This window comes from Apium graveolens, chromosome 11 (genome assembly GCF_009905375.1).
Source record: "Apium graveolens cultivar Ventura chromosome 11, ASM990537v1, whole genome shotgun sequence".
In the NCBI taxonomy this organism is placed as follows: Eukaryota; Viridiplantae; Streptophyta; class Magnoliopsida; order Apiales; family Apiaceae; genus Apium; species Apium graveolens.
The window spans coordinates 187,274,752-187,339,101 of NC_133657.1; the positions used below are offsets into that span (position 1 = coordinate 187,274,752).

General features: G+C 33.6%; 4 protein-coding genes across 6 annotated transcripts; 1 reads left to right on the top strand and 3 right to left on the bottom strand.

Moving 5' to 3' along the window:
• Positions 1 to 33,681: 33,681 nt before the first annotated feature.
• LOC141696267 (aspartyl protease UND-like) lies at positions 33,682 to 34,956 on the bottom strand. The gene has a single exon (XM_074500429.1). The coding sequence runs from the start codon at positions 34,954 to 34,956 to the stop codon at positions 33,682 to 33,684; it is 1,275 nt and encodes a 424-aa protein (XP_074356530.1).
• Positions 34,957 to 39,077: 4,121 nt separating this feature from the next.
• On the top strand, positions 39,078 to 44,239 carry LOC141697115 (putative pectate lyase 5). Of its 2 annotated transcripts, XR_012564594.1 has the most exons (6): positions 39,078 to 39,456; positions 40,035 to 40,734; positions 40,831 to 41,022; positions 41,840 to 42,045; positions 42,762 to 42,839; positions 43,951 to 44,191. XR_012564594.1 is itself a non-coding variant. In XM_074501345.1 (5 exons), exons 1-5 carry the CDS (start codon positions 39,326 to 39,328, stop codon positions 44,165 to 44,167), a joined length of 1,446 nt encoding a protein of 481 aa, XP_074357446.1. In that variant the 5' UTR covers positions 39,088 to 39,325; the 3' UTR covers positions 44,168 to 44,239. The 2 variants fall into 2 exon arrangements, 1 of the variants encoding a protein (XP_074357446.1); XM_074501345.1 differs by lacking the exon at positions 42,762 to 42,839 and having other exon boundaries at positions 39,088 to 39,456; positions 43,951 to 44,239.
• Positions 44,240 to 44,287: 48 nt separating this feature from the next.
• Positions 44,288 to 50,868, bottom strand: LOC141697114 (protein RNA-directed DNA methylation 3-like). Of its 2 annotated transcripts, none has more exons than XM_074501344.1 (17): positions 50,514 to 50,868; positions 49,769 to 50,019; positions 49,503 to 49,658; positions 49,254 to 49,412; positions 48,987 to 49,070; positions 48,199 to 48,266; positions 47,782 to 48,117; positions 47,554 to 47,605; positions 47,325 to 47,480; positions 47,084 to 47,227; positions 46,877 to 46,979; positions 46,731 to 46,780; positions 46,515 to 46,617; positions 46,188 to 46,337; positions 46,079 to 46,112; positions 45,914 to 45,945; positions 44,288 to 45,810 (listed from the first exon to the last, which is right to left on the bottom strand). In XM_074501344.1, exons 1-17 carry the CDS (start codon positions 50,701 to 50,703, stop codon positions 44,576 to 44,578), a joined length of 3,303 nt encoding a protein of 1,100 aa, XP_074357445.1. In that variant the 5' UTR covers positions 50,704 to 50,868; the 3' UTR covers positions 44,288 to 44,575. The 2 variants fall into 2 exon arrangements, with proteins under 2 accessions (XP_074357445.1, XP_074357444.1); XM_074501343.1 differs by having other exon boundaries at positions 45,896 to 45,945.
• A 257-nt stretch (positions 50,869 to 51,125) lies between these two features.
• LOC141697912 (protein NUCLEAR FUSION DEFECTIVE 4-like) lies at positions 51,126 to 53,243 on the bottom strand. Its single transcript, XM_074502472.1, has one exon. The coding sequence runs from the start codon at positions 53,151 to 53,153 to the stop codon at positions 51,360 to 51,362; it is 1,794 nt and encodes a 597-aa protein (XP_074358573.1). The 5' UTR covers positions 53,154 to 53,243; the 3' UTR covers positions 51,126 to 51,359.
• Between the last annotated feature and the right edge of the window lie 11,107 nt (positions 53,244 to 64,350).

Here is a 64,350-nt window from a genome sequence, read left to right on the forward strand (position 1 = left end):
GTCAGCCCAATGTTAATACAATTAATGCGATATTAATTACGCAATCATGGTTTATTTTATTCTCTATCAGTATTTAATATTATTCTCTATTTTCAATACGTACTTTTTCTTATTGTCAGTTGAGTTATCCTTTAGGGATTTTCCTGTCGAACTCTAAAAAACAAATAGGGGAGATTGTAAAGCATAATTTAACGTAATATGTAACCGAGGAAATATAACTGAACATGAAACAGAAATAAAAATAGAAATAGATAAATAATATTAGATGCACAGGAACCTTGAAGATGAAGACTGGATAAATACAAAGAATCAAAAGATGGAATTAATGCTATAAGTCCGTAACCAGGTCATGGAAAGAAGTTCATTAATATGTTCAAGCCTCCATGAAGAATAAAATGTCAAAGGACTTCTAGTGTCAATGAAATATATTAATTTGTAGTATTGAAGATCAGGGGTTTAGTGAATAAAACAATGAATAACTAATCAAGTTGTATCAGATTAGAATTATAAAAGAAATTGAATAAAATCAATTCAGTGTTAGTTGTTTGTGAACAAAACCGGTGAACCAAGCATCAACATATCAGAAAGGATTTAGTTTGATCATGCAGAAAATTTAATGTTGATACAAAGTTAAAGGGTTTCAAGAGGTTGAATGAAATGCTCAAGTCAAAATTGAGACCAAGGAATATAATCCCCTATTGGTCGCAAGTTAGAATTGATCTCTAAGGGACTCACTCTTTAATTTCACTCGCAGGTTAGGATTTATTCTAAGACAAAGAATAACTCTATAGTCGTAAGTCGGGGTAGGAATTGGCCAAGGCAAAGGCTGCACCTGTATGCGCAACTCAAGAATCTGTCTAAGTCAAAAGAAGTGCCTTGTATGCGCAACTCAATTTTAACTAAGGCAAAGTCCTTCTCCATGTACTCACCACTAAGGAAATGAATTTCAAGGCAATCTATGTTCTCTTTGATCGCAAGTACGAAGGAAAACAAAGGCAATCATCTTCGCTCTTGTCGCCAGTAAAAAACTTGGTAATTTCATTAAAATAAAGAAATAAATATTTTGATTTGCATGGATGAGAATATGCCACCTGTCCAAACATTTGAAAGACTACATATAGAAGCAGGATGAATTTACTCATTCAGTTATCTTCTTCAGCTCCCAACAGTATTTTACGAAGCTCCATTGAAGATCATTTATTAGCTTGTAAACATAATATTATGTTGTTGAATTTATTGTAGCTAATCATTTGATTGATTAGAGTGTATCAACCTTAAGGATATTAATAAAATAATATATTACTCGAATTATTTTGTGTCTATTTTGATTCCGTAAATTGAACGAAGAACTTAAAATGACTCGAAAAATATTATAGGTATCGTATTCAACCCCCCTTCTACAATACATTGGGACTAACGACATGTACTTAAATAAATGATTCTTGTAAATTAAACAAAAATGAAACAAAAGTAAATGATTAAGTTCAAACCGTGGTTCAAAACCGAACCAATCCGTTATTTTATGGTCTAGTTTGGTTTGATCTTGGCGTTTAACTCGTTTGGTTTGGTTTTGATATTCAAAAAATTGTTCTTAATGATTCGATTCCAAAAAAATGAGAATTCAAAACAAACCAATCCGTGAACACCCTTATATGGCATAATTATGTTAAGACAACTTGTAACCTCTTATGACTAACTATCCTAAGGGATAGTCATTGAATGAGTAGCCTGTAAAGTGATAGGGTTGTTGTAACATTTTTTATGAGAATCATGTAAACAGATAGTGATACAGTTGTTCATTCATAAGTCATGTTGACTCAATGAATAATCTAGAATAGGGTGGTTAAGTGTAAATATTTGATATCATGTAATTCAAATTAAGTGAAGTGAGTCATCAACTGTTAAGTAAAGGAAAAACATCAACTGCTATAGATATCGGCCCATCAACTACTAAAAATATGACCATCAATGGCTAAGGAAAGTCATAGCAAAAACTTCCAATGGCTAAGGAATTCTGTAGCTAGTGGCTATCAATGGCTAAAAAGATACATAGCTACTGATAGTGACGTGCCAGTGGTCAAAATCTAGGACTGTCACAACACATGGGCTGGTAGGAATCTCAAAAAAGAAAATGAGAAGCCAAGACAAATTTTGCATGTGATCTTAGATGCTGAAGAAGAAGAAATATTCCATTTTCATGAAAGACAGATTGGAGGGATAGTCAAAGAAATATATCAGGATACAATTCAGCCTCATTTGTCAAGCGTCACGAGAAAGGGAATGAAGAAGCAATCTTGCCGAACCTCGAAGACTGTGTTATACATTGCCTAGAAAACATTGTATCTTGGTGACATATAAACCAAGTAGTAGCAGGTGCTTTATTTAAAGAAATAGATTTTACATTTTCAGAGAGCTTGAGAGAGATATCTTCCTCTGAGTGAAACACTGTAAACCGCAACTGTGAGATTATATTTATAATTGTAACATATTATTTCTTGAAATAAATCTCAGGTGGCAAGTCAAAAAACAAACCACCTGAAAATCTAAAACATCTGTGTTCATGTTTCATATCCCAAATACAGATTAATTTAAAAATTTTAATTTGTATTCAACACAACTTATACACATTAACCTGAGTTGATTGTTAGTGAATAGTAAGTTTGATTCACAGAAGCTCTTAAGCCTCCGAGCATGCCCCACGCTGGGAAAGGAAGAAGCTCGCGACCCGAGAACTTCATTGAGAAAAGAAGATGCTACTTCACAATTCCAAGCTACTTCCCTACAGAATTGGAGTTCAATGCAAAATTCTACAAGATCTACAAATTATGCATATTTAACATACAAGTCCATGAGAAAACACATGAAGATGAAAAAGAGATGTATACCTGGAAGCAAAATTTTAAAATTGGTTGAAATTTCAACCCTCGGAATGAACCCCCGGGGGGTAGGGCGCCCCCCGAGTGACTTCGACGACGGGGTGGATGAAAAATTTTATGAGAGATTTTTGTGAAAGATATTTGCGGAAAATTTTGTGGAATAAAAGTTGAAGTACTTGTCATGGAAACATAGAAGAAAATTTTATGATAAATCTTATCAACTAGACGCTTTTCAACGAAAGAACAAGTTTATACATATATTTACGGAGGGAAGCTTATTAGAAAAGGATGAAATGCCATTTTTTGCGAAAAACCAGACTAGAATTACTCACAAAAGATCGAAGGAAGTAAAGAAGATTTTCCACTTTATTTTAACAAACTAGAAAATCAGGGGGGATGGGTAATTGTTATGCCATAAAATGGTCATGGATATTTTTATCGGATTTTTAAAAAAATGGGTCGGATCATCGTCAATGAAGAAGAAGGGTCGGATCATCGTCAATGAAGAAGAAGGACGAGCTCCGGAGAACGCGTCTCCGGAGCCCAGAGTGCGCCCTATACAGGGCTAACATGCCCTATACAGGTCTAGCCTTATATGGCGGCCATTGCGACGACTATCAATGATGAGGAGTTGCGACTACAATTGATGAAGTTCTACACGAAGGTTTACAACAGTCATTATAATGGAATCTTACAACAATCATAGTAAAAGAGGCGTGCGACGATCGCTACGATGACAAGGATACAACGGCCACTACGACAAGGATGTTACGACAGCTGTTATAGTAGAAGGTGATGACGAAGAACAAGTATTGACGAAGGAGTCCATAAAAACTGCTTTAAGCTAAGGGCGAAAGAATAAAACTATCAAGAAGAAATGAATGATCCGGGCACCGGGAAAATATTCCCGGACCCTTTAGGACGCGCCACGTAATGAGAAACCAAGTCAATCTAGGTTTCTTTTTCTCCAAGAACTACGTAAGTCTTGATTCTCTATAAAAGGAGGTACATAGGTATATTGTAAAGGGTCAAAAACGAGCGTCTGATACGCTACCACCAAACAGCCTTGCGATCTCAACCCCCGATTCATCAAAATCATCATACTCCGATGGCTTTCACGGCGAAAGACCACCGTTGCAGATCTTGATTCCAACCGCGAACTTCAAATCTTTGTTAACCAAATTTCTTCGTTAATAGTTAACAACAATATAAACTCAAATTATAAAATACTTATTACACTTGTAGCAATCACATAATTAATGATTGCATCAAGCTTATACCACATGCAATATATCATTTGTGCCTAGACTTCTCAACGGGGTAGAGAAAACGGGGAATCCGCTCCAACCCAATCCAAATAAGACCGCCCCGCCTCGCTTAAATGGGGAATGGGGCAGTGATGGGGGTGAAAAGTTTACCTCATTTAAATATCGGGCGGGTATGGTATTTATATGGTCCCCGCGGGGAAAATTCGCCTTGCCCCGTATATAATATAATATATATTTTTGATAATATAATATTTTATATCGGGTAGTAAAATATGTTTATAGTATAGAATAAACTATAATTTATTTTTTCAGTTATATACATAATAAAATAAATATACTCAATAGAGTATTTTAAATCATGTATGCATTTCTTTTAAATAATATATTATAAAAAAATATGTTTTTAATAATTTTTTTTAAAATTAATAATTAAATGGGGCGACGGGGAGGGTGGGAATTAAAATTTGTCCCATGGAACGGGAATGGATACATTAAGAATTCCCGCGAGGAACGGAGCATATACGGGATAATTTTTTTTATCGGGACGGAGATGAAAATGACAATCCCCTCCCCAAACCCAATTTGAGCCATAGAGCAAAGACAATGTATCATACTAATACATCTACGCCCCGCAGCCTTCCAAGCACGCGTTTTTCATGTTTAAGTAGAGTGGAGCAATTAAAGAAAGGTAAACAAACACCGCTCCATATGCTGCTTATATTCTTATCAAGTGCATGACAAATTTTGGACATGTAATACTCAGTTTGAGAGTGCTGTTGAAAACTGTTGTACTGTGAGAAAAAGTGTTGTCTAAAAAATTAGATGACTGTTTGGTAATTTTTATTAATTTATTAATATTTTGAGATATAATATATAAAAATAATATTTTTGAGAATATTTGATGGTGAAACTGATAGTTTCTGCAAAAGCTGAAAACGGCTTTTTCTAAAAGCATGGGGGACATGTTTTTGATAACAGCAGCTTTTAGACCAAAAGCGCTTTTCCAAACAACAGCTTTTAGAATTTACCAAACATCTGACAGTTTTTCAGCAAAAAACTGCTATAGCTGTCTGCAACAGCAATACCAAACGGGGACTGAACCAATAGTTTCCAATATAGAAAAATCAATAAGATGAGTACTACAAAGTGTTATATCATATATAATACTAGCATGTGCGATACATGAATTGCTTATAACATTTGTAATTTTATTATTTTAATAATTTATAAAAATAAATTATAAAAAATAGTAATTACAAAAATAATAATTATATATTATTGAGATTAATTAAGTTAAAATATTTACGTATTTTTTGTATGTATTATATTATTGAAGCATTCAAATTTTAGATAGTTAAGAAGACGCTTTGCTACAAGAAGACCCTTTGGCGGGAGTCTGAATAGTAGTGGTGTAAGTGGATGATTTGGTATTGATTGTTTGAATATAGTTTTTTTAATTTATTTATTGATTTATTAATTATTTTTTTATATTATAATTTAAGTTATTAAATTTAACTAGCATAAAAGCCCGTGCGAAGCACGGGCTGTTCGTTTATGCAGTATTTTTAAATAATATTTATATGGTATTATATTATTTCGAGCGTAAATATAATATTTTATTCTTTGACAAAATATGTAAATATGAAAATGTAACATTTGCAACCTAATAGGATTAATAATAATAATAATAAGTACTATGTTTTTAAAAAAAAATTATGGATAAAAAAATACATTTGAATTGGTTTTTCTATTTTCAAATTCGTTAGGATATAAGGTCATTATCATATTATCTATATGTTCAAAATTACATTCGAAATAGATACTGAAACTTTTAGATTTTAAATATATTATACCACATTAAAAGTATCTGTAATTTATTGTTGAAAATTATTAAATTATTTCATATAATATAACATGATTTTGATGATAACATGTTCTTGATATGTGAATTACGATATCCTAAATCGTGATTAGATGAAGATGTATGACATGCGTTATTTTATATTTATTTCTTTTTTTAGCGTAGATTTGGCGTCATAGTTAAGTAATACATGATCGAGCATATCATAAACATAGTCTTTTTTAGCATATGTTGCACACACTTTGTATAAATAGAAGTTGGAACATATGTTGTATGTAAAAAACTCATACCTAATTTTATTATAAAAGTATAATTGAACTACTAACCTTATAATTGTACCCAATTTTTTTTTGATATCTTTAATGTGGTTTACCCTTTTAATTTTCATATCAACTATATAGTACTTCAATGTCTTACATTTTTATTGTTAATTTAAAATATTAGAAGATTATTACTTTGATATAGTATGTTATAAAATTGACTCGTTATAAAAATTTAATTTTTTATCATTAGTTTTCTGAGCTTGATGATTAAGACTTTTAATGATTTTCATGTAATTGTTATAAACCAAATCTCAAATAAATGATTTTCTACAATTTCAAATAGCAAAAAGAGAGTAGATATGAGTTAGGCCCTATAAAGTTCATAAAAACATGAAATATTTAGCTCAATTAGTTGTGTAGTTACTATTTTAGCTTTAAGCAAACTCACATTTTTAAATAATTTTTGATACTCGTATTCCTTAATGGTGAGTAATGTAGCATATCATGTTCAATTGTTAAAGATCAAATCAGATATTCGATATTCTGAATTATGAAAAAACTATTCTTATTCTAATTCCCTTTAACCAGATATTAGTTTTAACCATATCGCCTGAGATTATCCGGTTCGGGATTAATTCTTTATTTTTAGTTTAATATGTAAATGATTAATCAATTTAATTATAGTTTGATTCATTTTTTAATTTGTATGTTATATATTGATTGACGGCATATTATAAATGATAGTTTTAAGACTTTAATATAAGTAACTTATTTCTTTATTTTATTTATTTTAACCAAGTAAAATTTATAACTCAATTCTTTTAGTAGGTCTTGTAAACGCTTTTTATTATTATTTGGTTGACTTTTGATTAAGAATATAGAATTCCCCTAAATTTACCTTTAAATCACATGTTATAATATTTCAAATTCATATATCATCAATATTACATAATTTAGATATATTTTCTAACACCAAATTTGATGTCTTTGTCATTATTCTTATATCTATAATTTTTTTTAAAAGATTTAGTTACACGTCGAATTCTGAATTCATAAATTTAAAATAAAAAATAATCTAAATAAGAATATTCTTTCAGTTATCTTATTTAGTATTCTCCAAAAAATTGTAATCTCTTTATAAATCACCTTTTATAATAATGATAAAAATTTAATATGATATAGTCCATGTTGAAAGTCCATCAATTTTTCCTTTCAAAGATGCTTACTGAAATTTTAATTTTTGTGCTTAATTAATTCGTCACATTCATGACTTAAAGTTTCTATAATATTGTATTGGTACTCGTTTAAACTATTAAGTTAGATTTGAATTCGTTCATTTTTATTCGAAATGAGTTATATCTGAATCATGGTTCGAGCCCGATTATTCAAATTCTTTTTCATTTTAAAATTCATTTACGTGAATTATTAATTTATAGGTAGCAATCTACATTTAAACAATATATGAGACTTACCTGAAATAATAACTTGATCTCGAATAAATAAGATATTAAAGAGAATATAAATACAACAGCCTTAATGTATGTGGTTAATGTTTTTTAATAACAAAGTGAATGCTTGTGTAGCGAAATTTTAATTTTTGTGCTTAATTAATTCGTCACATTCATGACTTAAAGTTTCTATAATATTGTATTGATACTCGTTTAAACTATTAAGTTAGATTTGAATTCGTTCATTTTTATTCGAAATGAGTTATATCTGAATCATGGTTCAAGCCCGATTATTCAGATTCTTTTTCATTTTAAAATTCATTTACGTGAATTATTAATTTATAGGTAGTAATTTACATTTAAACAATATATGAGACTTACCTGAAATAATAACTTGATCTCGATTAAATAAGATATTAAAGAGAATATAAATACAACAGTCTTAATGTATGTGGTTAATGTTTTTAAATAACAAAGTGAATGCTTGTGTAGCTCAAATGGTTTATGTGGTGTTTTTCAATTTAAGAGGTCATGTGTTCAATTCTTGTGATGACAAAAAAATTTATATATAAGGAGGAGTTAGGTTCGGAGTTAGGCTCAGGTTCGGAGGTAGGTAATTTATTTGCTCAGGAGCTATTATATAGATAAAGGATTTTGGAAGTGTTTGGTTTTTTATAAAAGAGGCAAGAAAAATGTTGAGTGCGATTAGAAATTAAGTTGAATAATAATTCATAGAGTTCGTAATTATATTAGATATATTATTTATTGATTTAATTAAAATATATTTTTAAAACTTTTTTTGGAAGGTGTTAACGTAATTTTTACAAATGTGTTAACCAAATGAAACAATATTTCGCTTATAATAGTATATAATAGATAGATTAATTAGTTTGTTATATTATAATATTAATTACTAAAATTAATTTTGGAAGTGTTTGATTCCCTACAAACGAGGTAAGAACAAAAGAGATAAGAAAGAAATTGAGTGTGATTGAGAATTAAGTTGGATACTAATTTATAGAGTTTGTAGTTATATTAGATACATGATTTAATTTTTTAATTACCTAAAATTTTTAAACTTTGTTTTGAAAGGTGTTAACATATTTGTTAGGAAGGTATTAATCAACCGACCAAACAAAAATATGTTAAATATGTTTCGCGTATAATAATATAATATAGATAACATCTCTCATCTGAATTAACAAAAATTTGTTACCTATCTAATTTAATAATCGCACTATAAATAACCTCTCATCTCAGTTGACGAAAGTTTGTTACCTCTCTAATTTAATAATCGTATATGATCAGGAGAAGATTCACGTACAAATCCTCTACATATTACACTTGTCAAAATTATCAAAATTTATGAATTTTATCGTTTATTATATACCCATTCGCACGTAATAAAAAATTTATTTTATAGTAACATTTTAGTTGGCCCTGGTTATCCGGATATCCGGTTCGAGCCTCAGCCCATACCATTTTATTTCAAAACTGGATATCCGGTCCGGTTATAAAATATGAAACTGGATATCCGATTTTTCGGATCACTAAAAATCTAGTCCGATTCCGATTTAACCGGATATCCGAATATTAATTTAAATCGAATCGAAAACCGGATTATCCGGATCCAAATATCTAAATGACACTAGCCTTTAATTTTTCTAAAGTGTATTTTCTCTTTGCGCAAACAAATGTTATATTACTACCGACACATATACAAGAAGTTTGAGTTTCAACAAATAACACATAGTTTAAACAAGAAAATATGAGAATTCTAGAATTTCAACAAGCTATTCATCAGTCATTACTGTAAAGTGTAGACTGCATCGGCATGTACAAAAACAATAACCATGCAAGTTTTCAAATCAATTATAAAAGATTATAGTTATATATAGAATATTATGGATTGGTTCATAAAAATATAGAAGCTTATACCTAATACTAACCGGAAGATAGTATGCACTCTGGCATCTTAGGTTTGCAAAGCTTATTAGTGCTTGAGGTTGAGGGGCAGAGACAGGCATTAAGCATAGGCCACTGGTATGGTGTGGGAGAGACTCGATTAAAGTTCAAAATTTAAAACACTCATATTTTTCTATTTAAAAAATTTATTATTTTTAAGGTATTGTATATACATAATTTATTTTTTATTACAAATAAAAAAACCGGATCGGATCTGGATATCCGAATTCTTGTAAAAATGTGATCCGTATCCATATTTATGAAAAAAAATCGGACCAAATATCCGATCCAGTTATTTCGGATCTGATAACCAAATTTACGGATTTTTTTAATTGAATATCGAACCGGAAATTCGGATTACCCAGTTTTTGAAATTTTATGCTCACCCAAACCCTTATACTTAACGGGGGCGGAGATTCTCTAAATAGTATTCCTCTACAGATTTCACTATATCTTGGGGAAAACCATCTTTGCTTTTGTCCCTTTCTTGGGCTCCGATTGTTCGAAACACAAAGAACCCCTTTCTGATCAAGTCCAGCAAATGACGATCCCTTTCTTCGGCTCCGATCTTTGTTCTCTTCATCGCGTTCACTAAAAGCTTATTAATGCTTTTTACGTAAGCCATCTCTCTCTCATCTTGCCGGGAAAAAGCTATTGCTTGATGAACATAACATGCGACCACAAGTAGAAGAAACAATGTTGTTTTTCTGTTATTCATCGCTATGCCCCAATTTTATGATTTTTGCGTATATTTTGCCTCTATCCCTTGTCGTGATCTATCCATATACAAGAACAGGAGCCGCGGCTCTTTGTTATAAAAATCGAAAAAAAGGAGGAAACTTCCTAGAGTATATAATATCTTAAAGAATATCATTATTAAGGTCAATTTAATAATATCAAGATATATATTCAGTATTCTCTCTTTGTCGTGTCTAAGAAAACTAGAAAAGTCTCATTTTTTTGGAATTTGACAAATATACCAATTTTTAGATATTTTATTTGCAACTCTACTACCTTACTTAAATTCTTGCAAATTTACTATCTTTTTAAACATATAAACAATTAAATTACAAAAATACCATCTCCCCTCCTCCAATAAATAAGAAATTACTAACTTTACAGAAATAAGATTAGATACAGAGCTATACACACACGCAATTATCTTCAATCCGGCCACCATGAGCGTCTCATTCTCTCTCCACCCATCTCTCTCCTAAGCAATCTCTCTCACCTCTCTCTCACTCTCTTCTCTCTACACTCACCGATTCTACCTAACCCTTACTCTCCCCAAACTCTGTACGCAACCGCCTCTCTCAATTCGAACCTTCTACAAATTTCCAAAGCCTCTCTTCACCCTAGACTCTTAGCTCTCCGACGCCGACGTCGATGCCGACGACGTGGACGATGATGAGGCGTAGTTGTAATTAGTGAATTATGTGAATTGATTGTTTTGTAATTATGCAATTTGGTTAGTTGTAATTAGTGAAATTGGGATGAAGCAAAAATGTAATTAGGTAAAAGTGTCTATACACTCTCTCACACTTTATTGCAGGTAATTTGCGTTGTGAGAATTGATTGATTGTAGTTAGTGTGGATCGAGTTCGGAGGTATGAAATTACAATAAAGCGAAAATGTAATTAGTGTAATCGGGTGATGATCGGGGAGTGGTGGTGGTTGGAGGGGGCTTTATTGAGTTAGTGTGAGTGGGTTTGATTATTTTTAGTTGATTTTGGGGTTGATTTTGGTTGTATTTGTGGTTGCTGGCCCCGTAGGGGAACTGTAACCTGTGGATATGGTGGTAGTGGCGATGGGTATGAAGGTGGGTGTCATGAATGTGGTAGTGGTGGTGGCAGCTATAGAGGTGGGTGTTTTAAGTTGCAGGTTGCTTTGGTTGCATCTGTGGTTGCTAACCCTGTAGGGGCACTGCAACCTGTTATGCAACAACTTATGTAAGATTCAATAGTTATTGCTTTTGGTTGAAATATGGTTATAGAAGTTACAAACCGTATTATTAATTTTGATTGCATTCAGTTACATATGGTTGCATCCAATTGTATCTAGATGCAACTACCCCTGCGGGGCCAATATAAAAAAGTTGTACAGCATATCAGGTAACTTAAATTGTTCTAGGAAGTGGCCATAGTGGATAGTGTACACTTTGTAATGGAAAAGCCTGGTGGCAAGTCTTTGGATATTGTGATTTCTAGTTTGTTATTTTCGTTGTTTTTTATGTTGCAATGTTTGGCCCCGCAGGGTATTTATTTTTCTACCTTGCAACAAGTTGCAACTTATTATGCAAAAATATAATTTTCAATTTTTTTTTTCAAAGTTGCATTTCTGGTTGCATATATGGTTGCTAGCAGTTGCAGATTAGTTGCATATGCATCCACCGTATTTTTGCAAATATTTTTTGGAACATAGTATTTTTGCAATTTGTTTTAAAAAGTGACAGTATTTTTGCAAAAATTCTTCTAAACTTGGTTATTTATGAAAAAAGCCCCATTCTTTTGAAAGATAATGTATACATTATTCAATTTATACCATTTTTATATTTTTAAAATCCTGATATATTTAATTTTAAATTTGAAAAATATTTAAAAATATGGTAATATTTAATTAAATTTGAAAAAAATCTTTGAAAATATGGGAGTCTTCAATTAAATTTTAAAAAGTTTATTAAAATATGGTGGCATTAAATTTATATATTAAAAAAATATATTAAAATATGATGATACTTAAAAGTACATGGTTAATTTTTATGAATTCATGATATTTTTAAGAATTTGTTGGAAATAAAATTTAAATCGACAAAGACTCTCAAAATTTGTCAATAACTCCACTAAAATCCATTTCAATAAAAATTAACAACAATCATCTAAAATCTAATATAAATAATCTTTGGGGGTTACATCTTCAACTTTAATTTTAAAGAATATATTATATATATAATAGAGAAGGGGGTTGTGTGACACAATTTAATGTAAAATGACTATTATACCCTCAAAGCACTAAAATTACACTTAACTCCTATTCTATTTATGAAACTCCTATCCTATTTTTTTATATTTAATACCCATTAATAGTCAAACTTTAAAATAATTATATATATATGTAAACATACACCAACATAAATATTTATACATATATTATTTTAAGTTATATTTATCATTTCAAAAATAACAAATTACAATAATAAATTAGAGATAGTATATCAAAATTTTAAATAACATGACACAATTTCATATCAAATTAATTGTGGTTTAAGTGATCGACAAAATGAAACCATCACTACCTAATTTAAAATACACTTACAAATTTTTTTAAGTAATACTTTTTCAAATGATTTAATATGTAATATGATTATTCATGACAATTATGAAGTATCAAATACTTGTTTATAAAATACATAATATAATGGTCACATATTATTTTACGAGAAATTTCTACCAATACAATACAAAGAACATACCATGTAGTATCAAATATTTAGTGACAATTTGACAATAATATAATCGCATTTACACCATGCACGTATCCTAAATGAAATTCATATCAATATAGCACAAGGAACTAATACAACACAAATAACATATTATGTAATATTAAATCTTTTCCGGTAAGTCGATAAAAATATAGTCACGCGGGGAACTTTCTATGAATATAACATAAAAATAAGTTGTAATGTCGCAACATCTATCACTAACTTGAATTTCAAATTCCTCAAATAAAAATCAAAATTAATAAAAATATATATATATATATAATATTCTAAAGTATGCCAGTGCCTCTCACAGGTTATAGAGCTAGTTGACAATAATGCATGAAGTTGAAATAATTTTTGTTGATTCTATTCTATGCGGAGAAGTTGATAAAAATGATGTAGGGTCTTGAATCTTCCATATATTCCTCGTTGGATGAGATACTCGATCTCGTCCTTGAGCTGTCTGCGGTCGTTGATATCATAACCAACATCCTTATGGAACCTACAAAATTGGTTCTTGTCTCTCTTCTCGGGATCTCCTTTTAGTGGTTTCGGCCATCTGAAATCCTTATCTTTCTCAATTTCCATCCGTATTTGGGTTCTCGGCGCGTTCAGCCTTGCATATTTAGTGAACCTTGGCGGTTGACTCTTTTTTGGAAGGGGGATCGGGGTTCTTGCCAGTTCGAGGATATTTGTCCTTGACGTCTTACTCTTGGTCCGTCTTCCCCTTCTTCTTTCCAGTGAGTTCATTGTTTACCACCGTCTTTCTCAGGTTTTTCTCCATCTTGATGTATTTATCGGCCCTATCTTGGAGCTATAACATGCTTTCAGGGGGCTTAGCTAGGGATATATTGAAGAACTCGTATTTAATCCCTTACTGTAGTTCTATCATAGCTACCTTGTCGTCAAGATCCGGGACCTTCAAGGCTTCCTTTGTGAACCGATTCAGGTAGTCTCTTAGGATTAGTCGAGTGTCTCCGATAAAGGACTGTGTCCCTTCACCACCCATCAGGCATTCGATGATATTCCTGGCCTCCAGTACGAAGAATAACTCAAGGCGATTCTTGGTGACAATTTTATCTCTGTATCAGTGAAACCTCTGGTATCCGATCTGCTTCCTGCCTCTTTACTATTGTTTCGTTTGTTTCATTCAAATGTCCTCCCGAGAAAAAGTGGTCGTGATAGAGTCACGTTTTAAGAATTTGTGTTGTTGTCTGTTTTTGTTAAGAAAATACCTTGTGATATTTCCTCCCTGATAATTCATAATATGAGTCATTGTGCTAATCATGAGTCCATGCACCTTCCCTATTTAGGTTTGTTTTCGAAAGTTTTTGAGTACTTTAGAGTGTTAACCCCTCGGTTCAGTCTGATAAATTTTCCATTATTTTTTATTTATCAATTTTAACTCAAAATGGTCTTGTTGTTTCTGAGTCCAATGAACTTATGTTTGATGATTCTCATCCGGGATTTGGTGGTTTGCCAAAATCACCCAACTATGCCTCGGACCCTTTTGATCAAACACAAATTCATTGTTAAATTCCTTATTGGCTAAGCTTAATGAAAACTCTACAGCATTAGCCTCTATAAATCAGCATTTTGTTTCCCTTGAGTCCCTTACTTCCTTTACATCCCAAGTAAGTATGATGCGTGCATCATATGAGATGTTTAACAAGCATGTTTGTACTTCTCTTGATACCATAAATACAAAATTGTCTGTTCTGTATGCTCATGATAAAAGGGTTGCCAAGACTATTGTCTTTGAGTTTGGAACGTTACAAGAAGGGATGTGCTTAACTGCCAAAGCATGGGAAAAGGGATTTTTCAAGTTATTCTTCCAACTTGGTTCTGAAACCAAGTTTTTATCTCGGCAGTTGTCAGCCATGCAGGATAAATCAAAAATATATTGACATAATAAGAAAAACTGGATTGGAGACTGCACTCTCGAAAAAATCACAGCGCCTCTTTCTCTTCCTGCTATTCCTCCTCCGTCGGTGTTCGGGATGACCCGCGAAGAGTACAAATCAAAGATTTTTGAATTCATGAAGGAATGCGATGGCACAGCCCCTAATCGGGATGATTACGACAAGCTGCTCTCCGAGTATGGAAAGGCTCCAGTTTATCCCCGGGACAATGACAAAGGCAAGGCTCCGGTCAATTTATCTGACTCTGATTGAGGACCCCTTTTATGTGATGAAAAGGGATAATTTATTTGTTTTAATGAGACTGTATATTTTTGTTTCTGTTTATGGGGGTTTATGTTTTTGAGACTATGGTTTTGTTTTATATTTGAATATGTTTGAATGATGGATTAATGTTTTTAACTAAGTTATCTTTTATAACAGTGTTGACTGCAAACCTAGAACCCTGGTTTAATGGGTGGGTTTCTTTATTATGATAATCCGTTATCCAGTCTATACTTTGTTATAATGTTTTGAGACTATATCTTTTATACTTAGTGTCTCATTCGTCTATCACTGTTTCATTTATATATCATTGTCTCATTCATACATCAACTACATTCATATCATAAACTGCAAAATATATTATGTTGCTACTAACTCTCTTTTATAGGGCTTTAAGTGTTTTTGATAGGGGAGCTTTTATGTTCTCTTTGTCATCATCATAAAAGGGGGACAATGTTGAAGCACGGGTTTATGATAATATCTTATTCAACAACATAATGAAAGCAACTTTATTAATCGAGAACATGGTATTGCAGTATCAGACTTTCCAGGAACTCAAGATTAGGTTTGTTAGGGTTTATGTAAATCAAGTTTGACTGGATAACTCATTCAACCTTATCTCAAACAAACCATATCTGATAAACTTTGTTTGAACTATTTAAGACTTATCTTTACTAAGTTTATCTCTTTCAAAACAAACTAATAGATTACTCTTTCAAGACTTATTCAAATTATTTTCTAACAAAACCGTTTTAACCTTATCTATCTTATCTGTTGTTTGAAAATCAAATCTGTTAGAACTTGTGCCTATAAATACAACTCGCATATTCAGATTTAAAACTAATGCGTACATGTCTTATTCTTCATCTGAAATACAAACTCTTGTTGTAACACCCCCATATCCGGGGTCGGGGATCCGGGTTGTCACGAGTTCCATTTCCCTTAATAACACCCAATCTTAATAATTACTCAACTACTCTGTACTGTGACCCCACAATAAACACACACACCACACGTTATAGTCTCAGGGATGAACATCCAAAAATAACCACAAGTCATTTTATTCCACAATTATCTGCCCATACACCTTAAAAGGTTTTCTGAATAAATTTACATTTCTTTGCCATTATTACAATTCATAAATATACATAAATCTGGTACATCAAAAGTTGAAAGCCTAGCCTATTGGTAGTTCCTACCTCAGCTACGGCGGCATCAATGCTTCTAGAAAACTGCGGAACGTCTCCTAATCGCTTGCGAATCGGGAGCTTGGTCCTGTTCATCTTTTCTATCTGTTGTTGTGTGATGAAAGAAGAAGGCAAGGGTGAGCAGCAAGCCCACCAAAATAATATGTATAATGATTAACAATATGAGCCTTCTCATAGTACTCATGAAAGTCTTGGTCAAAAGAAATGAACCAAGTTTGATATCTTAATGCGATGAAGTCGCAAAATATTCAGTATATATATATATACTTTTCAAAATATTGGAAGTCCTCTTCCATGCATAATACACGCAAAGTTCCAGTGTATAACTGTATAAAAAATATCGTTGCAAGGTGATCTCATATATCTAACATTGTCTCAACGTTTTTCTGAAAATCTTTGTCATTCATAAGACAATTATTAACTAGATATAAGTTTAAAAGATGAAGTTACCAAATACTTCACTACACTTATATCATTTATAAAGCTACTTGAACTACCATTGTTCAAAGTATAATGAGCTTTCAACAGTTCATCACATAGATGAGACTACAAGACAAGATTTGAATAGATTAAATCTTTAAAATATTATTAAAGGAAATGAAGTTATGATATACTTCATTAAGTTCTGATATATATATATATATATATCCACATATACATCTTCCTTTATACATTTCCTGAAAACCTCTGTCATGTGAAGTATGAACAGAGTTTGAAACATCCAATGAATTTTGGAAAGGAAAGAATTTTGGCATAAACCTGATATCTTGCTGATCAGGCAAAGATACCAATAAGTAACCTTTTCTACTAGTAGATGGACGAATTCCCCACTGGTCATCACCCTGGCCCCAATAGGACCTTATGCTGGACTGCCACTCAGCCACTTATGCATTTGATGGACTCCCACTGAGCCACTTACACTATCATGGACGCCCACTGAGCCCATGTTGCTTATGCCGACTCAATAGATGGACTTACTTCCCGAACATTGGGTAAGTAATCAATTCATTTACCAAAACTGCAACCTTGTTGCGAATATAAAATACACCATAGAGCCGAATCCCCTAGATTTTTGAGCGAGTATTCAAGTCCCCTTAAAATGGAAGATCTTGAATTTGAAAACAAGTTTTGGGATCCGCTCTACCCTTTTTAAATTCATTTTGATGACTCAAAAACATTTTTAAGAATGTTTGGAGTAATACTGATTTATTAAAATAAATCAGTCCCGATATGAAAGAAATATCTGAATATTATTATTTAAATAATATTCCCATAAAGAATAATTGAGGTAGAAGTTGGAAAACTTATACTTGAACTGAATAGCAAATAATCAAAGATATACTTATACGAAAGTAATATCTTTATTTGAATAATCAAAAATAAGTTTGATTATCGAACCTTATTCTTTTATAAAATAAAGAATATTATTCAGTAATAAGTGGAGTCATAATACCTCGAATGAATATTATAAATAATATTCATTAAATAAAAATAAAGGAGTCATAAGTCCTCGAATGAATATTTAAAGTAATATTCATTAAATAGAATTAACAGAGTCATAAATCCTCGAATGAATATTCAAATAATATTCAATAATAAAATAAAGTTAAAGTTATCGAATAAACCTTATTCGATTACTATATAACCATATATATATAAGAATATATATTATCCTCGGGAAACTCCCGGTTTAGAAATATGTTTTCACATTTGGGTCCCTATACTAAGGGTATATGCAAATTACCGCTATCCTCTAGCATAGGTATTATCAACTGAATCAACAGATATATATGGAAAGAATACGAAACAGGCATGCATAAATATATACCATAGCAGCATGCTTCAATATATTGCAACATTTGCTAATTAACCAACATGCATCTATCGCAAGATAATGCATATACATATATACATCATAACAACAGTTATAACGGGTAGAAAACTTGCCTGAGCGACTGGGGGTTACGAATGGCTCGGGACGAGTCTGGTAACCTATAAGCAACAAGTAAGTTGGAATTAAACCAAAGTCACTTGTAAATCTATACTCTAGCCAACTCAGACTCTAACGCTCATTTTGCGCTTACTGATTCTCTTAAGTCACTCGAGTACCCTCGGCTCCACCATTTTTAATAATTTAACCTTTACGAGTTTTAAGGCGATTCCTTCACGGGTGTCTTACCAACTGCCTAACACTCTTATCATAATTGTTTCATACATTAATTAACCCTTTTTAGTCTTTAACCTATGTTTCAAAGTAAGGCGAGGGGAAAAGTTTCGTTCGCGAAACGCCGTTCCTTGAAACGGTCGTTTCTCCTAAACCGTGCATCGGAATCGAACGAACTACATATCAAAACGAAGCTCGTAACACGAGCTATCTAGACATGGCAATGGTCATAATCTAGCAGGGGGTTCTCGGGTCCTAAGGTTATGCACAAAAACAGTCTAAAGAAAATCGGACATTACGACGGCTATGTTTACGCGATTTCCCAATTTAAAACCATTCAAAACCAACCCAATTCAACCTCAAATCCAACATACAACCCACCTCCATCCTTATCACATCATAACAACCCCAACCAATTCAATTTTAACATTCATACTTATGCCTAAGCTTAACTTTAACCATACTTAAGTTCTTTTAATCAAAACAACAATATTTACCATTCCATTTCAATACCATTTCAATCCCAAACTCTAAATCACCAACATCAAGCTACAATATCACCCTACTAATCAAAATCATCTTATAATACATAGGAATCTAGGGTTTGGAGATGATATACCTTCCTTGAAGTGGTGGGAGTAGCTAGGAAGCCTTAAGAAGCTTTGAGAAGTCTTAGGAATGCTTGGATCTTCAAGGAAAACAAGAAAAATTTCAAGTTAAAAACTTGAAAACACTATTCATTGTCTTCTTATTTGATTAAATGAAGAAGATTGAGAAGGAATTGATGGCTTAAACTCATGATATAGCCCTAACTAAGCATGAAGATGATTAGGGAATTAACTCACCAATTTAGGAAGCTTGGATCTTTGATTTTGAATTTTCTTGCCTTTTGCAATAGTAAAAAGCCGAGAGCTCTCAAGAACAATGCCTTGGTTTCTTTTTGATTTTGATGAATAATGAATTTGCTTGGCTTGGTTGATTTGTTTTTGTGTTTGATTTAGTCAATTACCTATTTGCCCTTGATTTTGTGTGGTTAAAAAGCCACCACATCTCCTTCCTTCCCATGTCATGCCTATGTCATGTTGTGATGTCATCCTTCCCTCTTTGTCCTCCTCTCATTGGTTGGGTGACATCACTCACTCTAATCCCTTTGATTAACTTCCTAATTATTTGCCTAATGACCGCTGATCTGTTATACGGTTCGCTTAACTTTCGTTCTCGTTTATCGTTTGAAGGATCATACCCGGGATCTTATTACTTAGGTTCCCTTAACCTTTCTCAATACATTATATTCCTTTTTATGATCCTCTATTATAATCCTTTAATTTAAATCCTTTTTATCTTGTTACCTTATACTCAATTCTCTCCGTATCTAGTGGATTTCCGGGAAAAACCAAAGTGTTCGGAATTGGATTCTGACGATCTTTACATACACTCATATACCGTATAGAGTACTAATAAAATCTCAGAATATCCATATCAGAACCCCTACATAGTGTGGCATGAAAAGTTTTCTCATTCAGCAAAAACACTATTCATAAGGGTTTCAAAATTTCAAAAAAAAAATTGGGGTTATTACACTTGTTCTCCATTCTTTTATTATAATATCCTGTCAAGCAAGATTATAGTTTGAGTTGTAATTAACATATTTATTCTTTATAACGTGTATTCATATCAACTTGTGTCGGGTTGTGGTAAGAGTTTGATTTCAGAAGAGTAATCAAGGTAGCCAGTTGACTAGGATATAGCAGGTGTGCTAGGAAAATGTTTCTTTCAGGGCTATCTTTTGTAATCAAGGAAAAGATTGTATGTAATATCCGGGAAAAATATGTGAATATTATATGTTAAATAAATAAATATTGTGTGTTTTATAAATTTAAAGTGATTATTGCCATAATATGAGATGTTATAACTGTTACATGTGTTTCTGTGCGGCCCAGAAAATTCTTCGATTGATTAATATATGATTAAACTGCAATTATATGAACCTATCTGCAATCGGGACGCGTATTTATTAGCGTCTTTATTAAGATACTTGTTTTATTTCAATTTATACGCGTTTGAATGCATTTTATGTGTTATCGGGTTTTTCTTGTAATTTAGGGATCGTTCCTGTTTTTCAAAAATCATCGGACCGGGACCCCACCGGGATGACAAACCCCACAAAATCTGTGCTTTTATTTTTATAAAATTATTCGTATTTCAAATACCCTTTATTTTTGTATTTTCGAATTATTCGCAATTTTTGGGGAATTTTGACATTAATTTTGTATTTTATCGTTTTTAAAATTATTCCCCGTAATTATTATTTTGGGGCCCTTATTATTATAATTAAAGGATAAAAATACCCTTAATTTATTTTGGGATATAATTTTTGTAAAAATATATATACCAGCCAATTATTTTTTTTTTCATTTTTTATAAAAAAATTCAGAAATTCATGAACAAATTGGGGGTGAGATTCTTTCTCAGATTTTTAATTGATGATTTTGAACAAACCAGGAAGCCAAATCAAACGCTCTACATATCAATTTGATCCTCGTTTCAAGCCCTTTCTAACCATACCAATTTCAATAACTGAGGTATAGTAATTCAAAAAATCGATTCTGGGTTCATGTTCTTGAATTTCGTTTTGATTTTTCAGTGATTGTTGGTTGATTCTGAGTTTACAAATTGCTTTATAATGATCTGTAGAATTGATTTATGTATTTTCTTGAATTGTTTTAGTTCATGAATGATTAAACCGAACTTTGATTTTTGTTAGAAGTTTTGGTGCGAATTTCTGAGTTTGTTTATAATTGTTTGTTGTTTTTAATGATATGATCGAATTATAGATGTTACAAGCTTTATTTTGACACTTGTAGCATCGTTTTTGGTTAAGATTTGACCGAAGTAGGATTTTTCCGATTCAATCATCGAAAAGTTTGAGTTGTTGGCCGGAGAAATCACTCTGGTGAATGATTGTTATTGTGATGGCTGTTGGGTTGTTCCTGGGACGTTGCTGAATCGATTGGGGTTCAAATCGTGGTTAACAGAAGCTGGTTGGGGAGGGAATCGGGGTTCGCCGGATTCCGGCGAAGTCGACGGTTTCTGGGGAAAACCCAAATTCCGGTCGACCTTCAACCGGAGTTCTTGGCAACCCGGTTGAGGTCCCCAACCCGACCCGGCTTCAATTATTATGACCCGTTTTTGATCCATTAATTCCCAAACCCCAAACTGAAAATCTGTTTCTGCATTTACTTTTTTATAATTTATTTTAAAATCATTTTTCTAAATTCCAAAAATCATTTAATTTATTTTTAAAAATCATTTACTTATTATTTTTAATTCTAAAAATTATTTTCTTAATTATTTTAAATTCCTAAAATTATTTTATTTTATTATTTTCAAAAATACAATTTGATTTAATTATTTATAATTCATTTTAGTTAATTATTTATGAATTTAATTAATTGATTAAATATCAATTAATCAATTAATTTTAGTTATAAATAGTTAAATAAATGTAAATTATTTATAATTAATTTAAATAATTTCTAAAAATTATTTTAAGATTTTAAAAATTATATTTTTGTATTCAAAAATTAATTAATATTATTAATAATTGATTTAAATCTATTTATTTCTTATTTTATTCATAATAATTAAACCGTTCGTTCGTTTAATACGAAACGAACGCGTACAGATTCAGAAAAATATTGCGCTTCCAATAAAAATACTTTTGAGTCCTAATTTCTTTTGTATTGCAATGTCATTTGATTTGTGTATCAGTTTGAGTCGGTATTTGATCGGTAAATGCTAATATTGACCTGATTTTAATTCTAAACGCCCTAGGACGTATCTTTTAATGATCTGACTTATGTATTACATGAATTATGTGGTTACGTGTTATACGAATGCCATGATTATGTGTTACGTGATATACATGCTATTTGTTTACAGTTTTAAAATGTCATGCTAGTTATAAACGATCGGGTAGATGTTAAGACGTATAGTTACGTCAATTGAGTTTGGTTCTGTCAATTAAGATAGTCCTTTTGTTTATAGAATTGAGTAGCAAGAAGTGTGGTCAAGTGCTAGACGGAGTTGATAGCCAGCACTTATACGCCAGGGTTTTAGTGAAAAGTTATTGAGCATACCAGACAAGTATTCTCCCCTATTCTAAATTCAGAATAGCTAATTGTTTTACATATTCAAATAAAAGAACTATTTATAAATACTCTGATAGCATATTGAATATCAATACTCCTATATTTATTGACATTCTCTTATTCTAGCAACCATTCTGCTAGAACTAATCTTTTGATTCGATAGATAGTGAATAACTATACTATCCAGATATACTCTATACAGTGAAACTTTGAATTGAGATTAGCGAATAACTAATTGTTCTAGTTATTTCGCCATCAGTTGTTGAGATAACTCCGGACCATGTGACATGGGGAGTTGAATGGATAAGGATGTCATTGATCTAACTCCTTTAATCAAAATTATTTTGTGAATTGATTATCGGTTAGCGTAAGAGGCCGAGGCACCGGTCCAGCGTGAGTTATTATACGAAAGTGTAATATCTTGTTAGGCGAGTATATGCCTTCTACATGGATATCTCATAGGTACGGTATGGCTGCGGGATATGGATACCTATATTTACGGTATGGCTGCGGGATACCGGTGCTATTTCATGACTGATCATCAGGAACAGTATAGTGCATAATTGTGTTTGATTAAATTGTCGCTTAAACTTTAAAGTTTATATCAACTTGGACTTTTACTCAGATATTGTTATTGTTGTTCACTTACAAACTTTATATTACTTGCTGAGCATCTCTTCGCTCATACTTGTTTATTAATCTAATCTTTCAGCTAAACCGGAGCAGGCTTGAGTTCCAGGTTTGATTAGAGGTCAAGCGTTTGTAAATCGTTTGGTGTATTTTCTAGGTAGATAGTTTGGGACGCTTGAATAGTATAAAGGTTTGTAATAAAATTTGAATAAGTTGTAAAACTAATTAGACTTATGGTTTGTAAAAACATTTGGTTTGTATTAGTGCATGTTCCATACTATAACCTGTAATCGATCCAGTTGCATGCAAGGGGTCATATTTATTATATTATTCCGCTGTGATTATTTTATTATAGTTTATTGGCTAGTGACCCCCAAATCTAGACCCCGGGTTTGGAGGGTGTCACAGGTTGGTATCAGAGCTACAGGTTTTGATCACTGAAACAGGCTTAGGATTGTCATAGGTGAGTCATAGGAAGATCATATAAGATAGGCGCGTGTAGTCTAGCCTTTATAGGATTAAATTTAGGTTATTGGGATGGGTTATAGTTAAGTTATTTAGGTTCCCTGTTTTGCATTTAGCTTTAGGCCTTGTGTCACTACCCTGCTATTTTGTTGGTTTAGTTGAGATTTCAAGTAAGGATTTAAAAGGTTTGGATAATTCTTCGTCGATTTTTCTTTGTGTTGTTATTCTCAAGATAATAAGCAGGATTATGCGATAATTATATTGCTTGTGTTAATATGGTAGCAAGTTTATGATATTTTGAGAAGAGATAATGTTTGAGAATTTCGATATGCTAAGGAATTGCTACATATTTGACACAATGCTTGACAAATTATTATATATGTTGCTTGTTTCTTACCAGAATAATGGCGCCAAAGAGAAGGAATAATTCAGGAGAGGATCGTACTGAGGGTCAGACAGATCCAACGATTGTCTAGATGTTGGGACTGATGCAGCAACAGATGTTGCATCTTACGCAGCAGCAACAGCAACAACAACAACAAGCAGCAGCACCACCTGTAGTGACTTTCAAGCAGTTCCAAGCAGTAATGCCACCTGAGTTTAAGGGAAGTGCTGATCTTGTGGAAGCCAATACATGGCTCAAGGAAATGGAGAAGGCTTTTGAATTAGTTGGAGCAGGAACTGAACAGAAGACCAAGTTTGCAAGCTACTTTCTGAAGGGCGAGGCGAACTATTGGTGGGAATCCACACGAGCATTGGAAGGAGGTGAGTTTATAACTTGGGAAAGGTTTACGGAGCTGTTCCTGGAGAAGTATTTCCCGAGGTATATGAAGAATCAAATGGAGATTAAGTTCTTGAACCTAACCCAGGGTGATCTTACCGTGGCCGAGTACGAGGCTAAGTTATTGAGTTAGCAAGGTTCGTGCCCGACCAGGTTGATACAGACGAAAAGAAAGCAAGAAGGTTTGAACAAGGATTGAAGTTTTGGATTCAGAACAGAGTGGCCATGTTTGAGTTAACTTCATATGTGGTAGTGGTTCAGAAAGCAATGGTGATCGAAAGTAGGAGTGACATGTCTCAGAAAGGAAAGGATGGGAAGAAAAGGAAAATAGAAACCTCAGAAGGAGGTCAGCAGCCAGGTAATTTTCAGGGCCGTTTCAACAAAAGGCCAGGATTTCAGGGTAATAGGAATGTGGGATTCAAGAGACCACAATCAGGAAATGGAGGACAAGGCAACCGTTTTCAGAATTCAAATCAGCAGAGGCCCAATCTTCCACCAATGCCAAATTGCAAGTTTTATGGCAGAAAACATTCTGGGATTTGCAAAGTTAATTCTGTGTGCTACAAGTGCAATATGAAGGGACATCATGCATATGAGTGCCACAATCAGATGCCAGAAGTTACATGTTTCCGATGCGGGAAGACAGGTCATTACGCCAACAACTGTAAAGAGCAAGTTCAAGGTGCAAATATACCACAGATCACAGGACCATCCTCTCAGGGTGTGCCAAGGATTGAGGGGGCACCAGCAAAGAATCAGCCAAAAGCCAGGACATTCAATATGACTATGAAGGATGCTGTTCTGAGTTCAGACGTGGTTGCAGGTACGCTTCCAGTCAACTCCGTAGATGCTAAAGTTTTGCTTGATTCTGGAGCTACAAGGTCATTTATTTCTCAAGATTTTGTCGATAAACTGCATTGCGAAGTTAAATTATTAGAACAAGCATTAATGATAGAGTTAGCTAATAAGGACCAAGTTTCCGTCAACCGTGTGTGCCCGAGGTGTGATATTGAGATAGGAGGACATCATTCCGATGCCAACTTGATACCTTTTAATTTGGGAGAATTTGATGTTATTTTAGGAATGGATTGGTTGTCAGAAAATAACGCTCAGATTGATTGTAAGAATAGGAAAGTAAGACTCCAAACATTGGGTAGTAAGAAGAAGGTGATATTTCGGGGGAATAAACAATAGAAAAAGTTCTTAACGATAGCTCAAGTGAAGAAGTTATTGCGTCAGAATTGCGAAGCGTATTTGGCCCATGTGGTAAATACCAGCAAAGAAGTTCCAGCACTAGAAGCGATTCCAGTTGTCAACGAATTTCCAGATGTCTTTCCAGACGATCTACCAGGATTACCTCCCGATAGAGAAATTGAGTTTGCAATTGTTCTAGCACCCGGAACAGAACCAGTTTCTAAAGCTCCGTACCGGATGGCACCAGTGGAGATGAAAGAATTGGCAACTCAGCTGCAAGATCTTTTGGAGAAAGGAGTTATAAGACCCAGTGTATCCCCGTGGGGCGCACCAGTACTGTTTGTCAAGAAGAAGGACGGGAGTATGCGACTGTGTATTGACTATCGAGAACTAAATAAGCTGACCATTAAGAACAAGTACCCGTTGCCGAGGATCGATGATTTGTTTGACCAATTGAGAGGCGCTGTATGGTTTTCTAAAATTGATTTAAGATCCGGATATCATCAACTGAAGATCAAGCCAGAAGATATTCCGAATACCGCATTCAGAACCAGATATGGGCATTATGAGTTTCTAGTGATGGCATTTGGATTAACCAACGCACAAGCAGCTTTCATGGATATGATGAATCGAGTATTCAAAAAGTATTTGGATAAATTTGTGATCGTGTTCATAGACGACATCTTGATCTATTCTAAAATAGAAGAAGAGCACGCAGAGCATTTGAGGATAGTTTTGGAGATACTGCGACAGGAGAAATTGTACGCAAAGTTTTCCAAGTGTGAATTTTGGTTAAAAGAAGTACGATTTCTTGGGCACGTGATTAGCAATAAAGGAGTAGAAGTGGATCCAGCAAAGATTGAAGCCATAATCAATTGGGAGAGGCCAAAAACACCAACAGAAGTACGAAGTTTCATGGGATTAGCAAGTTATTATAGAATATTCGTGCAAGATTTTGCGAGGATAGCTACGCCATTGACAAAGCTCACCAGGAAGAATCAGAAATTTGAATGGGACGAGAAATACGAAGAAAGTTTCTAAGAATTAAAGAATAGATTAGTATCTTCACCAGTACTAGTCTTGCCAGATGAACAAGGAAATTTTGTGATCTACAGTGATGCGTCATATAAAGGATTGAGATTTGTTTTGATGCAGCATGACAAAGTGATAGCCTACGCTTCAAGACAACTGAAACCACATGAAGAAAAGTATCCAACGCATGATCTTGAATTGGCAGCTTTGCATTGAAGATTTGGAGGCATTATCTTTATGGAGAAAAGTGTGAGATCTACACGGACCACAAGAGTTTGAACTATATCTTCACCCAGAAGAAATTGAACATGAGGCAGAGAAGATGGCTAGAACTAATCAAGGACTACGACTGTACTATCAAATATCATCCAGGCAAAGCAAATGTGGTGGCCGACGCGCTGAGCAGAAAAGAAAGGTTGAACATGATAACTTCATATGAGGAATTGATCAAGGAATTTGAGAAGCTGGAAATAGAGGTCAGTATCCCAAGTATGTCTACAGAGGTATTGTGTGCAATGTCTTTTCAACCAGAACTATGGTCAGGAAGAAGTAATGAGCCATGAACGAGACAGATTGACAGGAGAAGAGATAGGGAGTCAAAAGGATGATAAAGAAATATTAAGATTTTCTTCCAGAATATGGATACCCAATGTAGCCGAGCTAAAAGATAAAATTCTTCGAGACACTCACAACTCTAGATATTCAATTCATCCCGGGAGTACCAAGATGTACAGAGATTTAAGAGAAAACTTTTGGTGGCCAAACATGAAGAAGGAAATTGCAGAATGGGTAAGTAAGCGTTACACTTGCCAGCGAGTCAAAGCGGAACATCAAAGGCCCAGTGGACTGGTACAGCCATTAGATATTCCAGAATGAAAGTGGGAGCATATAGAGATGGATTTCGTAGTAGGATTACCGAGGACCAGGGCAAATCATGATGGTATTTGGGTTATTATTGACAGATTGACAAAGTCAATGCATTTTCTTCCTATCAACGAGAGATTTTCAATGGATAAATGGTACGGTTATATCTTAAGGAAATTGTGACCCGACATGGAGTTCCAGTATCCATAGTTTCAGACAGAGATCCTCGATTTAATTCAAGATTTTAGAGAAGTTTTCAAGATTTTCTCGGAACGAAGCTGAACATGAGTACCGCGTATCATCCGCAGACAGACGGTCAAAGTGAAAGGACGATTTAGACTATTGAAGATATGCTAAGGGTATGTGCACTAGAATTTGAAGGAAGTTGGGACGAGCATTTGCCATTAGTTGAATTCTCCTACAACAACAGTTATCATGCCAGTATTGGGATGCCGCCTTACAAAGCTTTGTACGGGAGAAGATGCAGATCTCCAATCTGTTGGGAATAAATTGGTAAGAGAAAGATTTTGGGTCCAGAATTAATCCAGCAGACGAAGGAGAAAATAGAACTCATTCGGAAAAGATTAACAGCAGCTCAAGATCGTCAACGCAAATATGCTAATCCTACCAGAAAAGATATGAAATTTGAAGTTGGTGAAGTAGTGCTATTAAAGGTTTCGCCTTGGAAAGGTTTATCAAGATTTGAAAAGAAAGGAAAGTTGAGTCCGCGTTATGTTGGCCCTTTGAGATTTTGAGGCGTGTGGGAAAGGTTGCTTACGAGTTAGCGTTACCACTCACATGCAACATATCCACAACGTGTTCCATGTGTCAATGTTGAAGCGTTATTTGTCTGATTCCAACCATGTGATAGAATATGAGCCAATCGAGATTCAGCCATATTTATCTTTTGCCCATAGGTACTATTAATGAGGAGAGATAGCCTACCTTCGGCCCTACCGCTATCGGTTGAGTTGGCCATTTCCGGGCTATGTATTTTCATTATCCAGTCGAGCTGTTTCATTCCTCCCTCTCCTTAGTCGAGCAAGTAAACTCCCTCATGCTTGCTTTGTGGTGCCTAGTCGATCAGTCCAAACTCATCTGCGCAAAAGCACCCTGGTCGAAGCAAAGCTCATGCGATGAGGGGAAGAGATGACCAGCAGATTTCAGCACAGCTGCCCCATTTGCGCGATCTAGGCTATCGAAGCCTCAAACTGTAGCATGAGCTTCTTCGGATACCACCTATAGGCGGCCGTCTGTCCTACAGCCGCCCGAAAAGGAACTGCAGTGATCTTGAATAGGGATCCTACAGCGATAGATAGAATCCCCATAAAAATACCACTAGATCGAGCACCAGTGATTTCGTATCCGGTCAAAATCTTGGCTAATTGATCAAAGTGGGTAGCTCCAGTAGCAGAGCAACCAGTGCAGAATTTAGATAGGAAAGAAAGAATGCTTAGGAATAAGTCTATGTCGTTAGTACGAGTCTTGTGGAGGAATCCCAAGGTTGAAGAGTCGACCTGGGAGTTGGAAAGCAAAATGCGATCTAAGTATCCTCACTTATTTTCCTAGGCTGATTCTGAGGACAGAATCCTGTTAAGGGGGGAAGGATGTAATATCCGGGAAAATTATGTGAATATTAGATGTTAAATAAATAAATATTGTGTGTTTTATAAATTTAAAGTGATTATTGCCATAATATGAGATGTTATAACTGTTACGTGTGTTTCTGTGCGGGCCAGAAAATTTTTCGATTGATTAATATATGATTAAACTGTAATTATATGAACCTATCTGCAATCGGGACGCGTATTTATTAGCGTCTTTATTAAGATACTTGTTTTATTTCAATTTATACGCGTTTGAATGCATTTTATGTGTTATCGGGTTTTTCTGGTAGGGATCGTTCCTGTTTTTCAAAAATCATCGGACCGGAACCCCAACGGGACGACAAACCCCACAAAATCTGTGTTTTTATTTTTATAAAATTATCCGTATTTCAAATACCCTTTATTTTTGTATTTTCGAATTATTCGCAATTTTTGGGGAATTTTGACATTAATTTTGTATTTTATCGTTTTTAAAATTATTCCCCGTAATTATTATTTTGGGGCCCTTATTATTATAATTAAAGGATAAAAATACCCTTAATTTATTTTGGGATATAATTTATGTAAAAATATATATATATATATATCAGCCAATTATTTATTTTTTTCATTTTTCATAAAAAAAATCAGAAATTCATGAACAAATTGGGGGTGAGATTCTTTCTCAGATTTTCAATTGATGATTTTGAACAAACCAGGAAACCAAATCAAACGCCTGCATATCAATTTGATCCTCGTTTCAATCCCTTTCTAACCTTACCAATTTCAATAACTGAGGTATAGTAATTCGAAAAATCGATTTTGAGTTCATGTTCTTGAATTTCGTTTTGATTTTTCAGTGATTGTTGGTTGATTCTGAGTTTACAAATAGCTTTATAATGATCTGTAGAATTGATTTATATATTTTCTTGAATTGTTTTAGTTCATGAATGATTAAACCGAACTTTGAGTTTTGTTAGAAGTTTTGGTGCGAATTTCTGAGTTTGTTTATAATTGTTTGTTGTTTTTAATGATATGATCGAATTATAGAGGTTACAAGCTTTATTTTGACACTTGTAGCATCGTTTTTGGTTGAGATTTGACCGAAGTAGGATTTTTCCGATTCATTCATCGGAAAGTTTGAGTTGTTGGCCGGAGAAATCACTCCGATGATTGATTGTTATTGTGATGGCTGCTGGGTTGTTCCTGGGACGTTGCTGAATCGATTGGGATTCAAATCGTGGTTAACAGAAGCTGGTTGGGGAGGGAATCGGGGTTCGCCGGACTCCGGCGAAGTCGCCGGTTTCTGGGAAAACCCAGATTTCGGTCGACCTTCAACCGGAGTTCTTGGCAACCCGGTTGAGGTCCCCAACCCGACCCGGCTTCAATTATTATGACCCGTTTTTGATCCATTAATTCCCAAACCCCAAACTGAAAATCTGTTTCTGCATTTACTTTTTTATAATTTATTTTAAAATCATTTTTCTAAATTCCAAAAATCATTTAATTTATATTTAAAAATCATTTACTTATTATTTTTAATTCTAAAAATTATTTTCTTAATTATTTTAAATTCCTAAAATTATTTTCTTTTATTATTTTCAAAAATACAATTTGATTTAATTATTTATAATTCATTTTAGTTAATTATTTATGAATTTAATTAATTGATTAAAAATTAATTAATCAATTAATTTTATTTATAAATAGTTAAATAAATATAAATTATTTATAATTAATTCAAATAATTTCTAAAAATTATTTTAAGGTTTTAAAATTATAGTTTGGTATTCAAAAATCAATTAATATTATTATTTTAAATCTATTTATTTCTTATTTTATTCATAATAATTAAACTGTTCGTCCGTTTAATACGAAACGAACGCGTACAGACTCAGAAAAATATTGCGCTTCCAATAAAAATACTTTTGAGTCCTAATTTCTTTTGTATTGCAATGTCATTTGATTTGTGTATTAGTTTGAGTCGGTATTTGATCGGTAAATGCTAATATTGACCTGATTTTAATTCTGAACGCCCTAGGACGTATCTTTTAATGATCTGACTTATGTATTACATGAATTATGTGATTACGTGTTATACGAATCCCATGATTATGTGTTACGTGATATACATGCTATTTGTTTACAGTTTTAAAATGCCATGCTAGTTATAAACGATCGGGTAGATGTTAAGACGTATAGTTACGTCAATTGAGTTTGGTTCTGTCAATTAAGATAGTCCTTTTGTTTATAGAATTGAGTAGCAAGAAGTGTGGTCAAGTGCTAGACGGAGTTGATAGCCAGCAGTTATAAGTCAGGGTTTTAGTGAAAAGTTATTGAGCATACCAGGCAAGTATTCTCCCCTATTCTAAATTCAGAATAGCTTATTGTTTTACATATTTAAATATAAGAATTGTTTATAAATACTCTGATAGCATATTGAATATCAATACTCCTATATTTATTGACATTCTCTTATTCTAGCAATCATTCTGCTAGAACTAATCTTTTGATTCGATAGATAGTGAATAACTGTACTATCCAGATATGTTCTATACAGTGAAACTTTGAATTGAGATTAGCGAATAACTAATTGTTCTAGTTATTTCGCCATCAGTTGTTGAGATAACTCCGGACCATGTGACATGGGGAGTTGAATGGATAAGGATGTCATTGATCTGACTCCTTTAATCAAAATTATTTTGTGAATTGATTATCGGTTAGCGTAAGAGGCCGAGGCACCGGTCCAACGTGAGTTATTATACGAAAGTGTAATATCTTGCTAGGCGAGTATATGCCTTCTACATGGATATCCAACAGGTACGGTATGGCTGCGGGATATCGATACCTATATTTACGGTATGGTTGCGGGATACCAGTGCTGTTTCGTGACTGATCATCAGGAACAGCATTATTATGCATAATTGTGTTTGATTAAATTGTCGCTTAAACTTTAAAGTTTATATCAGCTTGGACTTTTACTCAGATATTGTTACTGTTGTTCACTTACTAACTTTATATTACTTGCTGAGCATCTCTTCGCTCATACTTGTTTATTAATCTAATCTTTCAGTTAAACCGGAGCAGGCTTGAGTTCCAGGTTTGATTAGAGGTCAAGCGCTTGTAAATAGTTTGGTGTGTTTTCCAGGTAGATAGTTTGGGACGCTTGAATAGTATAAAGGTTTGTAATAAAATTTGAATAAGTTGTAAAACTAATTAGACTTATGGTTTGTAAAAACATTTGGTTTGTATTAGTGTCTGTTCCATATTATAACTTGTGATCGATCCAGTTGCATGCAAGGGGTCATATTTATTATATTATTCCGCTGTGATTATTTTATTATAGTTTATTGGCTAGTGACCCCCAAATCTAGACCCCGAGTTTGGAGGGCGTCACATTGTAAGTTCTTTTATTAAAGTTAATATAATACATTCTCTATGCTAGTTTGCATTAGGACTTGGATGTAGGTCATGGAGTAGGATTAAGGGCCGAACCAAGTGAAAAACTCTTGGTATTCTGCATTGTTTAATTTTCATATTACTGCATTTACATTTTAGTAATTTATATTCTGCAGATTAATTGAGACTGTCTTATTCGTAAAAGGTTGTCGCCTATTTATCTTATCAGCTAGTATATTGAATATATAGATTGTGGTTTTGAATTTCATTCACTTAACCAAGCTTGTAAAGTTACAATTTCCCACCTTAAAACATTACTCACCTACAAACGAGCTCCTTCTTAGCCATGTCGTCAAAATTCAGATTTAGGCTGAATTGTACTCGACTTTACCAACTTTACTAGTCTATACCAACTGATCCATGCAGAATGCAGAATTCAATTAATGCTTAAAAAATTAATTGATTGCGTAATTTCTCCAAATCCTCGAAATTATACTAATAAACTCTCTGGAAGAGAGGTATGAAGTACTATTAAACTGCGAAGTGAAAACCAGAACATTGTGCCAAGCTATGATTTCCCGTGAAAAACCCTGTGTTAGGATCATAATATCCATTGAACTCACTTGGATTGCAAAACTTATACACAATCTATATCAGATTAAATTAAATTCAAACATCATCATTTCCTTAAATATGATGAAATCAAGAGCTCACCTGCGTTCTAAAAGTGATTTTCAATTTGAAGTTGAAAAATCAATGCACAGCGTAACAAGTTAAAAATGAACTTAAAGCCACTGATATAAGATAAACTAATAGTTATTTTAAATTTCCGAGATAAATCCAACACACGGGGGAGGGGGGCCTAAGATATACATGAGGTATACTCGATACTCATTCGTGAGGTCTCCAAGTCGAATATCATAGTATGATATTGCTGAGCCATCAAGCCTATAATAGTAAAGTCCGTGTAAAGTGTATCTTTGGAGGAACTCTTGATCATCGTAATGCAAAATTTTAAAGGGTTATAGTTATAAAATAAACTCCAGTTTCCTATTATCAGGCTTAAATCTGCATTAACATCTTTATCAACAAAGTGAAACCTAAGTAGCGGAAAATCAGAAATTCCTTCCCTCAGTCCCTCGTAGCACAATTGAGTATCCTTGTCTTGCGGCTCCACATAACCTCTTGATTTCATTACAAGAGCATCATATGCCTCATCTGCTAGAAACGTAAAGACTGCTCCGGTATCGAAAACTACTCCTGTATAAGGATCTGTACTGTCGTACTTAAATATGTCCGGGTTGATGTTAAGACATTCATCCCCGACATTTATACTATCCATATTGGTTCTGTAATATTGATCGTGATAAAAGGGCACGTACATACTTTCGTCTTGATCACCAGTGTCGCCTAACTCAAGGAAACCTAATTGGGAGCTAGTGTTAAAAATATCGGGAATGCAGTAAGACAACTTTTGAGGGAAGAAGTTGCGCAATAGGGATGTGCTTTGAGGACCAAGACCCAACATTCCATTAAAATTTGAACCTTGGAACAATGAACCACTCGTAAATGTAGCAACACCAAATAACACTTTATCCAAAGAAGGTTCACCACAGTAGTCACATTCGTTAATTGTAAACACAAAACGTTCAAAAGCCAATATACCATTTGACTTGCTATTAGGATCAGCGTACGTCCTGTGATACAGACACAAATCTGATTTCGGACTGCAAAGGAAGTTCGGACACAAAGAGCATTCTAGGCTTTTACACGAAACAGAGGTATAAGTTTTAGAATATCCTCTCCGATATACAAATTTTTTGTTGGTGGAATTACTAGTAACCCACACCAGGGAGCTGCCTGTATCTACAGCTAGATATTGTGGAACCGCCGGATTTCCAATAGACAAGTAAACAAAGTAGAGGTATTCAATGGTGGGCTGATACAACGGAGTTGTTGTGGAAAATTTGGAATCCTTCAGAGAAAGTTGTTTATTCTTTTCGAGAAAATCTTGAAAATCTTCATTTTCGAATGAAGGGATGGAAGAGCGATGCAATAGTTTCAAGGACAGGCTATTCGGTTTCTTGTTTGCGGTTTTAGCAATAGGTAATGGAGTTGATATTGTTAGACATAACATTAGTATTACTGATAGTATGATCAGAAATGCTGAGTTGGTAAACATACTGACACTCTGATCAGTGTATGTGGGAAGATTTAGAGAATAACACTATGGTTGCTTCATTCCCTGTCACTCTATATATAAAATTCGGAAACAAATGCAGTAGAAACATTTCAAAATCATGGTAGTTAAAATCTTTAATTCTAAATTAAATGTAGGTTTCTGTTCTTGGAGGAAGTTGAAGTTGAAAGCAAAAATGCTTTACCATTGGAGGAAGCTTGACAACGGAATTAACAAAAATGCATACCCCTAGCTATCCATTGAATGTGTTTGTTACAGAGCTTTAATGGCTGTTATAACAAAAACAACAGTACTTGCAAGTTACAGTATGTACATTTACATACCCCTATTCATTTAGCCATTCCTTGGTGAGAACGTGTGTTTTGATATTCGATATCAACTTCGAATTTAAGAATATTAAGTAGGAGTCTTTGTCATGTATATTGTGCAAGAGAACTTGGGAGGAAGGTTGATCAATAGTGGTGTGGCTATCTAGAATTGTATGTTACATTGTGAATTTCTGGACTTTCTAATGTCCATATTGCGTTTGTTAAACGATCTGCGAATCGTTCAACTCACTGAGTGGCTAGAAATGTACGATCTTATGTTGATTGTACGATCAATGGTGGTGCAGTTCTGCCAGGGTTATCTTATGTTTTGGAAGCAGACTATGTGTTTTAATGAAGAATGTTTCTGCTTTCAAAAAAAGAAATATATTGCCCACTAATATAGGTAAGAATTCGGGGGAAACATAAGACATGATCTGGGTACGAATTTGACTATGGACCAGGCGGGGTTCCATGAATATTAGTTTAAGTGGACACATGGCAAATTTTGAGAATACACCTTCATATTTTCAAATTTTGAAAGAACACTTATATATATTTTTAAAAAATTTAATAATAAAAAAATGTAAAATTTAATTTTACGGGAACGGGTGTCCTGACACCCCTTACTAAATTCTCCCCTGCACCAAACTTTTGCAATCTTTTACCAATACTAACTTTACAACACATGCGATGCACGTGTCTTCATTATATTTTTATATTATTTAAATTATAATAAATTTCTTTTTGTATCATTAGGTTATGAGTAAATTTATAAACAATAATATAAATATTTGTTGTTAGCAGAATTCGAACCTGAATCTTAGGTAGTGTATAAATAATATTATAAATATTTAATGTGGTGAGGTTCGAACCTGGGAGTTTCACAAGTGTATAAATAATAATATAAATATTTGTTATTGCCGGGATTCGAATCTGTGAGCTTGAGTAGTGTATACTATTTTATTATTTGAATCTGACGGTCTTCATCACTTAATATAAAAGATCTGACGTTATGATAACCAAACTAATAAAAAAAAAGACATACAACCAAAAAAAGGCATACCAATTTATAACTCATTCTCGTTATTATAGTATAGATAGTATAAATACATGTGTACTTATTAACTTAGGTACATAAATTACCGGTGTAGATTTCGACTCTTATAAAATTTAAATGATCTTGTCATATATTAAATTTATCTAAATTTAATGTAAGTGAACTCTACTCTATTTATAGTTTAATTTAATAAATTATAATTTGAAAGTGACATAAAAATGATCCGAAAAACTTGAAATAACTCATTATTAGTATTTCATATCTCCAAACTTAATAATTTAGTTTTATTTAATTTTGGAAATTCAACTTTATTTGATATTTGTCATTATATAATTTCAAACACGATCAAAACTCGAAACCTAAGAGTATCTCCAACGGGATGCACATATTAGATATAATATTTAGGTGGCAATAAGAGTTTTAAAAATATACCTAATATGTAAAAAAAGAACAATTCTAGTGCACAAAATTTTAAATAAATTTTTAAATGACAAAAACATACATTGAATGGGAGACCATCATCTATATTAAATGCACGTATTGAATGGGAGACCGTCATTTTCCTCTAAAACTTATCTATCTATACTCTCTTGGCTTTAACCCTAACATGTGTACATGTATATAAATATTTATAACTTTATTTATAATATATATTTAATTATATATATATAATATAATATATAATTATATAATGTAATGTCAAGTGTACATGTAAAAATATTTTATCAAACAAATTATAAATTTTCTTTTAATGTTAACAAAATTTATATTACATATATACAAATTACTAATAAACTAAATAAGAAAGTTAGAAAATGTTTTGTAATATAAAAGTAATATTTAACAAGTAATTTTTCCCATGTTTAAATATCACAATAATATCATTAAATATTTTTTATTTATTATATAATTTATTTTCACTTGTATTAAATAAAAAAATAATCAATGTTTTATTAATATTCCTTCACAACCATTTCGAATCAAAAGGTAGTCATTAAAATATTAGTGTTGAAATTTGATATTAACATATCTAAATTATTTTTTCAAATATGGCTAATCATTGTAACTAATATCATTGGAGCAAATTTGTTACATGTTCAAAAGTTTTTAGATAATATCTATTTTATATTATTTTAGCTAATGACTATAACTACTCCCCTTTAAGAGACCGTAATTATCGTTAATTTTTGAAAGTTTATACCCTTTCAAATTTTATCTGAATCTTATAAATAGTAAAAATGTCAGATAAGTCAAATATGTTCTCAAAATTATTACCAAATAATAATGTTTACTAAAATGATAGACCATAATATTATTAGACCCAAAAAATATTATAAAAGTCCAAGTAAAGAGCACCCAGGCCCAAACTGGTATGGTCCCCGAACACGTGGCAGCCAAGCAGGATGTCAACGGTCCCATATTTTCTGAAATGAAATGACAACATCTCAGCCGTCCATGTGTCTAAACCTTAAGACATCCGAGTAAAAAGGGGACAACTGGGCCCGCTATTAATCTCGATCATTCGTTTATCCATCAACCAAGATTCAGTGATTCATCAATGACTAGGATGAAACTCTAAAATTTGGAGCCTATAAAAGACCCCAAAGGGGGTTACAACTTATTACTTACTCTCTGCACATATACACACCATTACAATATATTTGAATAGCTCTTTTCATCTTCCTTTTTTTTTCAAGAAACCCATTCTTATTCATACGCGGGATTGCCGTGCAGAGCCTTCCCCCTCCAGTTCTATTTTAGAGATACCCTATCTCGCAGCTTAACCACACTTTGTCCTCGCTGCATAAACCGAGCGCAAGTTTGTGTAATAAAAGGAGAAGTTCCGGAAAAAAACAGAATTATCATTTATTATATATGCTTAATTGTTAAGTTTATTAATAATAAGACATTATTTCACATGTATATTTACATATCCATAAATTAAAATATACCACGTATCTTATCATATTAATAAGAAAAATTTTAAGTACGAATTCGGGTACCCAGTCTATAAATACTATGCGGCCCGTAAAACCCTCCAACAAAAAATCTAGTTGCAATGAGAACAAGTAGTTTCAAAAACAGGGGATTTTTCGACTTTCTGCAAAAGAGAAAAAAAGCCCATAATCTCTTTTCAAATTTCCGCTCCTTTTTCCACTTTATTATGATTTCTTGACTTTGGAATAAATATGAAGCATGCCAAGTATAATATATAAATAAACAGAATACAATAATACATTTATCGCACATCAAAGAGTGAAAAAATGTTAAAAATAACAATTTTTTGGTGCAAATGGTTGAAAATACCCATTCTGGAAGTGGATGGCTGAAAATACCTTTTTGAATACGCATTTGCCATTTGAGTATCTTGTTTTGTACTAGATACGCATTTGTCAAATAGGTATCCAATTTATTTATTTTTATTTTTTTTAAGATACGCATTTGTCAAATGCGTATTCCAATGGTAATACTCAAACTACAAATGCGTATCTTTTAGTAATTTTCTTGGATACCCAATTTTCAAATGCGTATTACACTTACCCAATTACAAAATGCGTAACCAAAACGGTATTTTCAGCCATCTGTTTTAAAAATGGGTATTTTCAGCCATTGCACCCAAAAAATGGGTATTTTTAAACATCACGCTGGAAGAGTCTACATCACCACTTCCCATCTCTCTTTGTTTTCTCACTCTTCAATATATTCAAATTCTGTGATTATAATTTATAATCACAAACCGTAATTTCTGGGATTGTTGTTTTAATGCTAACTTTTTTATTTTCTTCTTCTTGAATCATGCAAAATCCCTGCAAAAGGAGTTGTCACATTCATTGTATTTTAAAATAATTATACAGTCATCACAATTATTACATGTGTGATTTCTTGAGATTATTGTATATATAGTGCACATATTTTTCTAAATCATGCAACTTGTTTAAATATGATCCTACTGGTCTGCATTGTCTTGTGTTTTGTTCTTTTAATGTCTTGTTCTCTGAGTGGAGCCACTGTTAACTTTACTTTGTCTCATCAACATTCTAACCCTGAAGCTGTTGTGCAAGAAGTTCAAAGGTAAGGAGATCACTGCACTTAACATTCTTGTATCTTACTTTCTGTTTAGTAATGGATAGTATGCAGGACTCTCATTGCTGTACTTCTTGTGTGTGCTCAAGTGTGTGTTTGTGCGTGCCAGGTGTGTGTTTGTGTGTAGGCATGTGTGAGTTTTGCAAGTCTTTTAGTTTGTGTTTGTGCTTTAAGAACTTTTACAGTTCTTCATTTTGGTTGTTCCTCTAGCAGCATTCTGTCAATCTGTGATTTTCACGCACACTCAAATTAAGAGCTTTCTTAGTTTCGGATCTGGGTTTTTTGTGCTAGTTGAATTGGTCATTCTCATTTAGCAAGAATTAAACTAGCCTCTGGATGCAGAGACATATCGCTAATTTCCCATTTTAGTTTTATGCTTAGATTCAATGTCATTGTCAGTTTGAGGAATTCTTTATGAGAAATTGTGATTCTAACATGTTGAACTTGTCATTGTTGATATCTGAGATTCTCTGTTGATGATATAACTGTAATTTTGATTTGCTAATTAACTCCGGTTTCTGTTAAAATGATAAGTACTTTCCATGTTTTTATGTTTTGTTCTGCAGGAGAATACTAGCAGCTGCCGCTTCCAGAGTGGAGTTAAAAGACCAACAATCGTGCAATACTGGAAACCCGATAGATGACTGCTGGCAATGTGATCCAAACTGGGGAAGTAACCGCCAGCGCCTTGCTGACTGTGCCATTGGCTTTGGGCAAGGTGCTACTGGAGGCAAAGGCGGCCAGATTTATTTGGTCACTGACTCCTCCGACAATGATGTGGCGGACCCAAAACCAGGCACCCTACGTTTTGCAGTTGTCCAAGCTGAGCCCCTTTGGATTATATTCTCAACCAATATGCAAATCAAACTCTCTCACGAGCTTATTGTCAGTAGCTTCAAGACCATTGACGGTCGTGGTGCTAATGTCTACATTACTGGAAAAGGCTGCATTACAATCCAGGATGTTAGCAATGTTATTATTCATAATATTCATGTTTACAACTGTGTTCCTTCCAAGAGTGCTGACATACGGTTAAATCCAACACAAGTTGAACATAAAGGAAGATCTGATGGTGATGGGATAAGCATTTCGGGGTCTAGAAATATTTGGGTTGATCATTGTGCTGTTTCACACTGCACCGATGGTTTGGTGGATGTCACCCTCGGGTCCACAGCCATAACAATTTCAAACAATTATTTTTCGCATCATGACAAAGTGATGCTGCTGGGTCACAGTGATAAGTATATGCCTGATAAGGGTATGCAGGTAACTGAACTTCACATTTCAAACAAATATCTGTTTAATGGTGTATTACTGTTTTGTTCATATTGATTTATTGAAACATATTGCATATATTTACAGGTGACCATAGCATTTAATCATTTCGGAGTGCAGTTGATACAACGGATGCCTCGGTGTAGACTTGGATACTTCCATCTTGTGAACAATGATTACACTGAATGGCAGATGTATGCAATTGGAGGTAGTGCTGATCCAACAATTATTAGTCAGGGAAATCGTTACACTGCGCCAAATGACGCGTCTTCTAAGGAGGTATTTGATTTTCTTATAATTAATCTTTCTTGGAGTATGTTAATTGCTTAAAGTGGGAACCTCATTTTAATGTGAAACTAGTGCAGTGTCATGGTTTACTCATGTGTTTGTTATGTAAAAGGAACAAGCTTCTTGTTGACATTTCATGTCCCAACCATCATATGGTAGGGAGCATGTTTACTCATGGCCCATGGGCGCCCCATGACATGTTAAAAGTCTATGTATCAAATTTGCTATAACTGTGTAGCTACGCCTTCATTCTTCGGATGTAATTTGGAAAAGATGCGAACTTTGAACATATACTTGGAAATGTGGTATATGCTTTTCTTTGAATTTAGGTTTTCAGTTGTGCCCTGTTCTTGAGAAAATGGATCTCCATGAACCTTTAGTATATGTTGGATCACTACATGTACAAAGCCCCTCCCGTGTCACTCGAAGCTACATTTAAAATTGTTGAGGTCCAAGATAAAGTTGCGTTGGTTGGTTGGTTGGCTAAGATACGTTATGGATCCCAGATTAAAGCTTTGCTGTTGCAGTTGGTGAGACAGCTATATGTTTATAGATAAGAAATGATGATGCCAATGAAATAAATGAAAAAAAGGTGCCCCCAATCCCAAAAGCTAATATGGAGATGGTTGGTATAATCAACTGATTTGTGAGGGGATCATCTATATGCTTTTATCTTTTAATACTCTGTTGTGCAAACACTTAACACCTAGAACTGTTTTGTGCTATGATATTAGTAGTAAAAGAATATATTTTCGTAGTAAAAGTGGTAGCTGATTTTTGTTAAGTTCTTCTCGTAAAATACTTGCAGGTGACTAAGAGATTGGACGCAGATCAGGGAGATTGGGCAGGGTGGGACTGGAGATCAGATGGGGATCAAATGGTAAATGGAGCATACTTTGTCCCCTCAGGTCAAGGCCTTAACGATCTATATACCAAGGATTCTGGTGCTGAGCCTAAGTCTGCTGCCATGATTGACCGGCTCACATCCGCTGCTGGTGTCCTTGGTGGCCCAAGGTATACCACACACACACTGTGCAAGATCTCTCTATATATACTGTCACTTACCTGCAATCTTATTGGTTTGTCCTTCACCGTTAATCATTTGTTTGTACATGTTCGTGCCCCTTCAACTTGTTGACTAGGACTATGCAGAAAATTTAATTTAATTTGCAAGTGTTTTGTAGTATACAAAAGTACCATGTGGTGGAGCTTTTTTAACAACCATACACTATAATTATTCCTCTCAAACACATTGTGTTGATCCCTTTTGGTAAAAGCTTTATCCACAAGTTGTTAAAAGAATATCAAGCTTTCTTCTCGTGGTTCCGATTCGTGTTTATCCTAATAGCTAAAGTTCCCACGATCATCCTGGATCAAGAAAAAAAAACGAAGAATAATTCACAATCATACACTGTAAGATAGAAGACCATTGCACATCGGGTGTAGAAGGACCAAGGAGGTACAGTACTAAAAATGTTTGGCATGACTATGGCTTATATTGTCACTTGTTAATACATATGATTTGCATCTACATCCTCCTTCTATATTCTTGAACCATGTTACTATGGGCCCATATCCATTGAAATATCATATATATCTGAAGTTTTTTGACCCCTCCTTTCCACAAATTGTTGGGACAATTAGGGGGGCTGAACATGGCCATGTTCATGCTCAACATGCCTGAATATGGTCAGAGAAGTCAGTAACAAGCCCTTTTCATCCTCGTACAGATTTCTATCTACAGGTTTAACATCATGACTGGCGCACCTTTATTTATCGTGCAGATTTCCGTCTCCATGTCTGACATAGTTAAGTTCACATGCTTATGATGTTAAGCCTCCTACTATGTTTGTTTCCCAGGGTTACAATATGCAGAATGGGGATTAATACCCTTGGTTCATGTACGATCACATATATTTTGGAACTGTACATGGCGTCTGTTTGGTATAGTATTATGGATGGGTTTATTTATTGATTGACATTTAAGACCAAAATAATGTTCAGAAATCAGTGTACATAGACATATGCTAGTCAGTTAAAGGATGTCATAGTCGAGATATGGTTTAACATCTTTCAATCCTCCATTTAGCTTGTTTTGTAATCCACAAATAGTCCTTGAGACCTTGACTAATAATTCCCCATAATTTTCGGAACAAACCTGATTTTTTTTGCAAGGATCGATATATAGTCTGTGTTATACTTTATCTGGCAAATAATCGCAGTCCAAGCGTTTACTGTCTAATTGATATAGCTTTCTTGTTAACAGTTAGCACTCTGGTTGTGTGTTACTTGACTGTTTAACTTAGCATCTTCCTTCATTTTCTTCAAATCTATTGGTTGTTATTGAATAGACATTTGACACTTACAGAAGCTTGCTCTCTGTCCTGCTTTTTGACCACATGAGATCTAGCATTAGTGCACACTTTCCTTTCCAGGGTCCTCTCTCCCCAGCTGAGGGCCCTCAGATAATAGGTCTGGGTTGGTTTTAGATTTCAAAATATAAATTTAGGTTCACACAAGAACTAAAGTCATCTAGCATCAGGGTGAGGTGTGCATTGACCTATAATACCATAACTTGAGAGGAAGATATGTCTCCTACACATCACATTCAAAAACAAACTCCAAATTTGACATGGTCACGAATGTAAAACTTTTGTATCACGAGCAGGGGGATACACAACACTACATGCATACCTTTCGATAAACTTTGGGACCTTGCACATTGAGCAGGGTCAGACCCTGAGTGTTGCGCAGACCTTTTTTTTTTTTTCTTTTTACTTGATACACATATTTGATGCGCAAACCTATGTCATTTGTTTTTCCTTTCCCTAGTTGGACTAGTTCCAATTTAGTCTTGAACAAAAATCTGTGAAATAATGAAGTTTTAATATTGATGCGACAATGTATCTACTTTGACAGGGACAATGGTGACCACATTTCACATGATGGTGGGACAAGTTATGACGAAAACGGGAGCGGTGGTGGCATGACATTTGGGAGTGGCGACGGCATGACTTTTGGGAGCGGCGATCCACCACCATCTCCAACTACAGGCATCATTTTGTCTATTCTAATTTTTGTAACATTAGAGATGATCTCCAGAAACTGTGCTGTATTACCAGTAGAACTATTATAGCAATCAATTAGAAACTATTTAATATATTGGGTGGAAAGTAAATCTTGAAAGAACATATAATTTATATTTCAATTGTTACGTTTATGCCATCTTTTCAAGGAAAAAATAGCAAGAAAACGAGATGAACATATATAGATTTATCCTCACACTCAACTGGACTTTTCACTTACTTTGTAACCGTAACTACCACCGAAATTTTGATGGATATGGAAAATGTAAATAATCTACCTGTTCAAGTTAAGTGAGAAACACAACAAAGTAAGAATATTAAGCTCATAAAATTAGTATGTTATCAACATAAGAACATATTAAAAGTTAACCTACACAACGAAATTAGTAGTTAGTATTCTTAAATTAACTTCTCAGGTCAAGTGATACGCTAGTTAACAGATCTTTGCTGTTCACGCTTTACTGTTTCCATTTCTTGTATCCCCAGCTTTTAGTTTGATCTCCCATTGTTTCTGCTCCTCTCTTCCTGCCAACTGCTTGTGCATTTCCCTGGATGCCAGCATTTGAGGCACCTGAGAATCGAGATATCATTTGATTTCCAGTCTCGCCTGCAGCACTTTGCCAGCCAACAGCTCCCGCTTGACTAAGGTTCCTGTTAGATGGACTTCCCATTTGCATTCCAGGATTTGCACAATACTTCTGCTTAACCTCCCCTTTCCAACCCGAGGATTCACCCCAATCACATGATATTCCCCTTCCAAACTGTCCTCTCCCACCTCTAGTACCTCCTCTTGCTGTTCTACCTCCTCGGCTATAATTTTGGCCACCTTGTCCATTTCCCCTTCCCGTTGAAAATTGGTTCATGCCACCTCTTGGATTTCCCTGTCCCATGCTAAACTGATTAGCGCCACCTTGCCCATTCCCTCGTTCCGTGTTAAAATGTTCTTTACCACCTCGTCCCATGTTGAACTGTTCTTTACCACCTCGGACACTTCCTCTTCCTCTGTTGTTTGGAGCTCTACCAGCATGGTTAATTCCTCTTCCCCTGCCCGAATCAAATTGTCCACTCCCTCTTCCTCTTCCAAGCCCGCCTTGTCTACCTCCTCTTCCACTTCTAATCTCGACTTGTCCACTTCCTCTTCCCCTTCCAAACTCGCTTTGTCCACCTCCTCTTCCCCTACCAAATTCGCCTTGTGCACCTCCTCTTCCCCTTGCAAACTCGCTTTGTCCACCTCCTCTGCCCCTTCCAAACTCACCTCTCCCACCTCCTCTTCCCCCTCTACCCTTTCCAGACTCACCTCCTCTTCTGCTTCCAGATTCTCCTCTTCCACCTCCTCGTCCCCTTCCGAACTCACCTCGTCCACCTCCTCTTCCCTTTCCAGACTCACCTCCTCTTCCCCTTCCAGACTCTCCTCTTCCACATCCTTGTCCCCTTCCACTTCTTCCACCTGAACCACGACCCCTTACATATGTTTTTGTCCTCTCCAGCATGCCTTTTTTTCTCTCTCCTTCATTCCCGAAAGATGGCTTAATTTGATTTCTCCAAAACACTCCATCGCCATGTTCAGTTTGTTGCACACAAACTTGTTTTATAAAAGCCTTTGTGTTGTTCCAATTTTTCGACTGCTGCTCGCTACCAGAACTTGTTGCAGCATTTCTACCAGCATCACCTTTTTTCCGGATTTTTTCTTTACCTGCAAGAGCATCAGTGGAACGTTATAGGAATTAACTTCACAAAACAGCAAGACTTCATATTCATTGATATAATAATTTCTCAACCTCTGGAGCAGTTTCTACCTCCTGCCAGAGCAGATGGTTTTGCAGAATTCCTAGATAAATAGCACATGAAAATTAAAGTTAGATATTATCAAGAATTTATGTAGCTAAGTGAGAGTCCACCACAATAATTAATGTTAACAAGAGAGTGTACAACAATTCTCTGAGTTTAATAATATATGGTACCTTTCATGAACTCCGATAAGATGCTCAGGTTTAACTAAAAAAATGATGTATTTAAAGTTAGATCCAAGCAATTTAAAAAACAAGAAGCATTTGAAGGGAATGAACAAACCTGGAAGAGTATCTGGCTGAGAATCCAGCTTCACCATGATCTCAGAGTGTGAAAGCGCCATGATTTGACAGCGGTATCCCTTTAGAGGCCCCATCCGAATTTTCAATGATTGGCCAACCTTGAAGATTACATCCTTTCCTCCAAGATAATCTGAAAACTCATAAGCCTTTGGTTAATTAATCCAAATTTGTGTTCGTCAGACAAAATAGATAGAAAGACAAAAAAGAGGCAATCAACTTTGCATTACTATTTACTGAAGGTAAGATATTAGTAACTTGGTGCAGACAAAGAGACTTAACAAAAGCAAGAAACAAACTGCATACATACATTTTTGGCCATCAGTTCCCGCTTTCGGAGCCTGCTTAGTTGATAGAGCGGGGTTAGGGGATGAATGGAGATGATCAGTATCCATGCCCTGTACATCACCACCCTGTATAAAAGAAAACTTGGAAATTTTTTAAAATGACTGCAAAATATTATTGTATGCATGACCAACTTCAGAGAGGCCTAATAATAGAATATAAACTTTATAGGCACACAAACCTTGTCTTTGCTGGGAACACCAAAACTTTCAGGGATTTCACAATTTTGGGCTTTACAACAGAAATAACCAACATTTTCTTGGTTAGTTTAATCAGATACAAAAACAATGACATTCTACGTAAACAAGAAACAACTTCCGAACTTACGTTTCCAGCTGTTGATGCTCTTGTTTGGAAATTTTACAGGTAATAAATGTGATTTAGAGGATGAAGAGATATTAGCAGTATCCAAAGGCACAAGTTCTCCATGCTGTTTGAACATAAATTTAAGCACTTCCATAAGATGACGGGGAAAGATTATTTGTTGAGTGGTCAAAGAATGTATTTAGTATAAAACATTTAAAAATTTAACACCTCTTCTTTGCTAGAAAGTCCAGAAGATTTAACCGTCTCACAATTTTGGGAGTTGCAGCAGAAATAACCACCATTTTCCAGGTCAGTTTTGTCGTAAACAAAGACGACCCCTCTGTAAATGTGCTTAACAATCCCTACCCTATCCTGCAGAGTATGAATTGTAGTTTACATTCAAATTACTATGTTATAATTCACTGCATGACTAAAGTAGGTGTAAAATTCAATAGAAGTACTAACATACCTTCAATGGACCATTGACAACCTTTACCCTGCTGTTTGCTGATATGATATTATACTGGTGATCCCAGGTAGTAAACTTCTTTTCACATCTTAGCTTTTTAGTTTCATGCAGTTTGAGATCAACCACTAATTGTCCTTCTGAACTTTCAGTCAGTACCTAAAGATAAAAATTACTAACGAGTTGCCACACAAGAGCAATAAAAGTAATGAGATTTCTAATTTAAATATACCTTACAGCTGTCATCATTCTCTATGCTGATAATAAAACCAAACTCTTTCTCTCTGCCATGTTAAGAACCAACAATCATAATATATTGAATACAGATTTTCAATAAACATCGCACATGTCAGATAATGCAATAAAGGTATTATTCTTATGTCATGAAAACTGAAAAATAATACATCAAAGCGGTAGTTTAGAAGGACAAAATCATTATGTCTAATGAAGCCTTAGCTACCTGAAAAGTACTATATCGTGAATTTTGGAAACATCTACCATACTCATATTTGATGAATCCTCTCCCTCCATACTGCAAATATTATCCTTTTTCTCATGTCTTTTCTCCTGTTCTCCAAAGAGCTCAGAAAGCCACTCTCGATCACCATGATCTTCATTTGTAGAATTTTCGAATTTCAGCAGATCATCTTCTGATGGCTGTACGACACAGCATCTTAAGGAGTCCAAAGAAACTTTTTTATATAAATAACCGTCCTTCAGCATCATGCCATCAAGTATTTCAAATACTTCCTCAGTATCACGATCCCTTCTATTTTTAATAAGAGGTCGGAATTCCCTGCAATGTGCATTACAAAAGAATTATGCCAGAATTCTGAGGGAGGGAATAGATTGTAAAGGATAGGAGGATGCATATTACTCGAGTTCACTTGAACTAATCAATTTTTGTGCCGGGACAGCAGTTTTCTTAGCACCAACTCCACCAAGCTGCAAGTAAAAATATAAACATTACAGCAGAAGCTAAATGCATGATTGATACCTAAAAACTCATTGCTATCTATCAAAAAACAACCATTTATTCACGTAATTCGTAGTTGTAGCATTCCTCGTAATCTATCATAGACTAAAGAGGGAAGAAATGTCAAGAATGCACTTCAATTCGTCAGAATGTATATAAAAGGGATTATGTTAATGAAAACCACAGTTTTATTTAACAGTTGAAAATTTAAAACTGCAAGAGTGAGAAATTCCAACATTAAAAGGCATCTTGAATGATGAACAATATGCTTTTCCTTTTCTGTTACAGTAAATCAACACAATAAAAGAAACTGTAAATTTGGTCTACTGATTTTGCTAGATACGAAGATCTTAAAATGTCATATTAAAGAGATACACCTGCAAACAAACCTAACACTGAAAATTTTGATAAGACCAATCTCGGTACACTTACAGTTTGATTTGTGCCCACTGTAAATTCCAAATCTGTTCACTCAAATTTCTAAAGTTTTGATAAAAAAAAATACTATTTCATACTTTCATAATTCAGATGTGCATTATATTAACATAGTGGTTCATCTTTAGGACAGAGAGGAATGTTCACTCAATTAGACTTGATGTACCAGTGACTAATAGACTACATAAAGAAAAATAAGGATATGATGAATGCAGTTGTAATGTAATTATAGTTGAGACAAGATGATCACATACAATTTTTTGTGTAACAACTTGAAAATCTATTCGTGGGATCAGTTTCAAAGTAGCTTTCTTTCTTGAGCCATTCACCGCCATGACCTAGAACATAGCCAGATACCAGCATAAGACTAGTCATAAAATTCTAACGACATCTTCGTAAAATGGCATATAATATACCATCAAAACATGTCATGGTATAAAGATAAAACTTATTATGCAAAGATACCTAAACAAGCAAGTAACTAGAAGCAAACTCAAATAAATTGAATGAGAAAAGAATACCTGAGCTAGGTCTCCTTTGTATTTCCCTTTCTTCAGACGGATCCAATTGCCAGTAGAAATATTACTCGAGCTTCTACGAACATTAAATAAACGAGAAAGTTCCTTTTCTGAAACAGGAACCATTCCTCGCGGAGACGTACTACATATCCCATTACATGCCTATAAATTTAATGAAGGTATAATAAGTTTACCAGAGTAATTACGAAAGATTAGAAACTAGTATTTCGTCTCAGAGTCCATGAAGATTACCTCATAAACATCACATTGCTTGTAAGCTTCAATGTAAAGGAAACCTTTTACATGCTCCATTGCAAACACAGAAACAATTTGTAGCATTTTTCCGAGATTCTGAAACTCAACAAACTTTTGCATAAGGCAGATAGTTGAATGCTTCTCACGGCCAACCTATAATGCAAAATTATCAGGAAACAATTAAAGATTCCAAAGATATGTAAAGTGATATTCTTTATTTTTTTTTTATAAAAAGTTAAGCTTCGGAAAATTAGCCACGGTACCGTGCATTTGACTTTCCAGATGATAGGAACCTTAGATGCACTTGAATCTTCTAAAGAAAGAATTTCTATGTTCTGATCAGTCAATTCTTCAGCTTCATCTTCAGCATATGTGATAAGACTAGACCCAGGATTGTAACGCTCTAATATCATTCTTTCAAAATCTTCCACATTTTGTGTGAATGGAAGGTCAAGAGCTGTTTCAGGTTCATGCTTTACTATAGCAGTACTGAGAATTTCATCTCCCAGATATTCTGTTTCCAACAATAAAGAAGAAATCATTGAGACCAAAGAAAAGATATTAGAACTTTCATTTTCTTGTTGTTTTTAATTGAACAAGGGAACATCTATGCATGCAACACAGTCATAAGTAATACATGTACATTTCAAAAAGAATGAAAACAGCAAGATCTTAAGGTAATTTTGCACATAAAGCTAAATTTACATATTTACATGCCTCAAAACAATTTCTCTCTAACAAATATACAGTAAACTTCAAGAAAACATTCTAAAACTCCTCTGCTTACTTTTAATTATTGAATTACTTATAAGAATTAATCACAACTTCATTTCCATTTTTTTAATCCCCAATTCATTTACAATTAAAAAAAAACAAATGATCAAGACTGTTAAATAGTGGTTTCACAGTAAAAGGTAAACATACACAATCCATAAACAGTGATCATGCAAAAAAGAAGAGATCAAATGCAGCAACATATATAATACAGATAATCTGTGACATGCATACCATTCCGGTCACTGATAAAACTATCAATGCTGCTGGAATCACTCTCTCCATTAGCTACATCTGCAGCAATGTCCAGAAACCTGAGAACCCCATCACAATTCTTTCTTTTTCGCAAACCGGAGCTGGTATTGGAGTAATTGAGCTTCTTCTTGCCTTTATCTGTTATCAATTCTTTTCCTTTAGACTCCATTTCTGAATCAAAGGCCTTGCTCTTTAGCTTATTGTCAAAATGATCTCTCTGCAATTTTTAGTATATCTTCATCTATATTAGCATTGTGTGTCTCAGTCTTTATGTGAAACCTGAGTTTTATGAGAATCTGATTAACTTGATGAGTACTAAAACTTTAAGGATACAAAAATTCATGTCTGTACTCAAAAAAAAAGAAAGAAAAGAAACAAGTTTTGTGTTCTAGAATAATGTACACAAACAACACAACTGACAACACTGTTGACTTGGAATTCCAATGCATGTCCTGTGACTTGTGTTGTCCAAAATTTATTATTACAGATTAAGAATATAAATGAAAAATATAATTGAGTAATAATAACAAATGAAGTTTTTTTTTTTTTTTGCAAACAGGTGTAATTTGTTGGTACTTGGTACATCAGAAATCGGAGAATGCTACTAACAAATACATAAAACACATTCACAATTTCATGACATGAGATCCCATGGTGGACCTTTGTGTATAAGCTGGCCCACTAAGAACAGCCCACATCACTGGGCTTTACATTTCAATGAGAATGGTCATCAACTATTTTATTAACATTGGATTGGCCCATTTACATTGGCCCCAATAAAAAAACAAGGAAAATAATCCTACTATCAACACTAACAAAGTGCCCCTAGTGTGACTCTTTTTCTAAACCTTGCAAATGTGCTTGTTTCTCAGCTTCCGGAGAGAGCACTTCCATCTCAGATCTTTCATTTGCTTCAAACTCGGCCTTGAACTTCTGATATATATCGGATTTATAAAAACTCCGAGTTCTCATTACCAGAACAAATGATGTAACAGCCCCAAAAGCATTAACAGCTGCAAGTATTAGGAACGATAAACGATAACATTCCTTTCCAATACAAGTTAGATCATTCACCATTGATCGTGTCATTCCCTTTAACGCGAGCTGCCTTATCGCTTCATTGTCGTAAAGTCTACCAACAAGTAGTACATTTAGTACATATGATCCAATGGGACTTGCTAACTGTCCACAATTGAACAGAACAGCATAATGCTTCAATCCGAAAAGCTCAGAAATGATTATGAAAAGTAGCGTCAGTTGAGCTCCAAAAGCTGCACCGATTAACAACGATGCTACATAGACAGAGCCAGGAAAAGGAATAGCAATCATAAGGTCTCCAATTGCAGCAATTACAAGGAAAAATGTCATGGCTAACGGACGTGGGATTTTCCATTTTGTAAGAAGCTTTTCAGAGACAAATCCCGAAAAAATTCTCCCAAAATAATTCCAAATACTTGCCAGGGAAACAAATGTACTAATTGTATGAGATGGATAGCTTAATGATTCACCGATTTGACCAATATTATCCAATGTTGTTAGGCTGCTACCTAGTCCGCAAAACGTTGCTACAAAAAGCAAAATCATGTCAAAGCTAAGTAAAGCTTGCGAAATAGAATAATCCTCTCCTCTGTTTGGTTTGTTACAAAAACTATACCACCACGTAACCTTCAATTTCTCTGAAGTTTCTTCTGGTGAAGACAACGTAATTGCAGATTTTGAGACAGGCAAGGGTGGTTCTTCAGTAACTACATTCACCCCGTCGATACTATTTATCTGTTCTTGCTTCAAATTCCATGCCAAGAATTCTTCTCTGATTGCTATAAGCAATGGAAAAAAGAGTAAAACACAAACTGCAGCTGAACTTCCTACGTACGCAGCGTGAGAGAAACTCACTTTCTTTTCAGCAATATTTAGTGCCATGAGCAAAAAAGCCAATGCAAGAGAAATAAAAAGATACTGAAAAAACACATTACCCTCACGAGGATGCCTCGAGATTTTCATCGGTTTAATGCTAAAAATAAACAAAATCGAAATCAAAGCCGGAAGCCAAGCAATCAAAAGAATCAAAGACTTAGCATCATTCCCATAAATTGCCAAATAAAATTGTGTAAAAATAGCTCCGCTAAGCCCAACATAACCTTTCATCAGACCTAACATACGACCTCGGCTACTAGGAAAATTCTTGACACACGTAACAAGTGAACCGGTATTAGCGAAATTCTGCGAATTCGCACCGATACAGATATAAACACACATTTGCCACACGGTAGGTTTAGGTATCTTTTTTGTCACTGCTAACCAAATAACAAAATAGCCTGCGAAATTCATGACAGAGCCTACCAAAAGAACCATCCATGTCGGAGCAAATTCATCGAGAATGCCAGAGAGAACTCCTATATTGGCTCCAAGATCTTTGGAGAAACCAAGTAGGTTTAGGGTTGATTGATCATAACCAAGAGTAGACTTGATCTCTTTCGAGTACACTCCGAAAAGATAGGTTAAACCTGCAGCAGCCATGATCAAGATTGATGCGAACATCATGAACCACCTGCCTCGAAAAACTTGTACTAGGAAGCTGCATAGTGCGCAGCTTGATGAGCTTGACTTCATCATGACCATGGCTTATAATTTAGATTGCGAAAAATTGTACTAACAAAAATGTATTTGTAGTGATATATGGTGCAATTCTTGTAGGTTTAGAAGTCATAAAATATTAGACGAGTAATTTGTGGATAAAATCAGTTATTTAGATAAGATCACACAAGTATTATGAATATTAACATGCCTAATCCGTATAGGTATAAGATCAGGTAGTTACGGAAGCCTTATTGCACGGATTATACGTTTCTTTCTTTGCACTGTTATATTTAATACTACATGCATGATTTTTATAGAGTATCAAAAACACCGTTACTAAATCATTTACAAATAATGAGTTGTCATTATATTATTAAACTAGAGTAGTTTCTAGGGAGATACCCGGTTATCTCACAATTATTTTTTTAAAAAAATATTTAGAAATAATTTTATTCAAAAATATATTAATACTAAATTTATAATATATAATAATGATTCATAGAATGAAACTTAAAAATAGTAGCACACAAAATACAAATAGATTATCAATTTTCTTTTAAATTTAAAATATAAAAATGAATTGGTGAATAGTTATATAAATAAAATAAATTTTGATAAAGATAAAATTAATGGATTAAAGAGAATTATTGTAAATATAAATTTAAGAATATAAAAGTGAGGAGAAAAAGAAATAGTAAAAATAGAGAAAAGAGAGAATTATTGGAGTTAATAAATGAGAGAGAGATTTTGAAAGTAAACTAAATAAGTAAAGAATTATTAGTATAAAATGACCCTATCAAATTGACTGAGTGCATGACACCAATAATTTTGATGAGAGGTTGACACTATGATAATGTCAGCTTATGAATAAAATGAGTTTCTGGTGAATTAATACGGGTCACATGCCCAAAAAGTTACACATTATTTTTGATTTTTTTGGTTATATATTATTGCTCACTTTAAAATATCATTTAAAATTATAATACTGAATAAATTCAAATCATTTATACTAGTTAGATTGTTCTAATAATGAAAATTTTTAACTTTTATCAAAAAAATTATTTGTCAAAATAAAAAAGGTTATCTAAACAAATGTGCTCTTGTAACTTTGATTTCAGTATTAGAGTACCTCCAACCATAATAACTAAAATGGTCTAAAATTATGTTGATTGTGAAGGTAATTTGCTCCACTAGTATTAGGTATCTTAATTAACTATATTCAAAAATAGTATGCTATATATATTTTCAAATTATTTTATATATATAATTTCGCATTTTAAAATAAATTTAAATATTTAATTAAATACAAGTAAAAATAAAATATTTATTTAATGAAAAATATTGAATATATAATTATATAATTATAATAAGACACTTATATGTGTTAAAAACATATACTTATATGTATAATAAAATTTTATTTTTATTTTTATATTATATTTTATTATATTAGATTAGATTAGATTTATTAGTATTTTTATAAATTTTTAATGTTTATTAAAATGTTTAATAAATTGGTTAATAAGAAAATCATATTTTGACACTTAATATAACATAAAATTAAAATATTAAATATGAAATAAATTTTTGAATATATATATAATATAAATATAAATATAATATGAATATAAGTGTGTATTGATGTGGAAAGTTAGGTTAAAATATAGCAGAAAGTTGAATCTAACGTTTTAGCTAATGGCTACACGATTATATCTAGACAATATCTGAATTTTTTGTTAACAGGTATTATGGTTGGAGTACTATATATATATTTTAGCTGATATGTATATAACTGTGCCAACTAGATATTTTAGCTAACACGTGGTGATAGTTGTACTCTTAAGTCATTCTTTTTGTCAAAAAATGATTTTTTATGGATCTTCCGTAATATATCCGGAACAAAATAACTTATTTCATTTAAGAAAGTTTACCGTTACATAAAATTTATCTGAACACTTGAAAAATAAAAGTTTAATGTTTAAAAATAAAATACCTGCCATTATAATAACTGCACTTGAAACACAAAATAAAGAAATTAAAAAAACTAGTCAAATATTGATAATTATTTTTTAATAATATTATTGTAGAATAGATAATATATGAATATGATCAGAGGATCCCTTTGACTAAATACCAATTTAACTATAAATAAAATGAATTTTTAATATTTAATTATAACGTCAAAATAATTTTCTAACTTACTACACAAATTTATTTTTTTAACAAAAAAATTGTTTTAAGCCACTACGCCGAAAAGTTTAGCCAAACAACTTCTAACCTAGCCAACACATATTCAAAATCTTATTAAGCATAACTTATAGTGGTTTTTATATTTGTTATTTTCATTATTTTCTCGATTAATGATTATTTTTAATTAAATACACTCACGTATCCAATATATTTTTTACAAAATTATAATCTTAAAATTTAGAAAAAGGATACACTAAAAGGTGTTCTTACTATTATTCACTTGAGGATAACTATTGTCTTTTTTGACAAATAAATAACAATTTTCATTAACTTGAATATAATACAGTCGGGATAAATTCATAACTTCCGATACAACCAGGTTAGAAAATTAATAACATACTAAAAATAATTAGATAATTTGTTTCCTGATCGTTTAACACACTGACTGAATTTAAGAATTCTTGAAGTTAAAAGCGAAATCAAAGATATTTCAACCGATCCAAAGTGCACCAAAATCCCACAAAGCAGAAAATCACAATTGACCATATCACGTAAAAATTATTGTTAGCCCAATTTTCAGAAACACCAATCGCATAAACTATTGTATTAACCAATGAACTTGCTTACAGAGGTGTTAATTGCGGGCCATCGGTTACAAAACGAAGTATGCGTCCGATCACTTTCAAATGTTTTGTTTTAATAAAAGTATTTTCAAATCTTAGTCCAATAAGTCGCCTGTGTCTGGTTATTTCCTTGAACAGGATCCGTGCTTATGTTTAACCAACCAGACAAGAGTAACATATCCTCCTCAATTAAGAAGTTCTTTTATCTTCCCCGTTTTGATTTGCTAGGTGCTTGTTGACTATTTTCTTGCGATATAGGGGGCAGTGGAGAGTACGAAAACTCTTCATCTATATTGTATGAACCTTCATTCAGCAAAGAAACGAAAGTTTTTTCCATTTTTAATTTATCGAGATAGCCTGCAACAAAATACGTCTAATAAAATTACAAGTTCCAAACTTAAACTATCACCCTTGTCACAATGTAAACACCAACATATAACTGCAACAAAATCAATACATAAAAGATAAGGCAAATATATGTTGCCCAATTTATAAAAGAAGAAGCAAACTGCTAGATCTTCATAAAATTCTTTCGAACAATTAATCAAACAACTGTCGTGCTACCTCCTAATTTAGTTTCATATAAAGAAAAGTACCTTGATAAATTCGATTATAGGAGGTTTCAACAAATCATAGCACATAACAGAGTCACAAATGAATCCATAATTCGATACAAATTAAACAAAAAAAGAGAGATTAAAAATACATACATGTGCTTGCAATGTGGCGGGAGAAAAAGAAAGCAGCGGGAGAAAAAGAAAGCAGCGGGAGATGATATGAATACTAGGCTAATATCTGGAATGCTTCAACAAATATAGCCAATCATATTGGGGTTTAATCGGTTGAAGAAGAAAAAAATTGAAGACATTGACTATAAGTGATACCGTAGAGTGCAGAACTTTTTAGCTAAGGGCAACAATGGTCGGAGATGCTCTAAAAGTGAAAAGTTATAGTGAGCCGAACTCGTCCACTCTAAATTATTCGAGTGGCCTATGCTAATTATATTAACTGACTCCCAATACCGTTATGATTTAAATGTATTGATATATAAAAAATTGATTGTATAATTTAGTTATTTTAGTTTACTAATCTGAATTCAGGGTTCCTTTCTATGTTAAGTTATGGAAAAGGCTGCAATTTGAATATTAAAAAATAAAAATTAAAACACAATAAAATTTAAAAATATGCAAATTTATCCTCATCATGCTAAGGCCCTTTTATTAACGGGCTGTTCCACCAGTTTGCACCTGATTATCACTTTTGTTTTAGTGAACACAGACAATGAACAAATTATTGATGGAGTAGAAGTCAATATTTCGAATCCACATGTGCTTTACTTAGAAAAAAAACAAATATATAAATGGGTATTATTTTCGTACCGTTAGATCCCAATCCGATTTCCGTTTTGTTACGGGAAATTGGGCATTTTTTGGACGTTGGACAAAGATCGCATAAAAATATAAAATAATTGGAATGAGGTCGGGGATAGAGATTAGTGTCTCCCCGCCTCAATCCCCGACATTGAACCATATTTTAAGTAATAATAATATTTATTTATATAAATGTAAAAAAAAATTGAATATATACTATTAAAAATTATATTTTAACCCAGTTTATAGTAATTATTATGATATAATTTAAGTGTACAAATAATTTTGTTTATTATAAAAGCTATAAATAAATATTAATACAAACTAAAGTTTGATATTAATAGTAAACTCTAAATATATATGAAATATTAAAATTTATCAGATTAATTCGTATTAAAAATATATTTTACAGTATAATTTATTAAATGGAAAACTAAAATGTTTCTTGACTCTATGTGGATTTTACCGTTTCTCGTACGGGCCGGTGATCAGGTAGTAAAATAATTCACGTTCGAAAATCGGGGCAGGTTCCGAAATAAGTTTTGGGTTCTCGGATCGAGAACGGAAATTATGTTGATTTACTCTGAAGTAAGATGATAGCTATCATATCCTAACATGATTATGAAAAATTTTCAATAATTTGTGTTTGTAGTCATCTTAGGGTTAGGATTTGTCCTTTCTCGAGTTATCGAGGGGCTTCCACTAGTTTTCTCTGGTGGAAAGCCCCAACCCTTTCATTTTCTTTTGTTCTCGTTAATTTCCTTTCAATAAAATCCAATTTTTTTGATATTTGCATGTCTCTCCTTTTGAATGTGTGTTTTGTCTCTACTTTTGGAGTGTTTTTGTTATGTTTTTGTTCAGTCATGGTTGGGTTTATTTGGCGTTGGATCTGTTAATAATGATTTTGTTGATATTTTTGGTGATCTGGAAAGACTTGATCGAATTTGGGACGGTGGTGATTATTGTAAGAGCTCACCTTTCACAATCAAAGATTGTTAACCCTTCGAGGGTTTACACTTTCAGCATGTCTATAATTGGTATCTGGCATGTAGATAGCCTGGGTGTCTTCGCCATGTCTATAGCTGGTATTCGACATGTAGATAGCTGGGGTGCCCTTGATCTTTTAACTCACTTGATTTACTTAATCTTTGGCACATTGCAGAGACAATGATGATGTACGAGGATATACAGAAGGAGAAATTTCCTTTTATGCAGCATTGGAATAAGTTACGCCATTCACCAAAATAGTTCAATTTTTGTTAGAAATGAATTTTTGTTGACCAAATAAAAACGGGTATATCCAATCAATTTTAATCGAGCTTTAAATTCAATCATATTTTGATGGAGCATATATATATATATATCTGTATGCATTTGAAGACTAGAGGAGCACGTTCGAAAACACGAAACTCAACCGAATAAAATTAATTAGGTAAATGTTAATTGTTTCGCAAGAAAACTGTAACATTATTTATTTGGTAAGAGGAAAAATTCATCTCATTGAACAAAAATCGGCCTTGGTGGAATAAAAATTTTCAAGTTCTTTCGAATAATATATACTTTCCAATAGAAAATAGCTAAAACCTGATATATGTCAAATTAGGGCTATAATTCGGGTCGGACGAGCCAATTTTCGAGTCAGCCGTAGTTCGAGCCGAGGTTAATCGAGTCGAGCCGAGCCGGCTTGTTTAACTAATCGACCCTAAAACTCCGCCCGAACTCGACTCGTTTAATTTCATGAGTCGATTCAAGCCGACTCATTTAGTTTAGCTAAACAAGCCGATTTTAATAAGTCAAGCGAGCGGGCTCGTTTAATTTTATACTTAATCGAGACTAAACCTCTACCCAAACTCGGCTCGTTCAAATTCTTATAAGTCAATTCAAGCGCATCGAGCCGGCTCAGATAATTATTCAAGCTAGAATCTCTACCGGAACTTGGCTCGTTTATCGAGCCAACTTAAACGAGTTTGATCCGGGCGAGATATCAACGAAAATTGATCGCTGTTCATTTGAAATTCAACCCGTGTACTAATATTTTTGAAATACTTCAATATAATTGAAAATTATGGTTAAATAAAATATAATTTATATAACATTCCACCCTTTGCAAAGAAAAATATACAAAAATAATTACATTTGAACACTTTCATTATAGTGTCACCATGCATGTTTGGATTATTTTCACATTTTACATACTCAATTACATAATATCATTCCCCATATTTAAATTCATCACAAGATCATGCCTTCAATCAGGTTCTCCTATAAAAGAATGTCAGATCGGGGTGGTGGCCATCAATGTAATATACCAGTCACAGATTGAGAAAATTTAAGAATTCTGATCCAGTTTATAAGATAAAATATTATTACTATGTGCACTAATGAATCTTGATCTTTTGGGGGTCTGTGATAGATGTATTTTTTATCCAAGTTAGATGCATTTGGGCCAATAAGCTTCGGCTTATTTTGGACTCAGAATCGAGACTTGACCCGGTTTTCGAAAAAGGCTCGGGATTTGACTTGCGTTGTCACATATGGTATCAAAGCCAACTCTTGAAAACTTAATCCAAATCTCAAAATTTGGATGCGTCAAGTAGCAGAATGTGGGGACACGAAGGCTGGTGGTATTATTACACAATGGACAGAGATCTGGAGGTGTAGACACGAAATCAACCGATATTATCCTACAATGGCTAGAGAGGTACCATATTGGACCTATGGGTTGTCTGTTCAGGTCTCACGATACGTCAGGAGTTTAAACGGGAGCGTTTGTAACACCCCAGTCCCAAATGTTCAGGCTTGACAAGGACGTCATGAGTTTAAATGGGGGAGTTTATAACACCTCATTCCCACATCGAGGAGATTTTGGACTTTTGTACAGTTTACAAGGTAAAATACTACTACTATGTGCAACATCAAGGAGATTTGAGACTTCTGTTCGATTTATGAGGAAAAAACACTCCTACTATGTGCACCAACAAATCATAATCTTTTGGGGGTATGTGGTAGGCATGTTGTTTACCCAAGTTGGATGTATTTGAGCGTGGCGGGCTTGTTATTTACCCAAGTTGGATGGATTTGGGTCAGTAGGCTTCAGATTATTTCGGACTCGAAATGTGGACTTGACCCGACTTTAAAAAAAAATCAGGATTTGACCAGAATTGTCACAATCAGGCACTTCCAGAGTATGTAACAGCCCGCACATCCGAATTATTAAATCTAAATCCAAACTAAAATAAAATCTAATTCTTAATCCAAAACTCTACTATAAAGGAGACTATTACAAACGCAAATCAAAAAGCGTAAACCCAGAAGTCAATCTACTCCAATTCTAAGTCTTCGAACTTCAATACTATCCAACTCGAACTCGTAGACGAAGCCTGAAATTGTCAGTAATGAGCAAAACAGCTCAGCAAGAAAACAATTGATCTAACTAGGAGGTCAAGTAACATATACACATATAACAAAATACGATACTTTATACGATACGATACGCGAAACAATAATTTCGATACATATTCTTATTCTTATTCAATATACACAATACACATACCACATAAACAATAATAATTCAAAATTTATAATCCATGCCATGACCACAACCACCTTGTGATAACGGACTTAAATTTTCAGAATAATGTCACTACAATCTGGTGACTATACTTCTAAGTTTTTAATCGATATTTTCACAAGACATGGCATAAATCAGAGATCCAAAATTATCGTCGAGACACCACCCATATACACAACAATACATATACTCTAAGACATAGTACTTCCAAATATATCATCACTAAACCCAAGTTTTGATAATCAAATATAGACACATAATACATAATTTTGAAAACACTAGCAAGACCGATTGAAAACTTATCTCAAAACCTGACCGGATCTGAATTTACCTTTTTGAACCTCTAAATAATGTTTTCCTTAAAATACAAAGCACGAAAGTTGAAGACAACGAAAACACCTTTTCGAAAAGTCCAGAATCAACGAATTCTGAAATACTATCAATTTTATACGAATATTACAAAACTTTTGATTTTGGTGTATAAAAGCGCTACAAATTTTAATAATCAAGATGAGGAAGACTAATATGATGCATTTATAACGATATAAATACTAATTCTTAACCTACAAGTTATCCATATTAAAATCAGATCCAAATTATAGGCCATTCGTCTAATTTAGATTTAAATCTTAATCTTAATCCAATTTTAATTTTTTTTCTATTTTTTTATTATTAATCTAAAAATTACGGGATATTACATACTACCCTCCTTAAAAAGAATTTGGTCCCCAAATTTACAACAAACCTATAATCCAAAAATTTGGCACTAATCTTCTATAAGCCAAACTTAACTATGGTCCACGAGATCGATTCCTAGGGAATGTACTAGTGTCATGCTTAATACACTTTGAAGGACAACCTGCTCTGGATAGCAACTGTACCAGCCCACGCTTACGGTCTATTAATTCTAAACCAAAACTAAAATAAATTATAATTTACTAATTAAAATTTAATTACAAAGGAGACTATTACAAACGCGCAGCGAAAAGTGAAAAGCTAGAAGTCAATCTACTCCAATTCTAAGTCCTCGAACTTCAATGCTATCCAACTCAAATTCTTATGTTAGGTCACACAACACTGTCGAAGGGGGTTGAATATAGTGTTTATACAATCAAATCGATTTAACACAAGTATGTAACAAAGATCAAGTATATTCAATAAACTCTGTTACAATATGAATTGCTGTTCTCTCTCAGTGATGAACAAATATCACTAAGATCTGCTAGGTTATAAATAATATTTCTCGATAATGATAACACATATAGTGTAAACCCCAAGTCTGTGTTTATATAGTACACAGTTACAAGATAACTTCTAATTGATATAAATATAATTCTTTCTCCTAAAATATATCAATCAGATATCTTCTACAAGTCTTCTAGTTCTCTAACTCTTTCCATGCATATCTTCTATTGTTTTAGTCTCGATCTTCTCCTGTAAATCAGCTTCATTCCTTAAATGAAAGTCTTCCCGCACTTAAGTACTGATATGTATCTCAAGTTCTGATATTAAGCTCTGACTTTAGTAAGTCCTGATTTCAGTAAGTCCTGATATGTCTTGTTGTTAAGTTCTGAAAACTAAACAAAAAACATATTAGACATGACATCTCAAATATATCTAACAATCTCCCCCAACTTGTAAATTATGCAAAATATACAAGTTAATAGATTTGATGATGTCAAAAACATTTAAGTACAAATGCAATAAGAGTTTAACTATATAGCTAACTATAACTTACAGTCCTTGTAGCTTTTACCAATCTCACTGAGTCAATCTGAATCCAAAATGATTCTTGACAAAGTTTGATATCAGCTTTTCTTCTTTATTCCTCAGGACTTGAGCCATTGTAGTCTTGACTTGCTTCATCTCTTCATCTTAACTTCCAATCTGGTAGATTGCAGTCCTTAGAACAGAAATATGTTTCTTTCTAAACCATCACCCATTCTTATTACCCTTGGATGAGAAGAATCTTCATTGTAGCATAGACATTTCTCTTTCAGAATCACTTCAAGTTTAGCAGAATCCTTCTTCATTAGAATCTCACTTCCATCATCTTCAACTATGTTTGGAATGAATTCTGTAACCCCTGAACCATAAATTCTAGCTTTATCTCTTATGGTCTTCATTATGAAAGTTGACCATCTCCTGATAATATCAGAATTTATCTCTAGAAGATAATGAAAGAATTGAATTTCTTTCAAAGATTTGTTCAGTACATCTGATTCTGACATCTGATATGTCCTTTCATCTTCAAGAAATAGAATCAGATTTTCTTTGACATTCTGCTTGTCATGAGCATCCAGTACCAATTGAACAGAGATAACCTTATCAAGGTGTTTCTGTGTAACATCTTCAAGAGGTTTGTCAGTTAGCAAAAATGTCTCTCTTGTAGCAACTTCAACTCCTGTCTTGATCTTAGCTTCATTAGAACCTAGCCCTACTCTGTCTCTTGGTTCTCTAGCATTTAACCCAATAGTCATGAAATCAAACAACAATTGGCTTTTCTTTGGATCTGATGGTTTGACATTTTTCCATAGAAGTTTCTTTTTATCAGTTACTTTCATCTTGTCTAAATCAACTTGAGCTCGGTTAGAGGTTGATATCTTGATAACTCTATCAGAACTTGCTGTTTCTGTTGTAGCTTGCAGTTCTTCACTCTGAACAACTTGAGCACTGTCAGAGGTTGTCTTTGATTCTTCAGAAATCTTCCTTCTTTTCAGAGTTTGGACAGTTTTATCTTCAGCAAGAGTATCACCAGTAACTTGAACCATTTTGCAAACTGGTTTCATCAAGATTTGAGGAATTTTTATCTCCAATGGCTTGGTTGGTTCATCAACTTTTCCCTTCCCTTTGTCTTTGGGATCAATCTCAGTCTGTGATCTAGTCTTGGGCTTTGATGCCTCAGTATTTGACTTCTCCTTGATCACAATGCCTTTTTCCTTAGGCCTTGGAGGTTTCTTTGCAACAGAAGCTTTAGACTTTAGATTTGTCTTTTCAGCTTTAAATCTAGCTTCTTCCTCCTTGATATTTTCTAAATCCATTCCAGGATTATGCTTCAGAAATAATCTTCTAGCAATCTCTTCATCAAGTGTCTGAATCTTAGGATCCTTGTAGTAGACAGTAGTTTGCTTTCCTTTGAGCTTCAGAGTTTGCAGAAACTTCTGAGAGTCTTTACTTCCACCTTGAATTAGAACATCAGGCTTTGTCATCAGACTTTGCTCACCAGAACTTGATATCAGATTTTGATTATCAGCACTTGCTATCAGATTTTGAGTTTGAGCAGCTTTAGAACTTGTCTTCTTTCGAATAGAAGATTTGCTTGCATCAATAATTAGTTTCCTAGAAGAAACCTTGCTGCTTTGCCCTTGACCTTAATTTTTTCCATGACCTCTGCTCTTATCAGAGTTTCCCTGGTCATCACCTTTGTCATCCTTCTTCTTCAATATTAGAGTAGGTGAGCATTTGGACTTAACTACCTTATCCCC

What these genes read in the sequence shown, in the direction of transcription:
- LOC141696267 (XM_074500429.1), bottom strand. Translation starts at nt 34,956, where the DNA reads ATGTTATGTCTAACAATATCAACTCCATTACCTATTGCTAAAACCGCA.
- LOC141697115 (XM_074501345.1), top strand. Translation starts at nt 39,326, where the DNA reads ATGATCCTACTGGTCTGCATTGTCTTGTGTTTTGTTCTTTTAATGTCT. An exon ending in GTTGTGCAAGAAGTTCAAAG is followed by an intron (nt 39,457 to 40,034) that starts GTAAGGAGATCA and finishes TTTGTTCTGCAG; the next exon opens with GAGAATACTAGCAGCTGCCG. An exon ending in ATGACGCGTCTTCTAAGGAG is followed by an intron (nt 41,023 to 41,839) that starts GTATTTGATTTT and finishes AAATACTTGCAG; the next exon opens with GTGACTAAGAGATTGGACGC.
- LOC141697114 (XM_074501343.1), bottom strand. Translation starts at nt 50,703, where the DNA reads ATGGAGTCTAAAGGAAAAGAATTGATAACAGATAAAGGCAAGAAGAAG. An exon ending in ATTAGTTCAAGTGAACTCGA is followed by an intron (nt 48,118 to 48,198) that starts GTAATATGCATC and finishes TGCACATTGCAG; the next exon opens with GGAATTCCGACCTCTTATTA. An exon ending in AGGTAGAAACTGCTCCAGAG is followed by an intron (nt 45,811 to 45,895) that starts GTTGAGAAATTA and finishes ATGCTCTTGCAG; the next exon opens with GTAAAGAAAAAATCCGGAAA.
- LOC141697912 (XM_074502472.1), bottom strand. Translation starts at nt 53,153, where the DNA reads ATGGTCATGATGAAGTCAAGCTCATCAAGCTGCGCACTATGCAGCTTC.